Here is a 61,269-nt window from a genome sequence, read left to right as displayed (position 1 = left end):
TGATAAATTATTACTTATGGCAAGTTGTTATTGATACGATTTATTATTATTTTTCCATTTGGTTATTTAATTTCCACACAACTATTTATGTTTATGAGCCCGTAGGTAACCAAAAATATAAAACAGTTTACTGAAGAAATTTTTCCTAGACTAGTCTTAAAAACGCAAATACTTAGAAACTGTCATACCGACCAAAAATGGAGTATATATATTATATATAATTCATACTTATTTAGTGAATATCTTCATAACTAGTGTGGTTGTATTTTATATGTATAGAGAAACTGATCACTTCAAAATAAAGAGGTGATTCGATACACCTAAGCTTTCACTACTTATGTGTCTAATCTGTGTGATCAGTCACTCTGCCAAACTCAATCTCAGACTCGGCAGACATATTGTTTCATCTTATGATTTTTTTAACTTATTTACATTATTTTACTTCAATTTTAATGCCATTCTTACCCAAGAAACAAAAGATATCCAAGATAAACTAATGGAATGCAAAGAAGATGCAGAATGTAAGATACAATATATCATTTGTGTACAGTCAAAACTAGCTTCATGTGATGACGACGTTATCAAAAAACCAGTTCAAGAACAATTGAAGACATTCTTGCAGTAAACTTGGTTTATACATATTTTGTATAACTGATATCAACAAAACAGACGATCTAATTGAGTAATTTCTGCCATATTTTACCGATAATATTTATTTCTTTGTACACTCCCAGAATACTTGTCATACATAAACTTCATTTAACTAAAAGGTCATGTAATCTCTTTCAAGTAGAATTTTGTGATATATATTTAAATTCCTAAATATCTTATCAATATAGTTTAAAAGGTTAGTTCAAGAAACATTTATCAAACGAGACATTGTCTCCAGTGCAAAAAAATTAGGTCATTTATTTAGTATAATGTGGAAATAGTTGATGACCTCCAATTGTATTGAAATTACTTTTAGTGTGTACTACAAGAGAAATAACTGGGAACCCTATTGTTACCCAGGGCATGCTGAAAATAATTAACATTATTTACTGACTTTTGGTACAATAACTACAAGAGTAGAGAATTCAAGAGAATACTGATATTGGGAAATCCGTTTATATCTACCAAAGAATCTTCAGCAGAAAGAGACAAGCCTTAAACCGTGATTACTAATTACTAACCACTGTTATAGGGAAATAGTGGATGATAATGTAGTAGGCGTTGAGTCGCGATTGATTATGATCACCACTAAAGAAAAACTACGTGTCAATTGCTAGGTTAGACCCCCCCGAAGGCCAAATATCAGAAGGCAGTTGAAGGTTATAGTAAGATGTATTTGTTGGCGATCTCGTGGTATCGGAAGAATACCGAGATCGTGCCAAAATCCACAAGCGAGACTACTGAGCGTACAACAGTTCGTGCGAGCTCACAAAAAACGGAAGTGTGCTTTTCGGTACACTTAAACAAAGAAGTATAGTAAAACAATCATTGGTACAGTTGGTTATAATTATTATTATTCCCAATATGCCAATCGCGTTCTCTTCTTAAAAGTATGTCAATACAAGAGTATCGAAAATTTCCTGTAAGAATTGACATCAAGAACAGAGAAATAGGATTAGTGATGTCATTAGAATAACGAGACAAAAGTATTCTCTATACATAAAGGCTTATCTACCACAATAGATGCGGTAATACAGAAAAGGGTTGTGTCAATCTTTTTGATAATTAGTGAAACAAATTTTCAAAAACAATTATATTCCTAAAATTCTGTTGAACCTAGTTATCTTACAGAAGCCATACTGGTATACACAAAGCTGTAATCATGAACAGCATTGGGTAAATAAAAAGATTTCGTGAATCTCAGTAGTGCATTCTATTTTCAAAAACCATCAAATAGACATTAAAAAGGTCAAATCAATTTAAGAAGGTTTAAACCAAGTGAAGAAAGTCATACTTTTGTATAAGTCAAAAAATCATTTCTGATAGCGTGTCTGGGACGATATTCAATGAAGGTAAGAAGAATGAGTACCTCTGACAAATACCACTTGATGTAACCCATCAAGCTAACATAATGAGATGAGACCTGACTTAACCAATTGAGTTAGAGTATAGGGATTCATAAGATGTATTTACTCTCTTGGTAGACTTTCTGATGAAAACGATTGGTATCGAAATTCCTGGTCAACGGAATTGTGAATCAGAAAATAGACCAATATTTAGGTATCCATGATTATGTCGATGCCCAAAAATTGACATTTAACTATTTAATTCCTAATTAAAAGTTCTGAAGACAAGTTATATTCACGAAAACACTGTTGTTAATCCATTAGTAGGATAAAGTTTATTATTTCAACATCCGATATATTCGTCACGAACTTGTATATGCTTATTGATTTCTCTGCGCTCGCTTCTTGTTCTTCCAGTACGGTTCCAGGCATTTGGTAATGTCAAACAAGTAGTTGCCTAGTCACTCGACTGCACTAATTCTAGTCAATCGGTAGTTGTTTGTAGATTCGTATATCGTGTAGTTTGAGAGAGTGAGATTTTTCAGAACAATAGGGTTTTGGAATACCAGCAACTATCATATCATCCGGCAGGAGGTTGGTTGGTTGCAATGTAAAAATAATAAAGTGATAATTAGAATGTTATGAAGAGACGTTTCTTTCAAGAACAGTAAACAAGTCAATTTATTTTCAATCTGTAAGATGATGGAACTGAAAGAATAAGAGGGGAAACGGACCCGATAACGAAAGATATAGGAATTATTTATTGATGTGAAGTAATAATAACCGTGATAATTAACGAGACATGTTTGGTGGTATCGGTTCTAACCACACGATCCTTGAAGCTGAAAATGAAACAACTGGGAAAATTTATATTCAAAATTTAACACTCAGGACAGGTCAACAGTGTCGAACACGGTAACTGTTGATCGGGATGGCATGACTGTGGTGTTTTTATGTACTTGATGTGTTCCTGATTTCGAATTCTCAATACAATAAGTTTGTTTGTGCTCACCTAGTTCTGTCTGACTGAAATTGAGTTATTTCGAGGATTCCTAGTTCATATGATAATTCGAATACTTCTAAATATCACAATGCCCCAGGCATGTAGGTGTGGTCACCCCATGTAACCACCTGCCTTTGAATTGAATATATTACTCCCTACCCAATCTGAAATTTGTTCTTCAGAATTGTTAGGCGTCACTTTGCTGCTTATCACGACAGAACGAATCAGTGTAGACTATGATGTGACTTCCGAATAAGATCTTATAGATTAGGCAGTCACATCATGACATCTCTACAATTTTAAGATTAGGTCTATTATTAAAGCAGCAATGATAAATGTATTTATATCGAAATAGACCATAATTATGAATATTCGTCCGGCACAGGTGGTTTAAGAGGGAGATGGTAATCCACCACTGAGTACGTGTTTGTCAAGTCTCTTCTTAAAGCTATCCACTGAGGGTGCTATAGTCACTCCGTCTAGGAAAGTGTCCTGAATGGGAGCAACCCTTACTGAGATAAAGTGATAGCTTACCTGGGTGTTTGCTTCTTGGTGTGCAATCCTCAGAGGAATATCTTGGGGAGCGTGGTGATGATGTTATGATATTAGGCTTGTGGTCGGTTGGATTGGTGTACCCGATGTGTCGTATGTCATTATCAGACGACCTTTTATCCTATGCAACTTAACAGTATCAATCCTCAGTGTCGGAGTCTGTCCTCATAAGATTTGTGTTTTGTCCATATCACCTACTTTGTTGCTCGTCTCCTTACTTGTTCTAAGAGATTTATATCGCTTTAAAAAAGAGGTGCAACGACATTGTTGATTTCAAGGTGAGGCTATTCGTACGCTTTGAACAGTGTTACGAACAACTTTGGGATGATTGATCCGAGGTCGTCTTCGTACAAAGTAGAGTTTTGTTTGCCTTTGATTCATCCTCCATCTAGTTTGAACCGATATCTGAGCTCTCCATGATTACAAGCCCGAGAACACGCTCTAACCGGAATTTTGGGAGTGGATTTCCATAAATATTGTAGGTTATGTGAGTTAAATGAGGTAGAATGTCCATGAAATGGCATTTCGACAGGTAAAGTTGTAATTTTTTGTCTACCGCTTATTCTTCTATCGTTGTAAGGTCCTTTTGAAGTTCAAGTAAATCCCTTTTTGGTGAACCTTGAGATCTTTGTATCAACTGCATAGATCGTTGCCATCAAGCTAATTTGAACTAACAAATGGTTAATTATCGTCAAGAATAAGAGTTAACATTATATTGTTCTTTGTAAAAATCGTGATGGCAAGACATTCCAACTCGCCTGCGCTATATTTACCTTGGTACAAAGCCCCCACTTCTCTACGTACTTTGAGAGCTAGCATAGAAGTGGGTCAGTGAAACCCATCTATGCAAAGTCTTCTGTGGAAAGTACGTGAGCTACAATGTCATGGTTGGGCACTATCACTAAGTATTCACTTCTTTTCCCTCTTTTTTTCTTCTAAATAAATACTATTCCTAAGATTACGAAGTTTGTAGTTAGGACAATAACTTGTGTTACGCTTGAATCAACTCAGACTCGTTTTATCTTCACTATTCATATACGACCCGCATATTGATTATATTTTGCACTTAACTGAAACTTTCATAGCATCACTCCAAACTATGATTGCACAAACACTCATTCTAACGTCATATCTTACCGCAATAATAAGTTATTTACTAATTAATTTAATTTATTTCATTTTTATTACTCATTTGGGGGTATATATATAGTCATTTATTCTTGTTGTGTGTTCATAAAAACGCTCATTGAACTACTTACGTATTTCGCGTTTCCTTTATTCATATTTCTTCAGTTGCTTCCTTTTCTTCTTTAAAATCTATTCGATATTTTTCTCAATAACACGGGACCTGATTTTAATTATTATTCTATTATTAGTTTATTTTTATTTTTCTTTCGTTTCTCAAATACGGCAAATATATTGCTAACTTGTGTATTATTGCATTTGTGAAGAAACTCGAAATGGTTTCTTCACAACACTTATGTACCCATAAGATGTTTGTGAATAATGGTAAGGCTTTTGCGAGGTCGACGAATTTTGCATGATTCTTTATCTTATGATCTCAGCATGTCGTCCAGCCTTCCCATGCTACAAGTAAAATGGACTCAGAGGACCTGTCTTTCCTATACCCGTGTTATGCTTTATTCTGTTTTTATCTATGTGTTCATCATTGACTCATCGACCATGCTTTTCATTGCCTTCGACAGTATTAACAACAGTAGGGCTGGTCTGTAAAAAATTAAGTATTTTCTTTCTCCCTCATTCAAGATTGTAAATAGGGTGGCCTGCTTCTATTCTCATGATGGTGTGCTGACACTAGTGAGTGCCTGAAAAGGTCAAACACTGGTGTACTGACAGCTTAACCTCACATTTTTACGGTTATAAATGTTTTTGTGTACTGATAACGCTCCTGAGAGCAGAGATTCCAGTTAGTTGGACGTCTTTCAAACTCTCAGTAGTCACTGAAGTTGATAGGTTTGTTGCTGCGACAGGCTCCTGGTTCAGTTGGTCTATGAGATTGTTATTAAAGATCTCCGTCATACCGAGTTTAGAGTGATCCTTACCGTTTGGCTCTTGAAGAGTACAGATCTCATAGACAGTAGGCGTCCTCCTGACTGAGGATCTGTAGAGATATTGGTGGTTAGCTTGCATTTTGGCTGCTGGCTTGTTTGGAAAACATTTCTTATATGTGTGGGCTTTGGAATTGAATTTGTTTCTCAATGCGAAGTATTGGATAAAATATTTTGAAAGTTCGTTAGTCCACTTGAATCCTCTGTGGTTGTCACAGAAGCACCTCGTATGTCCTTGAGTGACATATGTTATCTATTATCTGACACTACTATATCCAGCTCCATAACTTTGGCAAGTCTTATCATAACCGTTGGGACTTGAGAACGATCCTCACAGATCTCACAAAGTAACATACAAGAGTGACCTCCGATTATGCTGAGTTTTGGAGGTTTCTTTCAAGAGTATTCGCATGGTAGTAGCCTAAGAATCAAGTGGACGCAAGTGCAAGATCCGAAATTTGAAGAATTTCAGTATATCTGTCCTGTTATTCCAGTCAATGACTTGCTTCCGAGTTCGAATACATCAAAAATACTATAATGACTAGAGATTTTCCTGCAACGGCGTACAAATAGGCATAGAATAGGTGCTATCAAAAGATGTTTATTAGTACAAACAAAACTAATGTACATAAACAATCATTCCTATGACAAAGAAAAAAATCAAATTACAATAGCATTCATGAAAACCTGATCGTCAAAATACAAAAATATTCCTATGAGCCAGCAAATAAAATTCTACAGAAGGAAGAGAAACAGGTTAATTCATATTGCTTCAAACATCAGAGATCAATTATAAAATAAGAATCAAATAAAAAAAACAAAGATTTTGCAAATAATTACGGGTCATTAAATATGAACCGTACAAAAAAGGAAAATGTTCCAGTCTCAGTTATGAGTTACAGAAATCAATCCACTCAGCAACGATCGACAGCCAATAATTTAAAATGGTAATCGCTAAAAGGTAGTGCTTAGTAAGTATTTTGAACACAGCGCCCATTTTTTGTTTACTATTTTCAGCCTCGAACCTACTACGGGACGTTCTGTTGTTGCAAAACAACGAACTCTGAGAAAAATTGTGAGGTTACTGAAAACGTAATTCAAACTCATGATAACACCAAACGCGAATCGCTAGCCGAATAGGTTGAAAAACAATTACTTCTGATTGTCCGGAGCATTCCGTAGTAAAAGAGGTTGGCCTCAGGAAAATAACGAGAAATCAGTATTTCACAAATGAATGAGTGTGTGTAAAAAAACTGATGAACTTCAGAATTTACTGTTCAGCTATCAGCATTGAAAAATCTAAAAACGAAAATAGAAAAGCAACATGTAAGTGTTTAGTCAATACTTATTAAAAATACACTTCTAACTTATAAAGGACCTGAAAACGTACCAAAATAGCATGAAGTAGGCACGAAGAACTCAATTGCTTCATATTAGCTAATCACAAAAAGATTGTTTATTGAAACTTGTGTGCTTGTTAATTTGGCGGCATAAATGGTTCAAGGTCAGGATTTGGAAGGCAAGTAAACTTGGTTGAATTAATTGGCGTTCAGTTATTACCGAGAAATTTAAATGTGTGATGCACTCACACAAGATGCCTTAACTGATACTTAAGAAGTCATTGGTTGACGATTTCGCGGAAATCTGTGATTAAAGGGCTTCAGAAGTTGCAGGTATATACATGAAATACCGCTGTCCCCAATTCATCGGTTTTTATTTATCAGAGGTCAAAAAATTTCAATTTTTCTTAAGTTGATAAAGTAGAATTGTTGTTTACAGGGGGAACATATGGGCACAAATCCATGAAGTCACGAACAAGTGGACTGAGCCATGTTGGTAGGCGTAGACTACCTGGTTGGGATCCGCGAGATGATAACAACTGATGGTTAGAGACCTTGAATGACATGGCTCAAAATCGTTTGCAATGGCGAAGGTGCATCCACTGTTTGTGTTCTCCCAAGTTCTAATCTTCTGAATTCTTCATGTTCCTATACTTTTACTCTTTTTTCATATTTATTTCACTGGATTATACGGCGAGACTATAATTTTTAGACGACCTTTGAACGAATCTTTAGTGACCTTGAGAAATATTAGCCAATCAGAAGACAGCCTGTAGTGAAAATATATCTTAAAACACCAAAGAATTATAGTGAATACACTTCTTTCACATGGTCCGAAAACTTGTCCATGTTAGAAAGAGGTTCAAAGGTTTTAAAATCTTAATGTATAAGGTCGAGAAACTCATCCATATGGCTCTATAATACTCTATCTGGAGCTATGATAAGGTCACGAAAACTCTCAGCCTCGACTACATAGCTTCAATATTGTTTGTATGTACTCCGGTTGTGTAAGTTTGTCATTTTTATCACGCATATTTCCCTACAACACTCATATCTCTGAACAGCCGAAGCTTCAGTAACATCTGCGAATATTGCAACCAATGTTACTGGTGCTTTTATTATACAGTTCATAGCAATTATTATAATTTGCCTTAGTCTCAATCTGGATCGAGAGAAAAAAGTTCCTATTCTGGCAGACTTCTTCCTCTAACATATATTACATCGAAAGACAACATCATCAGGGTAGTCTGCGCAAGGTCTACATGTCAGTTGATTACCACAATTACAAGTAAAATAACTTCTTAGTAGTCCTATTTATTGTAGCTGCTTAATTGTCACGTTTTCTCTAAAATCCTCTGTGAAGCGATTGTACATGAGCATTAGGTACTGATATTGGCGCTATGACTTTGAAATCCCTCAGACGCTTCTGATTGGCTCTTCCATAAATTATAGTCTCGCCGATTATACTCCTTGAATAACATCTTCAAACCCTGATCTTTCGGATTACTGCTTATACCCGCATCACTGACTGATATCAGTTATGGTTTCAAAATGCTACTTAGCTACATGGGTGAATGAATTTCGCGCTGATATGCTCCTGCACTACACTCAGGACATCAAGAGGATTATAGGCTAATAACTGCATATTCTGCAATCTAAAATAATGTCTTCCTGATTGTTCTCTTCAACTTTCAGGAGCATAAGAAATAATTGCTATTTGAGACAAATAACGTTTTAGTGCAGAAATGTATCATTTACCACTTTAAATAAAAGCTCTAGATTTTGTAATACTCCCTTTCAAAATACTGCACCCTCAAACTGCTTCTCAAACTCACCCACTCGTCTTTCCAGTCGAAATTCCCCATAAACTTACCTAAATGCCTGTTATAATTTATTACTGTATACCTGTTTATGTACTTATACTGTACTCTGTTGATGATGTGCGCAGTGATAATCAAAACCTTTTCACTACAGTCTGTTATTCCCCGTTTTCACACACATCAGTTCCTGAATTATTGCTTCAAAACTGTTTACGAGTTACTTAAAGGAAAACTTTCACCGTTTTCCTCTTCGTTAACTTATAAACCTACCTTCGAGCATTTACAGTATGAGACAAGCTATAATAGAAGTGCAAGCCAATTTATAAAATTGTGGGCTTGCTTCAAAAGTCTTGTCAAATGTTATAAATACGAAATTACTGCGTAAGATAAAATGATGATTCAGTCAGTTATACTCTACGTGGTTTGGGCACCCGGGCAGTATCACAGCCCTCACACAAATCAAATGAGATTTGTGTGGCGCATATGTATCTGGTGCCTCTTTGTACCAATATTTATGTGTCCAAATAAATAAATAATACTCTACGTGGAAGCTGAACGCTTACACAGGTTCAAGTTGCTACACTTCACTAGCTCAAAAAAATGAAACTGTCAAAATAAATCCTAGAATAGTACAGTTAGTAACAGCGTTAGTGGTGGTAGAAAAAATTAGGCATCGAAGGTACGATTTTAGAAGGAAATATAGAGTAGTGGAATAGAAAGTCTTGGTTTGATGGTTTAGAAAATACAGATCTAAGGGAAGACAGATTGGATACTACTGCGCGATTGTGAACAATTCTGAGCCATGTCACCTATAGTCTTCATCCATGGATTACGATAATAGCGCGTAATCCAACTAGGTAGTCTAAACCTACTTGTATGGCTCAGTCCAACAGTCAGTGTCTTTATGAACTGGACATTTTAAGTCCCATTCAAGTATTTTTCACTGGTTTGAACTATCTACTTGAGTATTAAAGTCTCCTGTCACAGTTACATCTAAGCGTTTGGTATTTTGTAGGAGATCGAAAAATTTTCTGTTAAACATTCTCTATTTCATCCAAACTTCAATGAAAGCATAAGAAAAGACGGTAAAGAACCAAAGGCGTGTTTCCTCATCTTTCTTTGTTCTTATTTCCTCATATAGTCTGGTAACGCACATGCGAATATCTATGGAGATTCAGTTTAGGCCTTATTCTGCTTTATAACTTAGTGCTGGACCTACATCAGGGAACCCAAGAGAAGTCACAGTCAAGTCCTCAGATACACAGAGGGCAAGCCGTACTGGTTCTCCTTATTTACTAGTTAGGTTAAGTGAATGACCACTTGAATTCTGTATGCGTGTTTTGGAGACAGTATATATCAATGGCACTGAAATCTAGAATCCTAGCCAAGAAAGATTGTTAGTCTGTTTGAAATAAGGTCTAAACATTGAAAGCCACAACATTTTGTTTAGAGCGCGGTCATAAGAGACTCAAACAGTTAGCGTTGGTGACGTATGAGGATAAGGTCACAGAAGAATTGACAGTAGTAATAGAAGGAGTAGTAAGAAGTGACGAATAGCTTTGATCGAAAAGATCTCTAATGGCGTTTGCCACTTCCCGGTTGCCGTCACCATGGAAGGATGTTTCTAATTGAGAGGGCTGAGAAGGAAACTGGATTGGTTGTATTACTGACCTGGGTGCGTGAACTAAGTGGACAATTGTTTGAGGCCGTTCACGCACGGTTTTTCTGTGAAGTTTGTAATGTGTTAACTCCATGTTTCGAAAGACCTTACCACCAGAGACGGAAGTCCGTGGAGTAGGGTAGGGTGCGACATCTTTAGAGCTCGTCTTTTCCAACTCATTCTTCCGTTTGTGACAAAGCGGCATCTCTGCAGATGCTGGCTGTCTAAGGGGAGGACTTTAGTGCTGTGATATAGTTGTACAATCAGCAGTACAACTTTGCCCTCGGGCGTCAAGTTGCCGCTTTTAGTCTGGCATTGTAGAGCCTGAAGGGACGAGTTCCAGTCAATATAACTCGATCGGCGTTTTGTGATAGACAAAACATCACATCTGGTGATGACAATATTATTGATGGCTGTACCAAATGTGTCCCATCATTCTACCAAGTACTCAATTATCAGCCGTCAAATAATGGATTCAGTTTTTTCACATATATTTAAGTCCCCATTATCTTGAAGTAACCTCAATCCTTTTGGAATAATATAGTGTCAATGTTTATAATACCCAATCAGTATTTGATAGCTTTCGTTTTTATCGTTTAGACCAGTATGGAGTGTCTGAGTTCAGAATCAAGTGCAGTTTGTGACAATCAAGCTACCAATCACATCAGAGATCCTGAATCTAAAAACGATACATCTAAGCAAAAGAAAACATGCAAAAAGTCACATCACCACTTCAGTCACAAACAAAGCAATAACGATTGCTGCAAAAGTTCTTGTAAACCCGACGTTCTACGAAATCTTTCAACCGTGATTCAAAACTGGAAGTTGGGTGATAAAGCTCCATGCCACAAAACAAAAAATATTGAGAGCACTTTTAAAAACATTGAGAAACGAATCATTCATGGAAGTGTTGAAAAAGTTCCATCTGGTTGTGAGGCTCCTGGCGGTGGACTAGCCTACCCGAAAGAGACCAAGTTTATTTTTCATTATCAAATTCGTAAACTGGATGAAGACTGTACTGTAATCGATGATACCCGTAAGTATGGAAAAACGATGGAGGTCTATTCGGGAAAAGAATTCCAGCTGGAGGTAAGAAGGACATGATTTATTTATTGCTAATGATAAATACTAGTCTAGGTTTTTTGAATCACTTAATCAAGGATGTCCATTTGTATTCGTCATATGAAAACGAAACATTACAAGTATTTTCCAACTTAAATGGGATATGTTTTCGTGTTAAGTCCAAAGTAGAATTATTTCTAGCTGTATACAACTGACTGTTAGACATATCTAATAGGTATCTTTTGGTCCTTCATAATAAGCTAACAATGACTACCAGTTTTACTGCGTTTTTCAGAATCTGTTATAGTGAGTCATTAATAATCTGATTTTATAAGCAGAAATAAAACTTAGTCCTCCATTATCCTGTTAACCATTTATGGACCCAATTGCTTCGTTTATTATTTACATTGTCCACTCATATTTCCACGTTTTATTGCTTCATAAGGTTGCTAAAATCATTAATTTATAATTAACCTTTTCTTTCGTCATATATTCTCACCGATTCGGTATTCTTTTTAAATGTGCCTCCCCTTTTTGACTGCAATTCGTAATCATTGTTTTCTGTACTTGTTTCGCTCACTTACATGTTTTCTGTAGGTTACGGTTTCTTTTTTAATGTATTCAAAGCATAATCATATAGTTATTGCTTAAGAGAAAATTCGTTATAATACTAACCTCTTTGGAGCAGAAAAGAGGCTACAATACAATCCAAATTTATTCTTGCTTTATTTACTATCATTATCAAGGCAACTAAAAAAACGTTTATTTTCCTGGTCTTCAACGTAATAAAGATAATTTCCTATTTCAAAGTTGTTGATCATATCTCACTTTACCTACTTAGGTTTGATAAGTCTTGTTAAACTACTCCTTAACTTAAGGCTCTGTAAGATCTGTAACATCCTGAGATTTTTGCATCATGTAATATCCATAAATGAGTGCGAAAATGAGCTCAAGGGTATCATTCAATTCTCAGAATGTTCATACTACCCTTAAAACTCCATAGTGTTATTGAGCGGGGTTCTATAATTTGATGAGTGACAACCGTTATGAATCCACAAGATGTTGGGGAGAATCCGATTCGATAGATAATGCTTAGTTTTAGGATTTACCCGACTGGTAACTTCTCACGAGACTGATTTGTTGACGCAAACCCTAAATAAACTGATATTCATGGCTAGCACAACTACCGACAAATACGTTCCATTTGCAGTAAAATAGCGTCCTCGTATAGAGAATACTAGACATCAAATTGAACATTATTAAACGTCACTTAACAAGTAAGCCATCGATAGATAAGATTTTACTAGATGACTCACTTTTCAACAGAACTACGGCACCTGGCTACCAACCTTAGTTTTTTCTCGCCATATTACGGATTGGTGATTTGTCAGATAGCGAATTTTTAAAGGAGGTGGATTGATAACTTAGTTCCTTATCATTTCTCTAATAGATCTATTGCGAATTTGTTATGAAGTGACTCTAAATATGTTTCTCTAAGCGTAACTCACTTCAGCTTTTAAGATTATTCAAGAGGTGCACCTCTCTCCATTTCAATGTCTTTTTTCAGTTTTGGGAACAATGTTTAGGAACTATGTTGCCTGGTGAAGTTTCATCATTTGTTGTACCACCTGAAAGGTTGGCTTCATTTCCCGCTGTAAATAAAAAACTCCGTGATTACATGTTAAATAAAAAAGATCATTCTGTAAAACACTGTTGCGGATTAATGAGCTTACAAGAGCAAGGCGGTTTAGGCTATCCAGATTTGGACGAGTTGATGATGAAACCTGAAGCACTTGAATTTATTTTTGATTTAGTTAAGTAAGTTTATCCATTTGATTTTGTTATTTCTTGGTGTTTGGAAAAGAAAATCATCTTGATATAATTAATCTAAATTATAAAGATAGATTTCATACAATATGAACAGTTTAATTATATGTATCGTGAATACGCTCGTTTCACGTACGAGTCATGTACATAGTGCTTGCTTTAGTGGCTTTATAAAAACCTGTCAATACCGGGTTAGTATGAGCTGGGTTCTAACTCATGACTTTATGACTGAAAGTTCAGTGCTCAAACTACAGAGCTATGGTTTATGATGATCAGAAGAATCTAGTTGTTGTTTTTGATACAATAGTAATCTGTTTTTTTATTTTCATCAGAATGTTTACACTTTTAAAATTTCATTCAAAAATAAAGTGGAGCCTACTAGTACATATTTCTACTCAGGATTCATGTAAAATAAAGCAATATTCAATGCTTAGGTTATCGTAAAAGAATTCGACTTTATGGTTATTTTGATGTACCATTCTGAAATCAATAACCAGAAACATAAAAACAAGACCTTATATATATATATATATATATATATATATATATATATATATATATATATATATATATATATACTATCAATCAACTTAATTCTCATACTCTTTTGAACTGAGTTTGTAGGTGGTATTGAAATCAAAGTGGTTAGTATGTTTTATAGGTAGGAGAATCGAAAAAATTTGCTAATAAATCAATAAGGGCGTCCTACTGTTCGTGGATTTTCAATGCTAATTATTTGTTGTGTGTGTTTTAGTCCACGCCCATGCACTGTACGTGGCTGTAATGTTAAAGTAATTTTAGGTTTACGTCTTTAGAACAAAAAGGTTCAAGTCTGATAAAATAATCTGTGATATGATACTTAGGAAAATAACTCACATTTGATTAATATGATGTGAGTACTAGCAATAGACCTAAAATCCCGTCCCCAGATTTCGCCCTAACTGATACTGATCTGTGACTACAAAAAAACAAATGCTGCCTTACTGGTCCGTACCCACGTCACGGTACTACAGTCACAGATGTTATCTCTGAGTTATTCAAGTCGAAACTACTATCCTATTACCTACTCATTGATGCTGGTCGAATTCTACAGAACCATAGAATTAAATAACTTTAATTGTTTGACGTAGTAAATATGATTTCATGACTCAAATGGTTAACAGTTCCAATTAATATTGCGTTCAATCTGTTTTATATCACAAAATGAATTCAACCAAGAACTGGAGTTCAGCCCAGTATAATATTGTTACATTCATTGTCTTCTGACATCTATAAACAATACTAATATCCTTCAGAGTTCATTAAAGAATAGTTTCCATCAATAATGTGATGTTGACGTGCGTCCCAGTCATTTCGGTCGATGGGAGTTAATAAATTTAACAATTGATATATCAGGCGATTTAGTTTTTGTATTTCATCAACACTGCTCACTAAACGGTTTAATCATCAAAACTGAATACTTGCAAGCTGTTGAATTTTATACTTTTACGTGTCATGATTCCTATATGCACTATATTACTGAGAGAACTGCTGTGTATTACATTTATCTTTTTGATTAACCTAAGGGCCTACACAACTGTAATTTAATGAATAAGACATTTTTATATACAATTCTAGAGTCGAAATCCCAGGCACTGGTAGTCGTAAAGAAATATGGATAATGACGCCTGAAGAGAAATCGGCAACTGTACCAATTTTACGTGAAGAAGGTAATCAATTGTATAATCGTGGGGAATATAATGAGGCTGCTGCATGTTATAGTGAAGCGTTAGGCATTTTAGAACAGTTAATTTTACGAGAAAAACCAGGAGAACCGGAGTGGATTGTATTGGACAAGTTACAAATACCTTTATTCGTTAATCTTGCACAATGTCAATTTAAAGAAAAAGTAAATAGCTTACTAATATGACTACTTTAAGTGTTTCAATTTTCAGTACTCTTTTTTAATTATAACAATTTTATCCTAACTTACTGAAACTTTTCTCATTAATTATGAAAATAATATCAAGTGAAAACACCTTCAATATAAACGATGAATAAAAAAACAGCAATCACTCCAGAGTAATATGGATCTCATTTTATTCTATGAGTTCTTATTAGCTATTTTACAGCTTGATCCTTGATTTAATAATAATAATAATCAACAAATGATGGCCATAAAACCCTGTTGCTAGAAATCATGTTTTTGACTAGACTTCGAATGGATCAGATTATGGTTTTCCTTTAAATTAAAATGTCGGGTTTCTGTTCTCAAGGTTAGGAGCTATGGTTAAAACGTTATGATTCCCTGAATGATTCACTGATAAATTATTCCTGATAAGTTAATTAATCGTGTTAGAATTTCCGATGCTGTATAATTTTCTCACCTTTTGCGATAGATAACTCTCACAAAAAACACATTCTAATTTAAATAGCATGATTTTCCCAAAAATGCTACCTACCCATCCTATCTTGGCATTCGTCCCCCTTGCTATATCTTCGCTTCTTTACAACGGTTTCATCCATTTTGACTATTTTGCCCACACCTCTAAGTGATAAATTTAAATTGAGCTTATATTCTGGCAATACCAACAAAGCATGACCTGTGTCAGATAAAGTATCTGCTTGCAAAACTTGTGTTCCCAATATCAAATATAAAACAATTAGCATTATTTTCCTCGATGTTAACTTCGACTAAAATGAAGAAAATCTCTGTCCTACTGATTGATTCGTTTCACTAGTGTTCATTGCATCGAAAAAATTAGCTGTCTTGATAATCAGCTCGTATAGATCAAGCTATGGTAAAAAATTATTTGAAAAATACTTATTCACTTTTATCTAGTCTTTTTACTAGATATCTGAATGAGAACCTTCACAATTCAAACAAACGAATAACTAATGTTTGAAAATGTGTTGTCGATCCCTGTTGATATTTTCGTTATGCTATATTTCCTCTCTATAATGATCCCTAGGACTACTATGCTGCAATAAAAAGTACTACTGAAGCGTTGTCAAGAGATCCTACAAATGTAAAAGCACTTTATCGCAGGTCTAAGGCGTATACAGAAACTTGGGACTTTGATCTAGCTGCTGAGGATCTACGTAAGCTAGCCGTTTGTCGTCCGGATATGAAGAACACAGTCAAAAATGAACTAAACATTATCGAGGCTAAACGTGTTGACGAAGAAGTCAAAGGAAGACAAAAACTAGCTGGGAAACTCTTCGCTTGTACAAAATCAGTCCCAGAATCAAATATAAATTAAAGGTGTATCAGAATAAATTCAGAAATATTCATGTCAGTATTATGTGTACTTTGAGTAAGTAATATTTTGGTCTACTTGTATGACTGATTTATACCCGGATAGTTGTCATTTTAGCTTAATTAAGTGAAGTCTTCAGAATTAATCGTGCTTATCACCCAAGGTATTCCATTTTTTCTAGTTTACTTTCGTGGTTGAGTTTACATAGCTGTAACCGAATTCGTAATCCGTAGTTGAACAATATGAGATATACAGTTGAGGATTGGAGTTCAATGAAACCTTATGTGCAGAAGAACTCAAACGGACGGGCTGTAATATGTGAGTCTGACAAGATCTCACTCCTAACCAAGTATCAAGTGTGTTTCCGGAGTCTATCCTAGACTTTTATCTAAATTTAAACCTAGGCGAATTCGAGAGAATCAGGAAGCGAATTTAAGTTATTTTGAAGAAACTAATGAATGAAAAAATTCATAGACCACAAAACACCAGTTTTCTCAAACCTTTGCACTGATTATCCTAAAATCTTCAATGCTAGTTTCAAGCGCATCATCAGTGAATGACCAAGTCATAAATAATCCGCTCAATAGTGCTTGACTCCACTACATATATTTCTATACAAAAATCTGATTCGTAGTTTCTTTGATTATCGAATGAACCACACGTTTTTATGCAGTTTTACTTATATGAGATTTAATGTAATGTTTGTGGTGCGAAAAAGATGAAACTGCCACTTTCTCTGGTACAAAACGGATAAATGTTCGTACTTCTTAGTTTTCTTTTTCTTTCAAACAGGTCTATAGCAATAAAAAAACTTATGCTTCGAAACTTACGTTACTTGTCTTATAGTTCTATATTTTTTCTTCCCATACAATAGATATCTGAAAATGGATTCAAGGTTTGTGCATTTATGATAGAACGGTCGGATTTTTTTCTGCGTCTCCTTAATTATCTTGACTGTGATATAATTACTTGCACCAGTAGCTTTTTTAATTTAATTTCTTATTGTATGTACTGTAAAAACCCATTATTTTGTACATACTATGTTGAGAACGAAATGGATTATACTTGTTCATTTTTAGTAATAATAAAACTAGTTATAAGTCCTTGGTTGTATTACTAACCTATTTGGATCAATCTAAACCAAACTGCTTATTACTAATGAACGATTTTCATAAAGTACAAATGAAGAAATTCAAATCCACAAAAATCTCTTTAATAATACTAATGAGAAAATAATCAGTCATAATATTGAAACAAAAATAAAGGAATATGACTGGCGATAAGTTTGAAAGTAAACTATATAAATCAAATCTCATTCAACTTTTCTACGCTTTCGACGAAAATCGAAATCAAGACGATCATCACCATCATTATTTGTCTGTTGTGATCCTGGCTTAGGACCAACTCTACGCTTATTTCCTCTACCTCTGGATGAACCACCAGAAGTTAGATCAGTCCGTACGCCTCGTCCGCGCCCACTTCGATTAGTTTTTGGTAATGCATCATTCGGTGGACTGACTGGATTTCTTCCTATATAATTTTGCTTGGCAAATTTACCTTCATTTAGTGAAGAACTTGTGTCGTCGTCGGTGGAAACATCTTCAACCATGTCCGCTAGTGTTGTCGCCTCGTCCTTGTCAGAATCAAATCCAAAATCATCTTTTGTTTGTAGTATAAGTTGACAGCTTGGCACTGACTTTTTATTGAATGATTGTTTTGTTTGTAACGTTGCTTTACCACTGACTTTGTTTACTCGGACCTTTTCTGGGGTTAAATTATTGTGTATTGGTACCTGGAATTAGAAGTGTAGGTAGGATACTAGTTTTACGTATTAGGAAAAGCAAATTAATTTAACATTAGCGCAGTAATTGTACTTAGTAATAGCATAATATTAGTGTTTATTTAACCCATAGGCAATTTCAGATTGATTCGGTTCGTATTTTACTTACTTTCGTTCATTTATGGTGTTTTACAAAGCAACATGAATCGTCCTGCCTAGGTTACCTCACTATCTGATTATTAATTAATTATATTCCCATCATAACCTAAAAAATATGACATTCAGCGAAAGTATCTCTTTTCAGTGAGCTTGTAAAATAGTGAATAAGTATTACGGCGTAATAAGGGGATTATTAAGTTAGTATACATGATGAGACTACAATTTTGTGTTAATTTCTTTTATCTTCACCAAAATGCTATTTTATTTAGCTGATGCTTTTGACATTTTAAAAACAAGCGTATTAGGTTCTACTGGTAGCCAATAACAAAATACTGACACACGTATTAACTGTGCAAATAAAATAATCTACTCAAACTGACATAAGTCAAGATTTTTTTCCAAACCTACACTTTTCTATTTTAATGAGGACCTGGTTGAAAGACATAAACAAACAGATCCAAAAATTTGTTAAATGGTCTCGCACGGAAGAGACCTCACATTCCTGCAAAGCTTCACATTATGAAAAAACAGATTTGTATTGTCTCTCATCAAATGTTAAGTTCATTTGCAATCTCTTCACATTTTTTGTGCATCGCTTTATACTTACTCGAAAAAACCAGGCTGATTTCGACCCCGGATGCGGATCTATAGACCAAATATTGACACTTCGGCAGGTTCTAGAACACAGACACGCTTTTCGACGATCGATAAGTTTCAATCCTTGACATTAACGCGTGGCTCGACTCAGTTGACCGTGAGGTTCTGTAGCAGTTTGTCATTGAAATGCGTACCGAAGAGGTGATTAACCTCGTGCGAGACCTTTTATCAAACACTACTAAAGAAGTCAGGGCTTATAACGAACTGTCATCGGAATTGGTTACCTCAAATGATGTTCGTTAGGGTTGTCCGCTTTCCCAGTCTTACTTTACTCTCTCGTAGACATGCTTTTAGAGATAGCATCCTCTTCGTCCGACTTTTCAGTGGTTGTTCTATCAGGAGATTCACTTGTTGACATACAATATGCAAATAATGTTTTCTGTTTAGTAAAGACGTTGACAGAATGTAGTCTTCTGATCCAAGCATATTTGGGATGCGGATCTCTCCCTTCAAAAGCCAAATGTTGATACAGGATTGGTTTGTGTTGGCGACTCAATCAATGATAGGGGGTGAAGTATTTGAATGTCTACGGAACTATCGTGGACAACGAAAGCAAAGGAAATGGAAAATAAAGCGGCTGTAGGCAACACCAGACAACTCTTCAGACAGAAAGCTCCCTGAACATCTTCAAAAAGCTAAACGCTCAGACATTGTATTCGTAGCAGGTGACTTTAATGCCCAAATAGGTAGCTTAAACCAAACAGAAAGACATTTAGGTGGGTATTTTAGTGTCCCGATTCAGCGAAAAAAGAAACCGGAATTAAGAAGTCAATTGTAAGCGAGACAATCTCGGAAAAAGATGAGACTCTTATCCGCTCTCAGCCCAGACATTTGGAACGATGGGCGGAACACTTTAGAGAACAGTTTAGCTAGCCTTCAGCTACTATATAGTTACCCACCATTCCCAAACAGTCTGAATGGAACATTGAAGTAAGTCCCTCGACTCTATTTGAAGTTCAAAAAGCTATAGCTAATCTGAAACGAGGAAGAGCAGATGGATTGGCTCCAGAGGTCTTAAAATATGATGGTCCAGTTTTAGCGACTGGGTTGACTAATATTTTAGCTAAAATCTGGGAGTTGAACGTAATCCCATCTGACTGGTCACAATCACTGATTGTCCCAATATATAAGAAGGGGTCAAAATCATCCTGCAATAACCATAGAGAGATTAGTTTGACTAATATAGCATCTAAAATACTAGCCTCAATAATTATCGGGCGCCTAACTAAGACTCGTGAACTGCAAACACGAGGAAATCAGGCTGACTTCAGATCTGGTCGTGGCTGCGTCGACCACATATTCACTATTCGTCAGGTTTTAGAGCACAGATATGCTTATCGGCGTTAGAAAATGATCGTTCTTCTTGACTTAAAAGCAGCATTTGACTCTGTAGACCGAGAGGTTCTGTGGCAGTGTCTGTGATTGAAAGGTGTACCTGAGAAGTACATAAACCTTGTGAAGGCTATTTACTCGAACACTACCAGTCATGCGAGAGCTCATGGCGAACTGTCATATGATTTTACAACATCAAGTGGTGTCCGGCAAGGCTGTCCACTATCTCGTCTCTCTACACCCACATCGAACTCACGCATACTAGCCTCAAGGTTAAGCCAGACAGCCTATCGCGTCAAGGTCTTAATCTACATTAGACAAGTTATACTCGGCACGAAAGTGGGTAGACAGATCGAGGACGTAACATATAGTGAAGGCGAGATATCCATTTATCAATTAAGGAAGAAGTATACTGCACAGCAGTTCGCTCCGTTCTACTTTACAGCTGCGAAATTTGGCCATTTAGATTAGAAGATATTTGTAAGTTACTAGTATTTGACCACAGATGTCTTAGAAATATTGCTTGCGTTTGCTGCGATCACCGGGTAGGTAACAGTGAGGTTAGACACAGGGTATTAGGGAATGATGGTGAATCAGTTGATGAGGTTGTGAATCTTCATCAACTGAGATGGTTGGGCCACGTGTTACGTATGCCTAAACACCGATTACCACGACGTGCTATGTTGACTAGTATTGACGATGGTTGAAAGAGTTAGGGGCGGCCAAACCATAACGTGGCATCAGTGCTTGAAGTCACTAACTTCTAGTCTTAGCCATGTTGGTAGATGCAGACTACTTGGTTGGGGTCCGCGAGACTAGTGGTTGGAGACTCTGTGTTACATGGCTCAGTATAGATCACAATGGTGTAGGTGTATGTACTTTTTGTCTTCCCTCAAACTATGAGATTGAAATTGCTTTATATCTTTCTGTCTTCCTTTACCATATCCTGAAATACAATCTTTCTTTTATATATTACCACCATTAAATTAACTACTATGAATTTGGTGTTCGTCTTCTTGTGTTAATGAAGTGTGGCGACTTGGACCGATGCATATATGTGCCTGGTCCTACGTTGTAGCTGACTGACTGACTGGTTTCGAACGTATCGACCATCTCACTTATCTTGGGAGTATCATCAGTCCTCGTAGCCTGGTGTCTGTCGAAATCTCAGTGCAGATTCAGAAAGCTCAATTGGCTTTTACCGACCTGTGGCGTAGGTGAAACATTCGTTTATCAACCAAAGGATGAGTTAATGGGTGTGAAACATGGAGACTATCAATAGAGGAGGCTACTATTATTCGATCATAGGCATCTTCGAAGTAATGCTCGTATATATTTTGACGACCTGGTAAGCAATCCCTGGATTAAGAACAGGGTCATAGGGAAGGATGGACAGTCGATTGATGGGATAGTAAATCTCCATCGACTGCGGTGGTTGAGACATAAGTTACGTATGCCCAACTACCACGTACCTTCATGGGTGATGTTTTCCGGTATAGGAGTGAAGTGGAAAAAAGCTAAGGGTGGCCAAACTAAAAAAATAACACTATTTCATGAGTTCACTGACAATCAGAGTAAACCGTGTTAACAAGTGTAGACTATCTGGCTGGGGTCCGCGTAATTATTGTAAACAATATTTGGAGGCTTCTGGTGATATAAGTCAGAATTGTTCGCAACGGCGCAAGTGCATTCTCTCCTCATAATTCTTCATTTCATTGATTTATACTTTCTAGAGTTGTATTTTTGATACCTAATCCTTCCTATTATCACTCATACTGTTACTATCTCTACTACTCTAGGATTCGACCTAACAATTTCATTTCGTTGTTCAAATGGAGTATGGAAAGTTGTGCTGATGTACATGCGTACCAGGTACTACGCGACTGACTGACTACTTGTAAATATTCAATAACCAGTTTCATCCGTAACATTTCTTGAACATATGGAATAACATCCGTTAACCGTTGCTTAATATTCTAAAGTATTCACATGAACTAATAACATTTACTTTACCTATGGTTGTAATTACTTTTAACCCTTGTAACAGTTATTTACAGTTTTGTACATTCCTACAACCTTCGTTTAAACTCAACAGCTACCATAATTGTGTGCTCTTGGTTCCCATTCTGGTAGTTAGATGCTGCGATAGAATTATTAGCTGGTTTATGGAATGATTTCAACAATTAGTTCGGTTAATACTAAACCCCACAATTTATATATATATATATATAAACGGGAGTAAAAATGGAAGAACGGATAAACTATGACTGAGATTATCTGAAGTCAGATACCAAATATTAAGTTGTGGTCCGGTTGCTTAATTCCAATGTCCCCGCCGAAAAACCTAGACACTAAGTTTTTGCTTTGTAAAAACCAGTACTACGAAACAGCTCTTAAAAATCTACGTAACCATTATGACCACTCAGAGATCAAAGAAAGCATAAATATTTCACCTCATAGCAAATGCATTATGTGTGAGGGATATTTATTTTAATTTGTAAGCAATATCTTTTGCCAGTGTAATATTATTCACAAAAGTATTTTAATAAATACCTGATGCGTGTGCACACTTATCTCAGTTTATATATCAATTAGAATAGAAAACTATAATAAACACAGTAGGAGGATTGAACAAGGCTTCATGAGGTGTAGACAATGCAACTAAACCACTAGAAACAGACATTACCTAGTTTTCAATTCAAACTGTCTCTTGTTAATCTGAAAATCATTTTCCCCGTTTAAAATCTTCAGTTCATGTTCAATAATAATTTGCAGAGATGTTTGTAAAATACTGCACATTTTTAACAGATAGCTTTCACAAAGATGGTTATAAAGAATAACAGCCAAATCACATTTATGTATTAAGAATACCTAGAACTCAATGGTGTGAAAAATTAACCTGTTTTGTACTTCCAAACCACTTTGTTCTTTAGTGTGACGTCCTACTTAATAACAATAAGTAGTTTGAGATATGTTCAACGGTTTCTAGAGCCTGGATTTTTTTGGAATGATATTTCACCACCGCAACGATGATTGTTGTTGTAGGAGTAGGCTGGAATCTTATTTTTTATGATTAATCTTCTACTATTAGTACTGTTACTACTTCCACTACTCTTGTATTTAACTTGATAGTTTCATGTCGCTAGGCTGATGCTCTGTGTCAACCCGAAGCTATATACACATGTCCCGCGGTCCGTGTTTCCTACGACTGAGTGACCTAGTCATTACTAACTCACTAAGAATCGCCTAGTCTATTAGAAACACTAGTACCTAGGAAATCAACATACTTTACAGACTGGTTCGTTAACTTCATCATAACCACTAAGTTGCATTCATCTAATTTTATTTATTTGGATACATAAATATTGGTACAAGAGGGCACCAGATGTATATGCGCCACACAAAATTGTCATTTTACTTAATTGTGTAAGGGCTATGGTACTGCCCGGATGCCCAGACCGAAACAGGTGGTTTTCTCAAGGGGCCACACCCGGAGCATTCGACCTAAAGGTCTGATCCACAAAGCAGTGGAGCATTGTGAGGAGGTGCAGTCCCATGGTAGCCGGTGACCAATACTTGGTTCATACGCCATTTTTCCCCTCAGGATACTGGAGCTCATGTGCACCATTGGTTTGGAATCAGGGTTTTTCAACTCCCTTAGGTGGACTCACCGTGTCCCCCGGCCTGGTTAAAGCTCCGGACATTCGCTTTTCGTCCTCTCAATTTCGTAAACAACACCTTCTCCAAGAGAAGGCAATGAGTAGGACTTCCCTGACAGAGGCTGTATACGCGTGGCCGTGTGAGAGCATTTTGAGAAAAAGAGTAGGCCCTCCCCACTCTCGGCCGTACTAGGGCATTCATTCTAGTTTAATTAAAATAAACACAATGACACCATGACAAGAATGCGTTTATTTCATGATGACTAAATTAACAAATTTAGTGTCAACTGCTTCTAAATTGAAAAACGATCATTGCATAGTTTGAAACTAATTCTATTTCATAAATGTGATAAAAGTTTAAATTAAAATATAACGATGACTTAATAATTATAAAGTCCTAGATATGAGTTTGTTGGCAGCACAACCATCAATAAAACTGCTTTTAAGCACCTCGAATTGAATTTAACATACAATTGTTTTATAGCTTGAACTAGTGACGAACCTGTGATTTGCTGATCGATAGACTTCAATAAGTACTTAACACCTAAGAATCAACTGTGTGATGACCGTTTTGTGAAGTTATCCATGCGAATTGTTGAGGAAAAAACTGAAGTTTTAAATGAATTTTCTGAGATTCTTAGGTTTCCCTTTTATTTTTGTTACTCCTTACATGTTATATTTTGTCATTCCCATGCCTCAGTATCCGAAATCAACAACACATAAAACTGAGTCACGTAACTTACTTGTTCAGCTTCTTCTTCCTCGAGACTCCACTCTAATTCCTGTAATCTCGTTGGTTTAGTATTTGCACAAGTTTCGACTTTTGGATTACTGTATGGCTTTATTGGGCTATACTTATCTGAAATATATTTTGAAAAACACAAATATATGTTTGAATTCGGATGGCCTACGAATTTGAACTGCTACATACAGAAATGATCAATAACATACGATCAAAAATTAAAGTGGCATTGGAAAACATTCACCGACGGCCACTGATTTTTACTTTAAACATAATCGAAATACCCTTCGATATTATAGCTTCCCAAAATTTTAATGTCTTAACTACTCAGTATTGGGGATGCTACATCCCCAGAAATCACTAGGTAAACTTATTGTTTTTGTAATTTAATTGTTGGGATTTAAATTCCTCACTTTCGTATCAAAAGCGCCCATTATTACTTTCAGTTTGTTTCCCACATGGAAGAACCTTAAATGTCATTAGTCCGTTTTCTCTTCAAGTATGCTACTTTGTGACGCTCTTCAAAGACATTTTTGTATTATATATATTACACATGAGTTGAGTGCTAGTGATCCGTTCTTACGGGTTGTTTGCGGAATTATATATTTTCTCTGCTAACTCTGGTCCTCTTCCTCTAGTTAGCAGGGCTGGGGCGCGGAGGAGTAGCTTAGCTTCGTCCTGTTTTATTGCATTGCTGTCTACGTTCCGTCCGCCACCACCAAGTTGGTATCACAATATCTTGAATACAGCACTCAGAAATGAGGAATCCCTCTAATAATACACAAAGACGCAATCCCATGAATCTATGTGTTTCAACATGTTTTTATTTTGACTGTCAGACTGACTAAATATCAATGGGATCATTTATGCATAGACTAATTATCGATTAGAATAAGCGTGATAAAGAACTTTTAAGGGCTTGATGTTGTAGTCAGTTGATGACCAAAAAACTAAACGACGTACGCACAATATACTACCCAATTAGAAAAAAGATCAATTAATTACATGGACAGAAACTAGCTAACTAAAACAAACGATGAACGGGAAGATATCAAATCATTTAAACAGAAACAATCATGATCAAAGTCATACAAATATGTATTGAAAATTTGTAGTGAAGTTTCAAAAGTTCACTTCAAATTAAAATGATGCTATCTGGAATGATAAAAGCTTTGGAAATAAAACATATACCTCAGGAGATGCAATACCATCGGATGCAATCACCTGATGAATACGTTTTCTACTCATTTCAGAATTGAAACAACATTGTATTGAGATAAACCTGACTTCAGTATACTGTTTAAGTATGTTTGTACAACTGATAGATGCTTTACTCGACGTAAATTTTAATCGACCGAATTAGTCAATTGATATCCATGAAAAACACTTTTATGGTTTTGACTGTTGTGAAAGGTGTGAGGGCAGTTTCCACTTCCCAGTTGCCCACAGTCAGTAAATTAGTCTACAACGTAGGACTAAGCACGTATATGCATCGGTCCAAGTTGCCACACTTCATTAGCATAAGATTAACACCGAATTCATAGAAGTAAAAACTTCAATGATAGTAATACATATCAACGAATATTGCATATAAGGATATGATACAGAGGAATAAAAATAGTTCGCGGGTTAACAAAAAGTCTACGCAATGATCGCGAGCAGTGGTGGGTAGCGAAAGCAAGAGAGTTGGAAAAGGCAGTGGCAGTAGTCAACAGCAGACAACTGTTCAGACTTGTTAAAGAAACCGGTATTAGGAACCCAACTGTCAGCGAAACTATCTCGGGAATAGATAGACATATTATTCATTCTCAATCTAGGAGATTGGATCGATGGGCAGAACACTTTAGGGATCAGCTCAACTGGTCTTCAGTCACACTTCGGTTTCCCACGATCCCCAGTCGACTTGAATGGGAAGTTAGTGTAAGTCCTTTAACTGTTAACGAGGTTGAAGAAGCTATAGGAAATCTGAAGCGTGGGAGAGCAGCAGGCCCTGACAGGTTTACACCTGAGATTTTTAAGGATGGAGGTCCAGTACTAGCGGCGAGATTGACTGAGGTCTTAGGTAGAATCTGGGAACTAGGCGTAATTCTATCTGACTGGTCCCAATCACTGATTGTGCCAGTTTATAAGAAAGGACAAAAGTCCTCTTGTGACAATCACAGAGGAATCAATTTGACTAATATAGTGTTTAAAATATTAGCTTCAATAATACTTCAACGCCCAACCAAAACTCGTGAAGAGCAGACTAGAGAAGACTAGGCTGGTTTCCGACCTGGACGTGGTTGTATAGACCAGATATTCACTCTACGTCACGTCCTGGAACACAAACACACATTCAGACGCCCCACAATAATAGTACTTCTTGACCTTAAGGCGGCATTTGACTCCGTTGATCGTGAGGTTCTGTAGCAGTTTGTCACTGAAAGGAGTACCAAAGAAGTACATTAACCTTATAAAGGCTCTCTACTCGAACACAACTGGTCGAGTTAGAGCCTATGGCGAACTGTCACCAGAATTGATTACCTCAATGGTGTTCGTCAGGGCTGTCCACTCTCCCCATTCTTATTTAACTTTGTCGTTGACATGTTTTTAGAGATAACACTTTTATCATCTAAATCTCCAGGAGCTGAACTTTTACCGGGAGACACAGGTCTTTAATATAAATAAGACTGTTTCTACTAAATTTTTGTTGGTCTATTTGAGTAATTGACTATTAACCTACGGTTAAGGAACTTTGATCTTAGAGTTTAAGCAATTGGGGTAAATAAAGGCAGTAAATTATTCGTTCAATCACTTGGTCTTCAACTACTAGATTACATGTTCGAACTCGGTTTAACCTACTGTAACTCAAATGGTATTAGCAAATCCCATAAGTAATATATGTGGTATGAAACATTCAATTGTACTTGACTACAAAGCAACCAGCCTGGTTTTACATTGTAGATGCCTGACTGACTGATAAAAAACATAATTAATAATGCAGCAACAGCTGAACTATTTGTTAATCTTGGGTTTTATCCAGATTTCCTATGTTTAACTTGGTTAGAATTTCACATCATATGGTGAAATAGAAATCATATAAAATCAACTAGTTATAAAAAATTAACAAACATGAGATACGTGGTGATTATGTTCCTAAACCAATTCAACACACTGACCTTCGTTTTCTTCTTTATCACTGTCCTCATTTTGTGTAGAATTAGTGCTTCGAGTATAGCAAAATGACAAAATATCAGTGACAATACGTTCTTCTGGAGCTTTACGCATTCTAAGATGTCGAATGGCTTTGTTCAAAATAGATGATGAGATGTGATTTATAGCATCGGAAATACCCCGATCTACATATCGTCTGAGTCCACGTTCAAGTTCACTTGTAGTGAATAAGCTCAACCCACAGGTTAACTCTTCTGATGGTTTTTGTCCTTTACTCTCAACCATTTGTAGTAGATAATGACGTACAAGCTCTTCAACTTCAGCAGAATTTAATCCAACTTTTTTACTTTCAACTTCCATTTCATCTGGATCACTGCAAATCGTACTGTTCTGTAGACCAGATTTTAAAGCGCGATTTGCTTGCGCAGCAGCCAATTTTTCACGATTTCGATTAAAAACAATTAAATCCTTTACAATTAACAGAAAACGGGAAGTAGAGTTTACTCAAACATCATTCTCATGAATATTTTAACTACTATTGATTAGGCAAATATTTTTCTCAAAAACTGTTGTATCAGAAGCGTTTCTAGCAATCTAGATCAAGCAGACGCTCTTAAATTTAGATGAGTGTATGTACAGCGTGACTGCCCTAGATATAATCTGTCTCCAAACAGAAGCAGTAAATTCGCATCATGTTGCTGCTTTTTTTATTTATACTTTTTTGGTATTTTGTTGATATTTAAAGGAACTTCGGTCGGTCAGTTATAACGTAGGACCAGGCACATACAAGCATCGGTTCAAGTTGTCACACCTCATAAGCACAACAAGATTAACACCGAATTCATAGAAGTAAAAACTTCAATGATAGTAATACATATCAACGAAGATTGCATATAAGGATATGATACGGGGGGGGATAAAATTAGTTCGTAGAAAGAAAGGTATAGAGTTTTTATCTCAGTTTAAGGGAAGACAAAGAGTACATACACCTACACCATTGTGATCTATACTGAGCCATGTAACACAGAGTCTCCAACCACTAGTCTCGCGGACCCCAACCAAGTAGTCTGCATCTACCAACATGGCTAAGACTAGAAGTTAGTGACTTCAAGCACTGATGCCACGTTATGGTTTGGCCGCCCCTAACTCTCTTCCAACCATCTCCAACACTATTCAGCATTGCGCGTCGTGGTAATTGGTGTTCAGGCATACGTAACACGTGGCCCAACCATCTCAGTTGATGAAGATTCACAACCTCATCAACTGATTCACCATCATTCCCTAATACCCTGTGTCTAACCTCACTGTTACCTACCCGGTGATCGCAGCAGACGCAAGCAATATTTCTAAGACATCTGTGGTCAAATACTAGTAACTTACAAATATCTTCTAATCTAAATGGCCAAATTTCGCAGCTGTAAAGTAGAACGGAGCGAACTGCTGTGCAGTATACTCCTTCCTTAATTGATAAATGGATATCTCGCCTTCACCATAGGTGAAGTAAGTTGGAAAAAGCCAAACGGGCTTTTTGAATCCGTGCAGAGATTTCGTCAGACACTAACTCATTAGGGCTGATCAGACTTCCAAGATAAGTGAAGTTGTCGACGCGTTCGACTACTTCACTCCCTATCCATGGTTCAGGTGTTAACGCAGGACAGTCCTGGCGTAACAACTTACATTTAGAGGGGGAGAAACGAATCTCAAACATCCTGGCATGTACAATCATTTTCAGTTATGTTTGTGTGATATCCTACAGAATAAAATATTTTCACTTGATAATATAGAGTAAGACGCACTAAGCAAAAATATGTCACAGTACTAAATCAACTGTCAAAAGGCTAAGTCAAATATTTGTAGAATTAAACTAACTTGTGGATTGGCCTTCACGGAAAAAAATGCCATCAACTTTAAAGCTTAAAGTGTGAGACTATCAAATACCGAATTCTTACTTTAGGGTTGGCCACACGACCAACAAATTTTTGACCAAATCTAAGTCCACTGAATGATTCGAATCCACCGCTTAAGTCTACGCGTAATCGTATAAGTGGTTCAACTGGGGGAAGTAGTCGTTGAGTTGATGTGATTTTGATATTTTCATTGCATTCATATTCTGCAGCACTGGTTGATTTACTTGCATCAACGTTCAGTTCACTTGCTAAAGCTTCAGATGAAAAAGTTACAGCCTTGCTTATTTCTGATTCAATAAGCTTGTCACATATTGACTCGATTCGCCTGACAACATCAAATGCATTTGGATCCAGCTTTGGCACATAATCCTGTAGAATTAGATCCTTAAATAAAAATGGTCTGACAGTACGTAAAGGTAGACGTGTGACCTAAAAGTAAAAGAGGTGCACGGCTATAGAAAAATAACAATACTATGATATACATTTCAACTGTGGCGCACTAATACGGTGATTTATTTTTTTATTTAGCTATATGCAAATGCCTAATTTTCTTAGCATGGATCTATCGTAAATTTTCATCCACTGATTAATAGGGTGAAAAGTAATAAAACGTAACAATTCTTGATTTCCAGAAACTTTTAAATCAAAAAACTCATACTTTTATGGTGGCGATTTGTTACGATAGAAATAAACGGAAAACCATATAAGCCAAATAAAATTCAACTTCGCCTGCTACCATACTGCATAGTATCAGAAAAATACTTCAGTTTTTGAATAAAGGATATGAAAATATTGGGATTTTTTTTAGAGGAAGTAATGAGTTTTATTACCCACATCAAAATCTTGCAAGATAACAAAGGATGGGATGAGAGGAAAAAACTTGATAGTAAGCAATCCCGATCTATCTATTCAGTAATAAAATAGAAAACTACTATATCAACTTTCAGCGTATACCGATTTCCCTATGTGATGAGAATAATTTATTGACCTGAGCACATTCAAACTTGCATTTGAAATATTTGCGTTGATTCTGGTAGAAAGAGTTAAGCAATTCATATTGACTTGATAACAAAAAAAATGCCAAGACATTTAACAGCCATTATTTTGGGATTCATTTATACCTTCCTATTAGAACAAGGATATTCCTAACTGCACATTATAATTCGGACAACTTTTTTACTTGTCCTCACTGTTAGTGTGGAATGATCAGATGAAGCTGACCAAAAAATGAAGTTATATTGAGGTTGATTAGCAGATTGATGAACAGCTGGCTCATAATAAACTACGATTGATTGTACAGATAATTGTAATCCTTAAAAACTGCTTCCAATGCTAATACAATGTAAAAAGTTTTAAAATGCGTTGTTTTAGAAATAAAGAAAATTTCAACCAAAACATCAACCACTTTATCACAAATAATAAGAATTATCAAGTCGGACGAGCGTAAATACACAAACGATTGAGAAGAGAGATGTCAAAATTTAGAACTAGCACGTAACATAATTCATGCCTAGAACGGATCATTTGGCCTAATTCAAGAAATACATAATTCAGTCATTTTTGTTGAATTAGTACACACTACATAACGGACAGTTCAAAAAAAATAAAGATATCCAACTTATATGTGGAAATCAGAACCAACCTTAAACTCTTTTTCTCTGATTTCCAATAATGCAACAGCTTTATCTTGTGCCTCACCTTCAGATAGAGCAGTAGCTACAGAACTCCCTGGCTGAACAACATAAAAGTTTTTAGAAGAGTTCCATTCTGGTTCTACACGACATTCATGTTCATGGCCCCAAATAATGAGGTCAAGAAAATCTGGGAGGAAGTTTTCAGGCAAATAACTTGTAGGGCCGTGATGAACACGATTTTGGTGAACTGTGCAAACTGAAAACCAGTCATCTACACACTCAGTAGGACGGTAAAAAGTGACACTATTATTTAAAAACAAACGATGAAGCCTCTCTTCTCGAACAGATCCAAGGCCATATAAGGCCACACGAGTATTTCCCTTGCGTAGCAGAACGGGGGTCAAATCGATCCGTTCTACTGAAGAGAACTTCCCAAACAGATTTATCAAACCAGCGGTATGCAGTAAATCAGCTGCACATAAGCCACCAGGACCTGAAGGATCATCGTGATTTCCATGAATGGTAAACACGGGAATTCCAACATTTAGATTACCATCTAAATAATTTGCAGTATGAAACGCTGTATTAGCAAATATAGTCTTGGCTTCACTAAGAAGTTCAAATTGAACTGGTTTACTTCCCAAACAATATATACGAAGTAAACGCATTACTTCATGTAAAGACCTCATAGAAGGTCGACTTTCATGAAAAATGTCGCCTGCAAATAAGATAAAATCCACATTGTGTGAAACTGCCAGACGTAGAATCTCCTCAAATGTTCGAAAAGAGTCTTGACCCCTTAAACCATCTTTTTCGGCATATCCTACATGATTATCTGTAGACACTAGCACACGGAGTACATTTTCATTACCACCAACATTTGGCATTTATATAACCAAGTTAAAATCTGAAAGACAAATTATGATATATATAAATTAAATCAACTGGCCATAAAATAAATCATACACATTTACTACTAAGTGGTCAGAGCATTCATTAATATCGTTTTTTAATGTGATGTGATGATGTTTCGTGTCGGAAACATGAAAACGTACATTCCACAGAACAATGTATAATATTAGGTTGTATAACTTCCCAATAGTAAGAAGAATCAACGGAAGGAAGAGAACTGTGAGAACAACCTAGGACGAGGACACGAAATTACCAGGGAACTAAAAGCAATAGACATAAAAACAGATTCAATAGAGAATGAAAAGTGATCTAGTTCAGTTATTTAGTAGAATCCAATAACCATTGTTTTGTATCACTACGGAGACTAGCATAGGGGCCTATGGTTCTTTACATGATAGTGGATAACATGATCAAATTCATTCTACAATAAATATAAGTGTAAAAACCAGCAGGTTTTATTCCATGAAGAAGTGACTTGCATGAGTACGTGAGGTCAGGAGCTCGAATTTGTGCCTTATCTGAATATTGCGAGCCCATATTGTAATAACAAACGATCAGCAACTGTTCTTTTTCCGTACATATAATTTATAAGTGCTATTGGTTACGAATTTGATTTCAGGTGGATTGGTTATCAAAGTGGATGGGATGATGAATAACTGATATGAAATAATACAATTTGGGCAACTGATAACCATTCATGAAACTAAATCTACTATTATTTTACGTCCATTTGTAGTCCCCGAATAAGCAACCATAAAGACTGAATAAAATTTTTACAGCGCCTTAAAAACGAGTTATAAATAAATCGCTACCTCTTTTACAAGTTGCATTAACACTAACTTGGAAATATTTAGACTTTTGACTCACATGCAAATCTTATGAACCTGATTTGTGCATTCTTAGTACCATTCAAACACGAGTAGTTCATATAGTCGCAAGTAATACTATTTTCCCCCAAATGCCCTGATACGGGCGAGAGTGGGGAGGGCCCCCTCAAAAAGCTCTCACATGGCCACGAGTATGCAGTCTCTGCCAGAAAAATCTACTCACTACCTTCTCGCGGCGAGCTGGTTGCTTACGAAATTGAAAGGACGAAAAGCGAATGTCCGGAGCTTTAACTAGGCGGGGGGACACGGTGAGTCCACCTAAGGGAGTTGGAAAACAATGATTCCAAACCAATGGTGCACATGGGCTCCAGTATCCTGAGGGAACTAATGGCGTATGAACCAAGTATTGGTCACCGGCTACCATGGGACTGCATCTCAAAACGATGCTTCGCTGCCTTGTGAGTCAGACCTCCACGTCAAAGGCTAGGAGTGTGGCCACCTAAGAAAACCACCTGTTTCGGTCTGGGCACCCGGGCGGCATCATAGCTCTCACACAATTAAGTTGTCGACGCGTTCGACTACTTCACTCCCTATCCATGGTTCAGGTCAGTCCTGGAGCAACAACTTACATTTAGAGGGGGGAGATTCATCCCAAACATCCTGACACTGTTGCTCAGTGCTACCAAAAGACTCTGCATTTTATCAGCGTTTTCACAAAACAGGACTATGTCGTCTGCGTATTCTAAGTCGGCAAGTGGATCTCCTGGTAGGAGACCGATTCCTGAAAATTCGGTCGACGAGAGCGTTATTCCCAGCACTAGGCCTATGATGAAGTTAAACAAACAATGGAGATAGTGGACAGCCTTGACGGACACCACTTGATGTTGTAAAATCATATGACAGTTCGCCATGAGCTCTCGCATGACTGGTAGTGTTCGAGTAAATAGCCTTCACAAGGTTTATGTACTTCTCAGGTACACCTTTCAATCACAGACACTGCCACAGAACCTCTCGGTCTACAGAGTCAAATGCTGCTTTTAAGTCAAGAAGAACGATCATTTTCTAACGCCGATAAGCATATCTGTGCTCTAAAACCTGACGAATAGTGAATATGTGGTCGACGCAGCCACGACCAGATCTGAAGTCAGCCTGATTTCCTCGTGTTTGCAGTTCACGAGTCTTTGTCAGGCGCCCGATAATTATTGAGGCTAGTATTTTAGATGCTATATTAGTCAAACTAATCTCTCTATGGTTATTGCAGGATGATTTTGACCCCTTCTTATATATTGGGACAATCAGTGATTGTGACCAGTCAGATGGGATTACGTTCAACTCCCAGATTTTAGCTAAAATATTAGTCAACCCAGTCGCTAAAACTGGACCATCATATTTTAAGACCTCTGGAGCCAATCCATCTGCTCTTCCTCGTTTCAGATTAGCTATAGCTTTTTGAACTTCAAATAGAGTCGAGGGACTTACTTCAATGTTCCATTCAGACTGTTTGGGAATGGTGGGTAACTATATAGTAGCTGAAGGCTAGCTAAACTGTTCTCTAAAGTGTTCCGCCCATCGTTCCAAATGTCTGGGCTGAGAGCGGATAAGAGTCTCATCTTTTTCCGAGATTGTCTCGCTTACAATTGACTTCTTAATTCCGGTTTCTTTTTTCGCTGAATCGGGACACTAAAATACCCACCTAAATGTCTTTCTGTTTGGTTTAAGCTACCTATTTGGGCATTAAAGTCACCTGCTACGAATACAATGTCTGAGCGTTTAGCTTTTCGAAGATGTTCTGAGAGTTTTCTATAAAATTCGGCTTTCGCCTCATCCGGGCTGCAGTCAGGGGGAGCGTAGGCAGAAACGACGAAAAGGAAACAACGTGTGTCCCTATCCTTCCGAGTTCTTACGGAGCCGTTTAGCCGAACAGCACATAGGCGACTGTTAATGGAGATTCCTTCCAATAGTGCTTGTTCTGCTCTCGTACTAAGTGCTATGCCTACACCTGCAAGTCCATGAGAACTAGCCATCGAGTCGTCAGATACATGGAGGGTGTATCTCGTCGGCTCTCCGTTTTGACGAGGTGAGGACAGGCGATTGACCACACTAGAATCCTGTATGCGTGTTTTGGAGACACAGCATACATCAATGGTACGAGATTCTAGGGTTTTAGCTAAGGAGGCCTGTTGACCGATTTGGCTTAAAGTACGTACGTTGAAGGCTCCAATTTGTAGTTTGAAGCGAGGTTTCAGTGGACCTCGGACAGTGTTTGGCGCACTCGAATCTTTGGCCATGGTGACACTTGAGGAGAAGCCGAAAGAGGAAGTTGAGTTTTGAAAGTCGAGGTAGGAGTAATAGGAATTGAAGGAGATTGATCATGAATACAGTGATCTTGAGTGCTGTTAGAGATAAGAGGGCCGTTATCACTTCCCGGTTGCCCACACTGTGGAAGGGTTCTTCTAGAGGTACCTGAAAAGGAAGTTGGATTAGAAGTGGTCTCAGTGACCTGAGAGCGTGACCACAGTGCCCAAGGGACAACTGCTTGAGGTCGGTCACACACGACCTTTTTGTGAGTAATTTTTGTGTTAGCCCCGTACTTGTTATGACCTTACTACCAGAGGCAGATATCCACGAGATAAGGCAAGGTGTGCATTTTTAGGGTCGACCTTTACTAACCTCATCCCTCGGTGTGGGAAGGCAGCATCGCTGTTATGCTGGTTGTCTAAGGGAAACACCTTACTGTCGTCACACCTCTGTACGGTCAGCAGTACGACGTCTCCCTTGAACCTTAGGTTTGCTGCTTTTAATCTTACCGCTCTTCAACCGACCTGCCTGGCATGGTAGGACCTTGAGGAACGATTGTTCCAGGCAGTATAGACCAATTCGTTCATCACGATAGGCAAGCCCGACCACCACTTCAGTGTAACAGCGACTGTCCGCATACAGCTATACAACTCAAACAACAATCAATGACCTTATGAACTGATGTCACGTTTCGGTATGACCGCTTCTAGCTTTCTTTCAAATTACTTTTACACAAGTAAGCATCGCCCGAGAAAGTCCAGATTTATATCCTTTACGGAGCTATAGGTATGCATTGATGAAATATTTATGCACGATGAACCTGGGTTTCAATAGTATCCTAACTGATGTAAATCCCATGTAGAGAACCCTCAATAAACAAGACTAATCTCGATAATCCCTCACAATCAGAACATTTATGTTTCACCGTCTACATATCTTCCACTTTTTCAGCATAATATTCCTGTGATCTCTTTTATTTATTATTACTACGACCCTATGGCATCCTCGTCTGGTTTTTCTGGCGTTGGTGTTGTACTAATCGATTGGATCTCCATTAACAGTCGGTTAAGTGTTGTTAGATTAGAAAGGTCCATCTAAGTGAGAAGAAATAGGTGTAAGAAACTATGTCTTTTCGTCATCTGGCTAACACTACCGGCACAGTCATCGCCAATGTGCTACTTGGCGTCCTCCTCCCTCTGCATCTCAAGCCTGAACTCAGATAGATCACATAGCGATTAGCTACCGCTGGCGTGGTTGTGTACAAGACTGCCGCTCCTTTTGGAGTACCTATCTGGACTCTGATCATGCCCTTTTTGCGCTAATCTTACTTTTTAGTGACCAACTAATTCATCGACATAAACGGATTGATATCAGTAAGTTGGTTGTAACTTCTGTTACAACTAAGTATCAAACCGAGCTAGCTTCTAGGCTAGCTAACATCTCACCGAAAAGTACAGATGAGCATTGGTTGCAAGTGTATGACGCCATGAAAATGGCGAGTAAAGCCGCTTGCGGCTTCGCAAAACGTCCCGCTTATAAGTACTGGGTTTCTTCAGGGTCTTTACAATTCATCGAAGGCCGTCGGTCTACTCCGGGTGACCGTGAGTTTGACCACAAACGAAGACTGTTACGTAAAGAAATTAGATAAAGCCTGCGTAAGGACGGAGAAGCCTGGTGGTTGGAGCGTGCTAATGACCTGGGAGCAGCAGCTGCATCTGGTAACTGCTGGAAGCTCTTTCAACTCATCCGAGACACTGGCAGCAAGCAGTCTGGTGTGAGTGAAACAATCTATTAGGATGACAGGATGCTAATCACTAACATCCATCTACGTCTTGGACGATAGGCAAAGTTCTTCGAAGGACAGTTCAACTGGCCTGTTGCTCCAACAACATCGATCAGACTGCTCTGCCCTCCATGGCCTGTGACGACTGATCCACCAAACGAGGTGGAAGTCCGCAAGGAACTCCAATTCTTAAAGCGCTACAAATCACCAGGCCCACATGACTGACCTCCGGCTCTTTATAAAGATTGTGGTGACTTTCTGGTTAAGGAACTGCCGTCTTTTTGCAAAGGTCTGGGAGCTAGAGAGTGTTCCAACATCATGGAATGGGTCGATAGTTGTTCCCATCTTTAAAAAGGGTTCACGTCGTTTTCATAACAACTATCGAGGAATAAGTCTACTTCCGATTGTGTCCAAACGGTTGGCTTCTGACATATTTCGTAGATTGCTCAAAACCAAAGAAAGATTGACTGGCGAGGAGCATGCTGGTTTTCGTTCTGGTCGACGATGTATTGATCATATCTTCACCCTCCGCCAAGTGTTAGAACTCTGTCATAGTTATCACAGGTCAACAATCGTAGTGTTTCTTCACATCAGGGCTATCTTCGACTCGTTGGAGAGGACTGTTCTCTGGTACTGTCTATTGAAGGATGTGCCTGAGAAGTTTATTAACATTTCAAAAGCCTTATATACTGTTATGTCCCGATAACAATAGTGAATGGTAACTTTGGGACCCATTTATGGACCAATTTTATGCATATATTTTTGTCGTAAGTTCGCTAAATAACTAAAAAATTCATACTCATGTTCCCCCCATTATGAGCTTTATTTTGATCTATAGACTACTATTATACGGTTAAGCCTTCTTGAGTTATCCCTAGTCTATTAATTACTGCCTCCCACACTCACAGCCACATTTGGTTAAGTCTTGTACATGTTATTTCCTATTTTATGGTACGATGTGGTCAGTTTGATTGGAATATAAACTCAGTATGTTTGAAATATAATGATTCATGCAGCAAGGGCTTTTCTGGATTTAACGGGCTGTGCTAGGCAGAAACAGGATCGACAAGTACAAGTATATTATAACAAAAAAACGCTCTCACAGGTTGCTGCTCGTTGAATTTTTTCACAGCTTAGGTAGAGACGTCAGAAAGTCATTAGTATGACTACATAAACTCGGTATTATAACTTAACAACAAACCTGGTGGGGTGCACAGAATTCGTAGTGTACGATGCAGAGAAGATTAAATTAAACAATGAGTGGAAATACTACAAGCGCCGATTGAAAACCCAACAAATCCACACAAAAAAGACTGAATCCTAAGAGAACGTCTAACTCGTGAGAATACCCGTATAACAGTTCGTAACGCGAACTGTGAATCGCGCATACGCTTCATTTCAATAATCGCGTTTGCAAAGTAGTTAATTTAAACGAACAGAAGTTTTGTGATTTGTCGATTATGTAGAATGTAGCTGTAAATAATTCCCCAAAATCAATAGCTTTCTAAGTGTTCGACATTGGATGCTGCCCACGTTGTTTAAGTGGACTTGTTTAACTGAAGGCTTTCGGTCATGCATCCGTACCAGATCACGTTTCAACTCGGCGTGGGACACTGCTCCTACGTTCATTAGCCAGCTTATAATAAAGGTTCCTCGATATATTGATAGCGTATCAAATATATCTTTCCTACCTCTTCTTGTCTGACTTCTGGTTTCCATTTGACCAAAAGGGTTTCGATTATAGAAGGTGCTACTGGTAGCTAGTTGTTAAACTAGAATATCCGTCGTATCTTCAAGAAGTTTCATCGTTCTGACACTCTCCTTTCTTCTAGAATGTCCTGAACTCCTGACACATAATATTGAAAAAGGACTAGGGAGTGTTTAGTAATTTCAAGTAAAATTTCACCACGTCAGTAAATCTTCCCTCTTTTATTGCAAAATAAAATCTATTGATCGGAGTGTGGTGACCATAGGCTGAATTTATACCACATTTTCTAGGCATTCATTTTGATGACCAGTCATATACTTGCTCCTATGGAGGTCGATATAATGAGTCAATCAGAAGTAGCAAGAAGTCGATGGCAATCAGAAGTGAACTAAAGAACAGACGCATTTCACTGGTTTCGATGGGTCGGTTTCCAGAGGATAGGCTGATAAATATATGAATGATTATTTGTACATTTAATTCAGTAGTCCAATACACTTTCTCCCTCACTTGTATTCTCGCTCAAGTTATCAGTTGGGAGGTTAGCGCTAAGCATATAGTGTATCAATATCACGTTTGAGACACCGAACGTCACAACAGGGGTATGTACCTAGCCTCTATTATCAATGTAATTCATGATGATTGCTATATTTCAGTCCAAATTAGCGCGCTTGCTGATGATTTAACTGGCCTTAATATGACTGCTAATCCTACATCCTAATTTTAACGTTATCCTGTATAAGCTAGATAAAACTCTCCAACGTTCCTAGTCACAAAGTTATAGTGGTTGTTACACCCAAATTTCGCCCCTGTCTGTTATTGAAGCACGGTTGATTGACCTAGAACCCTGTAGAACATCAACGTTGATGATCTATATCGAATGATTGGAGGCCTACTCAAGTTAGACGAGAACGGTGTGACGAACAAGCTAACTTCGAAGTCACACCTCGCGATCAGCACCTTACGTGGATTGCCCCCATTGACGTAACAAGGGACCATGGATGCTATGGAGACTGTACAACACAAAGGACGTTATTACAAGAATATATTAGTTAAGGTACAACCACGAAAGTACAACCACTGCCGCGTGGGCCAGTCCATGGCGTATGATTAATTGATGTGCGTTGACTGTCTTTGACCTTGACAAGGATTGATGATCTGTTCGATATTCAGTGACCCAATTGCCGAATGATTTGGCCAGGGTTCAGTGACGTTTCACTGACCCTACAACCCAATTAAATTACAAGTAATCGACCCAAATATAGTGTTTAAGCAATAAGTACAGCAATCATGTTTTCTCGCCTTTAGGTAATCCTCGTCCTATTAATGGAAGAAACCAGGCCAGCAAAGAATATGTCTTTATTTAGATCGTGGAACAGTCACATTGGAGCGGGAGATTACCTGCTCAACACACACAAAGCTTTTCATCGATCAATATAAGATAATAGGAAATATAATGCCTATACAAAATAAGGAAGTGAAGGAATACTTGAGCCCCATTGTTTTGACATATACTCAGCTGTTTGAGGTGAACTCCTAACTAATCAGCCTAAGCCGTTACATAAGCTTCCTCCAGTAATCGACTTCAGTAGGAACGTCAGTTCGATCAGCTTATCTTTCAAGATCACGTACGTCCTGTTTTTGCAGCCACAGGGAGAATTGCCATTTCCTTCAGTGTTTGAATTACGATCAATTGCAACCAACTCCGTCGGTAGTTCATAGATGTCTCTTAATTTACTAGCTTGTTATCTTATCTTGTGGCACTTAATTTCCCTCAAAGCAATCGCTGATGGCTTGCTACGTGCCATCTATATAGTGATCAGAGCTTGTAAAAGAAAAAAGGATAAGGAAAAGAACCAAGAATATCTGAGGAAGTGCCGCAAGCGGACGGCTCGACGCCATGTTGGTGAGGTACGATTTTTCTTGCTCTGTCCGGCTACCAAATATTTGCTCACCTGCCTCTTAAGTCGCCCTCAAGTAAAAATTAAAGAGGAATCCACTTCAAAAGGAGTAATGAAAACCAGTCAAACCTGAATAATTGCTCCACCGTCTGCGTAAAATAAAAATGTACAAAAAGGAGGTACACAAGTATAATTAACAATTCTTTAGTCCCACGTAAGTGATACATCATCCAACTTAGATCTTACCATAAATGGTGAAGTGTTACCTAGGTTACATACAGTAGTAGACTTAGGACTTGGGTACTCCTATGACTTTTCGTTTACAGAACAGATAGTGAAACAGACTTCCAAGTCTTAACGTCTTCAGGTTACAGAACTCGAAACATTTTAACAATGAATCACGTATTTTAATGTCCAAAGTTTGTGTTCGACCACTCCTAGAATACTGAACGTTTATTCTTAGTAGTGCGCGCATAAAGGACAAATTAAGGCTGGAATCAGAACAGAGACTATTTACGCTTCTTATTCTTGAAACTGATTGTACCTTGACTTATACTAAACTTGGGCTCGACCCTTTATGGAAGAGAAGACTCACTCTAAATCTCATCTTCTTCTTCAAAATGCCTAATAAACTATTCGTTACATTCAACCAAGCAGTTCAATATGCAAAAACTTCTCATTACGACATATGTAACTGTTTGTCACTAGCGAAACAAACGCATCCTAAATCATCTTTCTATATGAATTATTTTGCCTGTCAATTTTCTAGACTCTGGAATAGTCTACCATAATCTATCCGTACGATAAACTCACTCCAATTATTTGTTCGCTGCATTGATGCATACTGTTCCTCAGAAAATGCATGAAATGTTCTAGCACCTGTAAGTGTATTTTACACCACAAGTGAGATTATAGGAACTTTAAATGTTTATTCATTCTTATTAATGAATTCCCTAAGCAAAACCATTTACCTGCTGTCACTTTACGTTAACACTGTCCCTAGCAACCTTAACTTATTTGAATAATATCTAACATGAACAGTGGTAGACCTGATCGACATATTTTGGTAACCATTGTTTTGTCGTTCCGTGTTCTCTGTCTTAATTTTACTTTCTCTAGTTGTAGATAAATATCATTAATTCGTTCTGGCGAAGAAAATGACCTTAAATACACCGTTCATAAATCAACAGGCTACCCACTTAAGAAAAAATTAAGAGTTCCCTGTTGATGCATTGGATTGCTGTAATACATGTCATACATGTACTACTTAAACAATTACTAAACTGGCCAACCTAAAACAATCTTATATCGCATGTTTGTTTTCTGTATCTAATGTTACTATTTATATCAAATTGAACATACCTGTAAGCTGGCGTGAATTCTGTAATTATTATTTTCAATATATATATATATAATTATTATTACTAAGTGTTTGACTTCCAGAATGGATCGCTAATCTGGAAAAAATAGACACGGTGTAGACATCTTGTGTACACAAAGGTATAAAAACAAAAAATTACTCCTTTAAAATGTAAATGCATGAATTTGTCAGAAGTCGGACTCCTCATTAAGCTCGACTAAGTATATGATTTTGAGCCAACGATGGCCGTTTTTTATGGCCGGCTTCTTAGCCGTGGGTGTATAAGAGAACTCTTTAACTCGGAAAAGCAGAACACACGGTTAAAGAGAAAAAGAAAATTACAAAGAGTATGAGGACCGAATGTTTTTTGTGTCGGCGACTATTCGATGGCTTGATGTAGGTATGCACGTTATATTAAAGCTACATCTTCTCAAGTCATCTAGGTAACGAGTCTGTCTACATCTTACAAGTGTGCAAGTTCTATTAGTCATCAGTATTATAAATAATTAATCAGTTTAAAGAAATATTGCAGTCACATCCATTATAAGTCGGTGTCGTCTATTGGCTAGGTTTATGATCTAGCCTTTCGGGAGGGTGGAGGTCCGGTTGCGTGTGGGACTGGCGTTTTCGTTCACAAAACTCAAATGAATACAATCTTCACTGTTTGCACGGTGCTCAGACTTGAGCGAAGATAACAATAAAAGGACGAATTAGTATCCCAAAGTGACCTAACCAGTCACGTTGGAACGCCGTGTTAGCTGCTTAAGGTATGAACAGTACAAGTGTTTGATGTTCACATCATTAATAATGAAATAGAAAAGCCACATGTGTTAGGTCTGACTATTATGACAAACAAAACAAAATATGTGACTGTTATTTATATAACACATCGTTTTTTACATAACACTAGTTGTAAGTTTCAGACTTTCGTATGGACCACTGACAAAAGTTGGTTCAACGAGAGCGTAGCCGTGAGAGTTATGTCGTAAACTCAGTGTTCTGATTACCTAACGGAGCACTTATAAGATGATTGTGAAATTAGGTATGTGAAATCAACATAGCTAATATAGGTAATATACTACATGATATATTCAGTAAATTAAGTGCTCGTACGTTGATGAAGTGAGTGCGAAGCGTGAGAGCATATATTTTAGCCAAGAAGAGTATAACTCCTAACCCATCTGTTAGGTCTATCGAACAGGTAGGTTGTCGATTGTATATGCCCTCTTAATCCTCATTCGGTTAGTCTTATCTAAAGATTAGATTTCGAAATCAGTAAGTTCGGAGGAATAGGATGACAGTCCGATGATGTAGGTTATCTTTAGGAGAGTCACCGTACCTCAAATTCCAACCTCCCTTGCCACATCGCTTAATAGTAATGTCATGTTCGACCTGTTATCTAAAACAGCATACGTGTTCACGTGTCTTGTGGGGCCATGTAATATAACAGGTACGAATCCCGAATATGTTCCAGTCTCATAAACAGGATTGCAGCATGTCTGTTTAATAACAGGTCCCGTACTATGAAGAATTTTATAATGTCGTCATTTACAATCGTCGGCGTGACACAGAAGTTGCTTCAATGTCTGACTTCGGTACTTTGGCTGGTATATTGTCAGGTCCTCCTGCTTTCCCACACTTGACTTGTCTGATGACCATCCTGATTTCTTCGGTCGTTGGTGGAGTGCCAGCAATAGGAAGGTCTGTGTGTGCTGCTTCGACATCCTGTGGATTCAATGGAGCTGGTCCGTTCAAGAGTTCTTCATAGTGTTCTATCCATCTGTTCCTCTGTTCTTGAATCTCGGTGATTGTCGTGCCCTTTTTGTCCTTGACCGGTCTCTCTGGTTTACTATATTTCTCTGCTTGTTTCTTCGTTGTATCATATGGTTGTCTCATATTTCCTTCTCTTGAAGCTTCTTCCACTGTCGTTGCTAGCTCTTCCAACTATTTCTGCTTGTCAGCTCTAATGCTCCTCTTCACTTGCTTGTTTGCTTCTGTGTATTCAGTCCATACACTGGCTTTCTCTGCTCCTGTTCGACTGTTGGTAATTTCTGTCTTTTAGTTCTTCCTTTCTTGAATCTTGTCCAGGGCCTCGATAGAGATCCATTCCTTATGATGATCCTTGTTGCGGTTCAGCACTTATTGATAACTTTGAGTTAGTGCTTCTTTTATCTTTTCCCGATTGCCCCTTGGCGACCTCTCCTCCTTTTAGCAGATCAGTCGGTTTCGAACCTGCTGCTCAAGTCTTTTTTTAGTCTCAGTTTCATCTTGTAAATTATCAGGTGCTGATATTAGGCTATGTCAACTCCTCTCCTAGTTTTCGCATCTTCCATTAACCTGAATTTTTCACTGATGCGAATATGATTAATCTACTTCCCCGTAATGGAATGCAGTAAGACCCTCTCAGCTTTTGTACGTTTGTGGGGGGTATTGTGCCGCTTATTCCCAATTCGTTGATTGTACAAAAATTTGCAAATCTGTCGATATCCTTGTTCCTTTCTCCCAGTCCATGATGTTATTTCATGCTTGTTGGTACATCGCGCTCCACTGAGAGAAGAAACCAGACTATTATTCTTGATATGGTTTACATAGCGACTAGAACCTAGTAGCTGTGAATGCGGTGGGTGTACAACTAGTCACTTGAAAAAAGTCAACTCTAACGCACTATCCCTGAGAAATATCGGAAGTATCAATGGAGGCGTCGGACAAATGTATGTTCATTCAAGTCAACGATGACAAGCTGATGATATCCTTAGATGTAACAGCGCCACTCAACTCAATTGAATCAAGCTTAACAAAAGAAACTATATCATTCCTTCTAACCAACGACAAAAATCTCGCAGTGCACGAAGCTTCAAAGTCAAAATCTACTACAACGCATAGATTAATGCCTAACGACATATTTTTAATCAACAAACAAAATCTACTAACAAACAAAAGGGACACTGATGGGATCACCAATATCGGAACTCGTCGTAGAAGCAGTAATGCAGAGACTATGATTCGCCATCTTACCAGTGATCAATCCAAAAATTTGGATTAGCTATGCAGACGACACATTCGGCATCATCAGAAAGAATGAACTAGAAAACACCTACAGACTGATCAACGTCTTTAATGACATCAAGTTCACCATGGAACAAGAGTTGTGCGACAAACTATCATTCTTGGATATATTGATCACCAGAACCGACACAGGTATACTGGAGACTCAGGTGTAGAGGAAGACGACACACACTAATCAAATTCTCAACTACATAGCAACAACCCAAGGGCACTCAAGATCAAGTACGTACAAACATTGTTCAAGAAGGCGTGAACACACCGCAACACATTTAGAGCAGGAAATGATGAAGAGAAATACTTAAAAATCATGGTTCTAAGCAACGGTTACTCAATCAACTTCATCAAAAAATACCAGCCGCACCTATCATCAGGAACGAAGTCAAGTACAACAATCAACAAAAGGATTATCTTAACATACAGGAAAGGTATATAAGAAACGACAACGAGGCTACCAAAATCCTTCGGAATATGCGTTGCGCACAAACCAACTAAATTCCTCCATCCAGTTCTATGCAAACCAAAGGGTGAAATGACAAAAGAAGACAAACCATCAGATACAAAATAAATTATATCAACTGCAACAAACATTACATCGGACAAAGCGGACGCCCTCTTAATCTTCGCCTTCATGAACATCACTTAGCAGTCAAACGCCATGACATGTATTCACTTATATCAACGCACGTGGACAACTGCGGAAACACATCCGACTGGAAAAATGTGAAGACTTTGGATTGAGGCAATTCCAAATACATCAGAGAATTTTTAGAAGCTTGACATTCAGATCAATCAGCAATAAAGAAAAGCACATTGAAATCAATCCAATTTATAAACGAATCAGGAAAATTATGCAGAAACATAGGAATAAAAATCAAACCAATGAGAGATACAACCAAAACAAAGAAATAAACAATGACAGATTTAAGGTCAACAAGAACCGATCAAAATCGAAGCGTACAGGACAAGCCATGAATCACATGTGGAGAAATTCAAACAATTAAAAGTATGAATTGTCCATATGGACAACTGGAAAACAGGGCCTAGGACGGAGTTGGTTGAAGAGTATTAGCTGACGGCCTGTTCTATGAGGAGCAACAGGAGCAAGTAGGTGACTTAACCATTACGTATTCGTAAATCATCATAATTCTACAAACAGCCTACGTGAAAACATTTTGAGGTTGATGAATAATCCTCATAAGTGCATCATGATGTATACTGGTCACAAAAGTACAGATACACACATAGTGAATGTCAATGCGCTATCGGTTGTCCAGATAAACAATAACCTGGGATCGATCGTTAACCAATACACCAATAGAATCAATACACACTGCTGTGTTAGAGCAATTAAAAGCTTTGAAACCCTCCGGTTAGTGCCTTAAACCTTTCACAACGATGATGTGTAGAACTTTTAGACTTTGTTTAGAGCTTCTGTTAATTTTTAACTAAAGCATCCCCCTCAAGCAACCAGCTGTTTCTAAGAGAAGATGACGGGCTGTTATAAAAGGTTCAGAGAACTGCAACTAAGCTGATTCTCGAAAATGAGAAACTTCTGTATGATGATAGACTGCCATATAAAAAACCAGAGATGACTTGACCACAGCATTTAAATGGTCACAAAGACAAATTTGCACCTAACATGGCTAATCATTATGGTCCCCCAAAGCTGGAACTTTGAGAAGAAACTCCTAAAAGGTTTACGGGCCCAGAACTTGTCATTTGACTATTGATTTTCCCATCAAATTATCAAGGAGTGAGACTCATTGACTCGACTCGTGATTGAATCTCCATCTGCTGACACATTCAAAAGAAAGTTCGTTCAACTGATAGACCAATACTGTCAATGCAAGCATAGCTCACACAACATCCTTTCCTTTCCAAACCTAAACTGAAACTCGGAGTAACGTCCATTAGCTGCCTATATTTCCGATTTTTCTCATCTACCGAATGTCGATGCTAATGAGAGCCTATGAAGCGTGTCTTGTTTCACCATCAACCACTTGAAAACATTTGAGAATGGAAGGTAGACGTGGAGACGATCAACTCTGCAGCATCGGCTGGGTAATCGACTCAGGGGCATCAGCAGAAAAGGTATGAACTGATTTCAGGCAGTTATACAATCGGGTAACTCAACCACATATACCCTAGAGAATCCCGAAGAAGGAAAAGCACGTCCATCCCTGGGGAGGCCGTGGTATTCGACGTTTAAAAAGACAAGGGAACAAGTATTGAAACGTTACCATCAGCCTTGGCATAGCAAACACTTTGGGACGCTACAGGTCGGTAAGAAATGAGTGTATAATTAATATCCGAAAAGCTCAGAGAAAATACGAAATGCAGTTGACACAATCTACAACTGAGCAGACTAAGAGACTTCTCGTACATAAATTACAGAGCAAGGATGAAGAATGGGATTCCCAACTTAATTAAAGAAGGGGATGAATCTGAAATGATAGAGGGCGGTCTGGAAAAAGCAGAAGCTATGACAAACTATTTTGGGGCAGTTTTTACCCAGGAACCTCTTTTAGACGAAGAAATAGACTCAAATACAAAGCCAGTAAACCTTCTGCTCACCGTGGACTTGGATCAAGACTATGTACTTAAGGCTTCTAGCACCTCAGGTACGGAAAAGTCAACAGGACCCAATGAGATACACCCAAAATCGTGAGACAAACTGCACAATATACAGCAACCTCACCAACTGTGATATTTAATATGCCTTTCGACCAAGGTATGTTACCTACGGATTAGAAGGGTGAGACCATCACTCCGATACATAAAACAGGACCAAGACAACTCTCATCAAACTAGAGATTTGTCAACCTCAGCAGTGTCGGAGTTAAAATATTGAAAGGAATGGTCAACAGAACTATGGTGACATTTTTGAGAACCAACAACTTGTTAAACAGCGAATAACATGGTCTAGGAAGGGTTCATCGTGCACAAAAAAGGTGCTCCACCTACAGACCAGCACTAAGTGGAGTCCCTCAATGTTCTATCCTAGGTTCTTCACTTTTTTATACTGTGTGTAAATAATCTCCCAGGTATAGTTGAGTCCCCAGTATTACAATATTCTGATGATGTAAAAATCTTATGGGAAATAACAAGAGACTCAGATGCATGCGCACTTCAGACAGACCTGAATATTGTCACTAGCTGGTCCAAAGAGTGGCTGATACCTACCAACGAGGCCAAGTGTCTACATGCAATTTGAGGATACAAAGGTTAATAGGTACAACATAGGGGAAGTGCCTGTACCCGTAATCCGGCCTCACAAGGATCTTGGTGTGACAGTGAGTCATGATCTCGAGATCACGGTCTATTGCCAAGAGGTTGTAGCTAGGGGGTTTAGAACCATTCACCAAGTTAGATACTACAGTATGTACAATTTTAGTAAGATTCAACTTGAAAAGTGTGCTTAGGCTGCAAGCTCCTGTTTAAAAGATGACTCAGATATCCCGGAAAACGTGCAGAGGTCAGCTACACATACAATCCCAAAACTCCGGGGTTTTACCACATAAAGAGCAGCTTGAAAGGCTAGACCACTTTACTCTGCCCAACCGAACATTAAGAGGTGACCTGATTTTGACCTTATATTTCCTCTCTTTTTCTCCCTATGACATCTGACATCTCAGAAGACATAGCAGGAGAGTAGATAAGTTGAGAACGAACAAAATACCTGTGGCATACATGTTTTCACACAGAGTCATCAATTCTTGGAACCTGTTACCCGAAGTAGTGGTGTCCGCACCTTCAACTGACTTACTCAAGAGAAGACTAGACACTTACAGAAGCATACTAGAAAAGGAATAACATAGACCGTAGGCCTTGTGACCTTAATACACAAATCGTAATCTGTATGCTCGTCTGAGTGTCCTTGAGAGGTCGCGCGGTTTGTTTGGTGGTGTTTTGATGATGCAAAGCTTGCAAAATGCACCTCAGATTCATTCGACTGCGGGCGCAGTACCTGTTAAAAATGAAAAAGGTTTGGTAGAACCACATTACTAACTTTCAGGCCAATTTTATATGGTAAAGGTTAAGGTTCAGCGCTACGTTGCCGGGAAGAAACCTGATTTTGCTTCAAGCTCTAGTTCTGAGTCGGAAGAAGAACCAACTATCAATGATACTGAAGAAATCAAGGCTTTTACGTCGCGGTCCGGGCTAATCAGAGATCGTTTCAGAGGGCAGGAGAACGCCAAATCGACAGTAGACGGTACTGACCAACCAACAGCTGAAGAGTTAGCTGACCCTAGATTCAGGAGATTGTTAAGAGCCAAGGTAAGGGATTATGTTTATAAACATAACGCGTTCACTTAACTTCGTTTAACCGATCAGACCAGTCAGTAGGCATAAATGTTGTCTATGTTTTTTTATTTATATGTTTATCTACATAAACACATGTTTAGAATGGTTGAATTCCTCTTATACATGCACTCTTGCTGCACTTCAGTTTTGTAAGGCTGAGTTATATTCATTGCCCTCTGCGGTCTGCATATTTGTTAACGTTTAACGTCGTCCCAAAGCAAAGATGAATTGTGTTATTTTCTAAATTTTCCAATGGTCATATGTGAACAATATTAGACACTTCACTAATTTACAATCCGAAAATCAACCGTGCTACAGAATCGCTGCCTCATATTCAGATGTCTAACTTTCGATGATTGCGTGGTTGCAGGCTTTAAGTACTTTGAATAGACGTTTTTATATTCACTTACAACCCTATCATTTCGAAACACCTTTTCTGAAACCAAACTTACCCCTGAGCAGTAAATACTAGGATTTTACTTTGTTAAATCTTCTATAGATACACCATTTACATTTACTTATTCTATGGTTTTTCTATAAGGTTTTTGTTAATTTTTTCTTCAGGATCAACTGAGCCAAAGCAGCGAGGATGAAGAAGAGACTGATAGGGTTACTCGTCACAAAAAATACCGAAAATCTGGTCATTATAGTGAGGAAAGTCCTCAAAACTCTAACGGAGAGGACGCTGACGAAGAGGACGTTGATGAAGCGGAACTAATGAAGAGGCGTGAAGTAAGCCTTTTAATATGCTTTTTACTCGTGTTCACAAATTTAATTAATTCGCATCACCATATTTAAGATATCTTCAACTCGGTATTTCTAAAGCAAACAAGTAGGTTGGTTTTAGATTTGTTGTGCTCATTTCTCAAAAATCATGTGAGAATATAAGTACCAGGTATCAAATTAAAGAAAGAATATTTTGCATTAAAAAAATCAATTAATAGAGAATGGACCACAGTATTTCACTGGTATCTCTAATGCGAGTCTCTAAGATAAATCTAAAAAAATCCGTATTGGTGAAAGTACATAGACTAAACTGTGAGTTTTTGGATGGAAGCTAAATATCATTGAGAATGGCACTGTTGACTAAACACTAATAATATCAACCTATAATAACTCAGCATAACAATTCATTTCTAACTTGGCTATAACTTCACGGGTGGTTGCTATATACCTCTTTTTTATTTTATTTTATTTGAACACATAAATATTGTTGCAAGTGGGCACCAGATATTTATGCGCCACACTGTGAGGGTTGTGATACTGCCCGGGTGCCCAGACCGAAACAGGTTGTTTCCTTAGGGAGCCACACCCAATGCCTTTGACCTAAAGGTCTGACCCACAAGGCAGTGGAACAACGTCAGGAGATGCACTCCAATGATGACCAATACTTGGTTCATAAGCCATTTGTTCCCTCAGGATCCTGGAGCCCATGTGAAACATTGGTTTGGAATTAGTGTTTTCCAACTCCCCTAGATGGACTCACCGTGTCCACCAACCCGTTTAAAGCGCCGGACATTCGCCTTTTGTCCTCTCGATTTTGTAAACAACCAGCTCGCCGCGAGAAGGCAGTGAGTAGGACTTCCCTGGTAGTGGCTGTATACGCGTGGCCATGCGAGAGCGTTTGGAGAGGGAGTGTGGACTTTTTACACCCTCGGCCGTACTACGGCGTTTGGGGGCTTACACCTATCACAATTGTTTAGAAAACAAACCGTTGTTATTAGTAGTCGACTGTTTGTGGACAATTGAATCCTACTTTTAATTTGTCTGCTTTCAATGTAGCTTATCCGTAAGAAAGCGTTGGCTGCTCAAATGAATGCTGAAGTAGAAAAACATTTTGGGGATGGATATAACGATACTGGTCACGAAGACGTGGAAGCGGAGGATGAATTGGGTTATTCAGAAGAGGAGTACACGAGTTCAGATGATGAAGTTGCTCCTAAATTAAAACCAGTTTTCGTACGTGCACGTGATCGAATAACGTTACAAGCTAAACATAAAGCAGACCAACTCGCTCAGGAGACCGAAGCAGAAATTAAACGACTTGCAGAAGAACGTCGTAGAACAACACTTAAGGTTAGTTTAACTTCTGAACCCTTCCAGACATATTGGTTTCAATATTTTTGGTATATTGGAGTATATTCTAATGTCAGTCCCAAGTTTTTTACTCGCCAGATTTCAGTATGTATGGCAGTAAATGCCCGTTCGGGGTATATTGTTCCATGTTTCTAAATCTAGTTTATATCATAAGATGGTAATATCACTCGATTATTACTTTTTCATTTTATGTTAAATGTACCTTAAACTTTGTTTACCTAGTATCTTTGACACACAAATAATTTTATGTTTCTAATCTGAGGTATTTATGGAGACTTAAAATAGTTGTTCGTAACATAAGGAGAACTGAATTGAAAATCTAAGTATAGAGTCTTCTACTTTCGATCACTTGTAGGAAGTGTCAACATATTCCATTTTCACTATATATCTTACAGTATTTATTTGTAAGGAGGTGCTTGAGGCGTATCAAATTCTTTCAGGATTTCTTGCTTCACAAATAATTAAGTGTGCGGTGAAACGAATACATTCATGACTGCATGCGACTAGCAAAATATTTCAATAGTTTACTCGGTTTAAACTAACTTTAGTCCATGTTTCGTTCATTAAAATTCTTCTGTTCAAAAATAGTAACCAAGGAACAAATAAATTTTGCTGATTAGATATAGAAAATTATTGTCCTGCAGTTTTTTGTCGAGTTACACCCATTTGGTAACTTTAAAATTAATTTGAAGAAGTATGGTTATTTATGGTATCCATCACTAGGAGAAATGGTGTCATTTGTAGGAGTAGCGGAGCTTAGTTTACGAACAAGGGATTAAGGTCAACATTTTATGAATTTTATTTTACATTATTTTAATTTCTCACAGTTGTTTTTATTATTGACATTGACCATTTAGCTACTAGAAGCAGAACTGCGCCGTGAAGCTGAAGAAGCTCACGCAATTGAAGACGCTCTTGACGCAATAGATTCTGATGAAGGTCAAGGTAATCCTCAAGCGGAACAAGAGGAATATGAAAAATGGAAGGTTAGGGAACTTAAACGTATTCGACGAGAACGTGAGATTCGGGAGGCAGCACAACAAGAAAAGGCTGAAGTAAGTATGTTATTCTCTAACTGTCATCGGAGACAACTAAAATTTTGGTTAGATTGGGTCTTAGTGATGCAGGTGTTTTCATCAATTATCTTGTCTTTGATCTTGAGTGTCAGTATTATTTCACACATCCCCATTCTAACCACATCCTTCATGTTTACTACTTTTCGTTATCATCGATACTAATACTATTTTGAATCGTTCGATATCCAACCCTCTGCTGTGATATGGCCGATATACATGTGTTTCAGTTTGTACTATGCTTTCGACTGACTGACTGGCTTTGTCTTTCACATTCCCTGATGTGTGTTTATAATTCACACACTATAACGCACTCTACATAGCTTTAGGCTTGGCTTCTGACGCCACTTTTTAATGTCACATAACTGAAATTCTTACATTTCCTTCGTATACATCTTTAATTTGTGGGTCATCGGGTGATTATGATCTGAGATTTTCACTCTCTCCTTTAATCCTTTGTCAGTTCCACACCTTTAAAATACATACAATACACTTAGAAATGGTTTTTATAAATTTGCATGTAATTGCTCTATTAAAATTTGAGACTGTTTATGCTTTGACGCAAGTCACGTATGATTGCTAGTCTCATTTATGTGTGCGTATTTCTCTGGTTTACAATTACTTTTAAACCAAAGATCTAGGCAGCTTTATGACAGTTCTTACTGTAACCGTGATTTTTACTTATGAGGGGCATATTATGTTCAAATAAAACGTGAAAAAAGTAGTCTTAATTTAAAACTTCACTGTATGGATTAATGTATGTTTCTAATATCCTGTTAATTTCATTTATTGTTTTTAGTTGGTTTAACCTAATCACTTTATTGTTGTATGTAAGATGTTTGATCGTTTATCTTTCATTCAAGCGTATATTTTTGCGGCGGTTCGTTTTTCTGTGTTATACATAACGATCTGACTAATATGCATTTCAATCTTCTGTCAGAGTTCTTCATTTGTGTTATGAGTTCGATCAGTATGAGGAGGTACTGAATAATGATAAATTATTTTAAATCCTCCATCCATGATGTGGACCTTATTAATAGTATCTCATATGGCTAACCACAACTGTATTTACTATCTGACATGCTAAGTTTTTATGGACATATGTATCTAAGAGTCACTTAGTCACACATGTTTTCTAGACCATACAGAAATTTATATTGGTAAGTATGAATTTTGTGAGATGTTTGTGTGTCAGCAGTGTATTACGATGTAACCAAACAACAATGAACGGGATTCTATTTCATAGCTAAATATATGGGTAAAAACATGCAACTTATTTATACTTGATGATTATTTGTTTGTTCAGTGCTCAACTCACGTAGTCATTTTTTCAAACTGTATAATATATGCTCATAATAAATTTTACCTTATGACATAAAAATATTTATAATTTGTCTTATTTTCTCAAATGTTCGGTTTACGAAAGTTGGTTCAAGTAGTTTGTAAAGTCAACTTCGACTATTATAGTGTTGTAAACAATGTCTCCTAACTAAACAGAGCTTATTTCATCATTTTAGATTGAGCGAATTCGTAATATGACTGATGAACAACGACGTGAAGAATTTATAAGAAATCCAAAAGTTATCACCAACAAAACAGCTAAAGGAAAATACAAGTTTTTACAGAAGTACTTCCATCGGGGAGCTTTCTATGTTACTTCGTTGGAGGATAAAGTGTTTCAACAAGACTTTACACAGCCTACTCTGGAAGATCATTTTGACAAAACAAAGTTGCCTACTGTTATGCAGGTCAGTGACAAAAGAATTGGTCTTCATCAATACTTATTTTTTGAAAGGCTATTACCTTGACTGACTGAAAGTTAGGACTGAATTCTACTAGGAAGTATTCAAAGCATTATAAAATTGTTATGGACAATCTTGAGTAAATTAATCTTTAACCAAACATTTTACTATTCAAGAAGAAGAGGTATACTTTGAAACCCATAGTGTTTTATGGTTCGTTAGTTAAACGATAGTAAAATGTTGTGACATGTTGAGAAGAAAAAAGTTCAATGAGATTATTAATTAAGATGTAGGAGAAATGTCACATTAATAATCAAGAACTTCTGTAGCAGTTACGTATGTAAATCATTTTGAGACAATGTCTATACCTATTTTATTGTATTTAGTTCCCTAACGATAAGTGGCCGTTTCTTAATGATGCCTAACTACCACTTGATTATCAACGTGGTTTTGTTCGTCAAGAATGTTCATCTTGAATATCATTCATGGATATATTCCATTCTTGGTATATTACGTGTCTGTTCACTATATATTGATTGCAAATTGATATTATGCTAGGACAAAACACGATTTAGTTTCCAGAATAATTCGCTTGGGACCCTCGAAATCTGATTATGCGGTTGATATCTTTATTTCATAAAATCATGATTCGAACCCCTCTTTTATTTCGTTTCGTCAAATCAGATGTATTTAAATTAACAACATTGATCAGGCTAGTAGATTGACTACTAGAATAACAGCAGATTCAGAGTTAGTGATTCTAGTATTCATTAAATTTTTCTACAACTGTTATGTTAACACCCAACTTGCGCATTTACCTTTATTTGAGATGCTAGTGCATGATGCCGTGTTGAATATGGTTTAGCAGTGTAAAGGGAATATCTTGTCTCTTTATATCATACCTCCTCCCCAAAAAATAGGGTTAGTCGTGAACACTATAGGACCTAGCACATAATGATATTAATGAAAGCAGCTTAAACCTAAACAAATATAGAACAGTGGAGATGAAAAGGTAGAGAGTTAAGATTGATGAAGTGAATGTGTTAGTCACAAAATACCTGTTATATGTACATAATTCTATAGTGATAATTCAGCCCTTTAGACGCCAATTCTTAAAGGTATATGGATGGCATAAATGAGACGGTGTAAGACGAGCTTTTTGTACTTTTACTGTGTTAGATGCTAAATCATACTATCTCTCTTGTCGATAGAGAGAATTAAATGCGTTTTAAATGTAATCTTATATTTATTACTTAGGTTAAGAACTTTGGTCGTGCTGGCCGGACTAAGTATACACATTTGGTTGATCAAGATACAACTGTATTCGACTCACCATGGTCAACAACCAATCCACAAAATATGAAGTTCCAGTCAACTCACGGTGGAGGATTTAAACAAATATTCTCGAAACCCGGTTTATCTAAACAGAAGAAAAAGACGGGATAGCACCTTGATTATGATAATTTGTACATATATTTAACGAAACAGCAAGTCAAATTTTCCTGTTTTCACTGATTTTCGTCTTTTTTATCCACAAGTATGTACACAGTTGATGCGAATAAATAATTCTGTTTATTTGAGAATTCATGTTCGGTGAATTTGTTGCTGATTATATACATTTTATTCCGTTACAACAAAGTGTTATCGCTCAATTTATTCACTGTATGACCATTACTTCAGATTTCTTTTTTTACATGCATTCTTATCGACCATGTAGTAAATTAATCAAATTTAATAGACTCACATTCATAAGGCTCCCTGTGCCCTGATACGGCCAAGGGTGTGAAAAGTCCACACTCCCTCTCCAAACGCTCTCGCATGGCCACGCGTATACAGCCACTGCCAGGGAAGTCCTACTCACTGCCTTCTCGCGGCGAGCACAAATCAAGTGAATTTGTGTGGCGCATATGTATTCGGTATTCCTTTGTATCAATATTTATGTGCTCAAATAAATAAATTTTAAAAAAAACATGCGTAAGACGTTTCGCACCAGAAACATATTAAAAATAATGAATCAAATCTACTTTGTTTTTTATTCTTGATAGTATACTAGGGAGTATAACCGAAGTGTACTCATTTTGACGTAAGCTTCATGCACTTATATATTTTGGTAACTATATTTGTTTGTTAATACTAATCTGTAATAAATGATTAACAGTCAGTTAGTCAGTCAACAAGTGAATTTCCTGGTGGAAAACCAATTCCTGAAAAGTCAGACGATGAAAGTGTCTCCACAAACATATCCATAACAAAGTTAAATAGAGATGGAGAATGCAGACTACTCTAGCAAACACCATTTGAAGTAACCAATTCCGATCACAGTTCCCTAAAATCTCTGACTCGACCAGTAATGTCCGAGTAGAGAGCCTGTACGAGGTTAGTGTACTTCTTTGGTACGCCTTTCAATCAAACACTTCCACAGAACCTCATGATCAACGGAGTCGAATGCCGCTTTAAGGCTAGGGAATACAACTATAGTCGGACGTCGAAAAGTATGCCTATGTTCCTGAATCTCCCGAGGTATGAGTATTTGGTCTATACAGCCGCGTCTAGGTCTGAAACCAGCTTAGTTTTCCGGGTTTTCTCTTCAAGAGCTCTTGTTGGACATCAAAGTATTATTGAGGCTAATATTTTAGACATTATATTAGTTAAACTGATTACTCTGTGATTGTCACTAGGGAACTTTTGTTCTTTTTTATAAACTGGGACAAATGATCGAGACCAATCAGATGGAATTACGTTCAATCCCCATATTTTAGCTAATGCCTCGGTTAATCTAACTGCTAAAACTGGGCCACTATCCTTAAAACTCCCAGGGGTTAGTTCGTCAAACCTTTCTGCTCTTCCGAGCTTTAGATTACCCATAGCCTTTCCAGCCTCATTAAGAGTTGGAGGACTTGCATTAATTTCCTATTCAGGTTGCTTGGAGATAGTGGGTGAGTGAAGTGTGGCTAAAGGCCAGTTGAACTGTCCCCTAAATTGTTGTGTTCATCGATTCAATCTGGATTCAGAGTGAATAATGGTTTCAGCTTTTTCGGAGATAGTTTCACTAACAGCCGGATTTTTAATACCTGTTTCCTTGATAGGTCTGAACAATTGTCCTCTGTTATCTACCGCTGCTGCTTTTCCCATCTCTTCTGCTTTAGCTACCCCACTACTGCTCGCGATCCCTACATAGTCTTTTAATCAGCCTACTTTTATACTTCCTCCCTTCCTCATCGTGTCCGGAGCCAGACGGGATGAGGTTCCTAGCATTTATCGGTGCTGTTGCCGCCGCTTAAATCCACTGATTTTTCCGAACCTTTTGGTTTAAGCTACCAAGAGATATCACTGCCGTCCCCACAGCTTTTTAGATATCATTCCAAGCTACCTCAGGGTAGACATCACTTTCACTGTCGATTAACTCCTCTTGTCGTCCCTGAAATATATTCTTAACTTTTTCATCATTAAGTTGGATTATAAGAGGTTTTCTTGCTGCGGCTTTCCTACTTCCAGTAAGACAGACAAATACGTGCTCGAACTAGAGCATGATCCGAGTCTAAACATGTGGTCTGGGGTGTGCGATAGTCTTCAATAGAGCCCCTCCAACGATGGGTAATGTGGTATTAGCAATGTGACCTATTTCTGTGGTTTATTTTGGGGGTCACCTCGGACGAAGGTTTTTTCTTACGTTCAAAGTTGGTGTTTGCCAGAAATAGACTGTTATTTGAGCATAGTTGTAACAGAAGTTCACCATTATCTGTTCGCTTAGCCACAACATCATAAGATCCGCCTAAGCGCCTTTCGGTTTGGTTTAGTTTACTTGTACATCGAAATCACCTGCCACTATTTCTACACCAGAGCATTTTAACTTTATGAAGGGATGTGGATAGCTTTCTACAAAATTCATCTTTGATTTCATCCGAGCTGCAATCAGTGGTAGTGTAGGCAGAGACAACGACGTGTATCCCTATCTTTTAGAGTTCTTACTGCCCCGTTTAGTCGGACAGTGTACAAACGACTGTCTATTAGAATCCAGTATAACAGAACCTGTTCTGCTTTTGGACATAATGCTAAACCTATACTAGCGATGTCGCAGGAAGTGTTGGTAGGGTCTCCAGATACTCGAAGGGCAAGTCGTGGCGGTTCTTTATATTGACAAGGTGAGGTCACATGAATAACTGTACTTAGGTCCTGTATGTGCATTTCGGAAACGCATCATACATCGATGGAGCAAGATTCTAGAGTCCTAGCTAACGAAGTGCGTTGCTCTATCTAGCACAATATTCGGACATTTAAGGCTCTAACATTAGTTTAGAGTGAGGTTTTAGGAGACCAGGAATAACATTTCGCGAGCTCAAATCATGAGCAATAGTGGCATGTGGTGATTAAGTTATATGAGAAGAGTTAGTTGAGGGGATGGAAGAATTACTGAGAGGTAGTTAACAAAATGATCTCGAATGCTGAGAAAGGTGTGAGGGCGGACCTAATAAATAACCCAAATAAGTATCGGTATTAACAATCTGGGAGCGCAACCGCAGAGCCAAAGAGAAAACTGCTTGAGGTCGGCTGCGCACGGGCTATTGATGTGTTAGTTCCGCACCTTACTGCCAGAGACGTAAACCCATAGGGTGAGATTTTTAGGACCGACCTTTTCTAACCCCTTCCTTTCGTTGTAAGAAGGCAGCATCGCTGCAAATACTCATTGTCCGAGTAAAACATCTTATTGCTGTCACACCTCTGTACAGTTAGCATTATGACTTCGCACTCGGGTCTCAAGTTGCTGCCTGCCTTTAGTCCTACCGTTCTCCAACTAACCAACTTGACATGATGAGACCTATAGGAACATGTTTTCCAGCCAATATAGCTTGGTTGAGTCATCACGATAAGCAAGCCCGACCACGAAGTCAAAGTAGCGACTACAGTTGGGAAATATATATTTGGGTTTATTTTCTACCATGCCTTCCTTAATAACAATTACGTTCTTTCAGGGGTGCAAGCAGTAAATACGCTGACTATTCAAATATAATAGGCTTCAACCCAAACAAGTTCTGGTTATATTTGAAGCTATAAGCTATGTTTATTTGATATATCTATCTCTATAATCAAGCAGATTTATAATGATTGCAGTGAATAGCTACGCTTAAACTTTATCTCATTGCCTAAGAAAAACGTACTCATGAAACAAAATAAAGGCAGTTCTCTCAATAGATCTGTTTCGCTTATATACTCATCTCTCAAGATAGTAGATTCTCGGTTGAATACTCGTCCTGTATTCGGTCTAATAATGTTTTCGAACATTGTAATTTTCAATGTATAGTTTGAAATGTGGCTTCAGTAGATCAGTAGTAATACTCCGTAGATCTAAATCTTCAATAATGGTTACGGAAGTTGTATGAAAATTGTGGGTGATAGTGTTATTAATACGGGATAATAACAGATCAAAAGAGAAAGTTTTTATGATGTTAGTGTGAAGACAAGTGAGACTTCCTGGTTGTTCATAGCGTAAATATTGATAGCTCAAAGTACTCGAGAAATGACCTAACATAGTATGATAATGGTACTCAAAGAACATTTGTCTGATTTTGATCATGGTACTTTTACATTTTGGTACGCGAAGCAAATTGTTCATCATTTGGGAAACTTTACTACAAGTGAAATAAAGCTTTAGCTCAAAAATAGATTGCATAAATTTTAGACACGATATTTTGGAATGTACGTTGGAATTTTAATCGTTCTGTGGAAAACGTATCTCGTCGTCATGACATCCTTTACATGAGGTAATTGAAACAATAACATTTGATAAGATTGAGCTTTTTTAACATTCCCGGCGGTTTTACATTGTGTAACACACAAAATGGATTTATGTATTTCACCTGAGAATTTGCTTGTGAAATTGACGCTGACTGGTTTCTTTACTGATATAGCAACATAGGTTTTGTCGCGCAATGATACATCGGGATCCTGTTGTACATTTCGAAGTGTTGTGTTTCAGTAAATTTGATTAGGAGTTAACACTACGTTGAAATATTGGTATTATACTAGTCTCACTAGCGACAGTCAGTCAGTCGGTCAGCGACAACGCAAGACCAGGCACATATATGCATCGGTCAAAGTTGCCATACCTCGTTAGCACAACAAGATGAACACCGGATCCATAGAAGTAATTAATTTAGTGGTGGTAGTATATAAAGAAAGGTTGTATATAAGGATATAGTGTAGGAAGGAAAAAAGTTATGAAGCAATTTTAATCTCAAGGTTTAAGGGAAGATAAAGAGTGTATACACCTACGCCATTGTGATCGATTCTGAGCCATGTCACCCAGAGTTTCCAACCATTGGTTACGATAGTCACGCGGACCCCAACCAGGTAGTCTGCATTTACCAACACGGCTCAGACTAGAAGTTAGTGACTTCAAGCACTGATGCCATGTTTTGGTTTGGCCGCCCCTAACTCTTTTCCAACCATCCCCTACACTGGTCATTATTGCGCGTCGTGGTAATCGGTGTTCAGGCATACGTAACACGTGACCTAACCATCTCAGTCGATGAAGATTCATGATCTCATCAACTGATTTACCATCAATCCCTAATACCCTGCGTCTAACCTCACTATTACTTACCCGGTTA

The 61,269-nt window shown here is 37.6% G+C and overlaps 4 protein-coding genes across 4 annotated transcripts; 2 read left to right on the top strand and 2 right to left on the bottom strand.

Moving 5' to 3' along the window:
* The first annotated feature begins 11,039 nt into the window (after nucleotides 1-11,039).
* Nucleotides 11,040-17,545, top strand: Smp_068120 (putative peptidylprolyl isomerase). Its single transcript, XM_018794255.1, has 5 exons — nucleotides 11,040-11,530; nucleotides 13,071-13,321; nucleotides 14,948-15,218; nucleotides 16,282-16,626; nucleotides 17,444-17,545. Exons 1-4 carry the CDS (start codon nucleotides 11,048-11,050, stop codon nucleotides 16,570-16,572), a joined length of 1,296 nt encoding a protein of 431 aa, XP_018648686.1. The 5' UTR covers nucleotides 11,040-11,047; the 3' UTR covers nucleotides 16,573-16,626; nucleotides 17,444-17,545.
* A 217-nt stretch (nucleotides 17,546-17,762) lies between these two features.
* Smp_068110 (putative meiotic recombination repair protein 11 (mre11)) lies at nucleotides 17,763-38,815 on the bottom strand. The gene is made up of 6 exons (XM_018794254.1): nucleotides 38,762-38,815; nucleotides 31,601-32,499; nucleotides 30,001-30,387; nucleotides 28,057-28,519; nucleotides 24,900-25,015; nucleotides 17,763-18,361 (listed from the first exon to the last, which is right to left on the bottom strand). The coding sequence occupies exons 2-6, from the start codon at nucleotides 32,477-32,479 to the stop codon at nucleotides 17,882-17,884; spliced, it is 2,325 nt and encodes a 774-aa protein (XP_018648685.1). The 5' UTR covers nucleotides 32,480-32,499; nucleotides 38,762-38,815; the 3' UTR covers nucleotides 17,763-17,881.
* A 10,518-nt stretch (nucleotides 38,816-49,333) lies between these two features.
* Nucleotides 49,334-56,291, top strand: Smp_068100 (putative microfibril-associated protein). The gene is made up of 6 exons (XM_018794252.1): nucleotides 49,334-49,722; nucleotides 50,314-50,481; nucleotides 51,532-51,825; nucleotides 52,704-52,901; nucleotides 54,437-54,667; nucleotides 55,919-56,291. The coding sequence occupies exons 1-6, from the start codon at nucleotides 49,471-49,473 to the stop codon at nucleotides 56,105-56,107; spliced, it is 1,332 nt and encodes a 443-aa protein (XP_018648684.1). The 5' UTR covers nucleotides 49,334-49,470; the 3' UTR covers nucleotides 56,108-56,291.
* A 3,630-nt stretch (nucleotides 56,292-59,921) lies between these two features.
* Nucleotides 59,922-60,329, bottom strand: Smp_201040 (uncharacterized protein; the record flags this gene model as incomplete). Its single annotated transcript, XM_018794251.1, has 1 exon — nucleotides 59,922-60,329. The coding sequence occupies one exon, from the start codon at nucleotides 60,327-60,329 to the stop codon at nucleotides 59,922-59,924; it is 408 nt and encodes a 135-aa protein (XP_018648683.1).
* Nucleotides 60,330-61,269: the final 940 nt, after the last annotated feature.

The sequence above is a fragment of the Schistosoma mansoni genome, chromosome 1 (genome assembly GCF_000237925.1).
Source record: "Schistosoma mansoni strain Puerto Rico chromosome 1, complete genome".
NCBI classification, from domain to species: domain Eukaryota; kingdom Metazoa; phylum Platyhelminthes; class Trematoda; order Strigeidida; family Schistosomatidae; genus Schistosoma; species Schistosoma mansoni.
The sequence above is the reverse complement of the archived record's forward strand: the minus strand, read 5'-3'. Positions and strand labels throughout refer to the sequence as shown.

What these genes read in the sequence shown, in the direction of transcription:
- Smp_068100 (XM_018794252.1), top strand. Translation starts at nt 49,471, where the DNA reads ATGGTAAAGGTTAAGGTTCAGCGCTACGTTGCCGGGAAGAAACCTGAT. An exon ending in GGAGATTGTTAAGAGCCAAG is followed by an intron (nt 49,723 to 50,313) that starts GTAAGGGATTAT and finishes TTTTTTCTTCAG; the next exon opens with GATCAACTGAGCCAAAGCAG. An exon ending in AGTTGCCTACTGTTATGCAG is followed by an intron (nt 54,668 to 55,918) that starts GTCAGTGACAAA and finishes TTTATTACTTAG; the next exon opens with GTTAAGAACTTTGGTCGTGC.
- Smp_068120 (XM_018794255.1), top strand. Translation starts at nt 11,048, where the DNA reads ATGGAGTGTCTGAGTTCAGAATCAAGTGCAGTTTGTGACAATCAAGCT. An exon ending in GAAAAGAATTCCAGCTGGAG is followed by an intron (nt 11,531 to 13,070) that starts GTAAGAAGGACA and finishes GTCTTTTTTCAG; the next exon opens with TTTTGGGAACAATGTTTAGG. An exon ending in TTTATTTTTGATTTAGTTAA is followed by an intron (nt 13,322 to 14,947) that starts GTAAGTTTATCC and finishes ATACAATTCTAG; the next exon opens with AGTCGAAATCCCAGGCACTG.
- Smp_068110 (XM_018794254.1), bottom strand. Translation starts at nt 32,479, where the DNA reads ATGCCAAATGTTGGTGGTAATGAAAATGTACTCCGTGTGCTAGTGTCT. An exon ending in TCAGAGAAAAAGAGTTTAAG is followed by an intron (nt 30,388 to 31,600) that starts GTTGGTTCTGAT and finishes TTTTACTTTTAG; the next exon opens with GTCACACGTCTACCTTTACG. An exon ending in AGGAAGAAGAAGCTGAACAA is followed by an intron (nt 18,362 to 24,899) that starts GTAAGTTACGTG and finishes TTCTAATTCCAG; the next exon opens with GTACCAATACACAATAATTT.